Source organism: Dermacentor silvarum, chromosome 2 (assembly GCF_013339745.2).
Source record: "Dermacentor silvarum isolate Dsil-2018 chromosome 2, BIME_Dsil_1.4, whole genome shotgun sequence".
NCBI lineage: Eukaryota > Metazoa > Arthropoda > Arachnida > Ixodida > Ixodidae > Dermacentor > Dermacentor silvarum.
Genome location: NC_051155.1, coordinates 139,523,710 through 139,589,858, shown reverse-complemented (window position 1 = coordinate 139,589,858; position 66,149 = coordinate 139,523,710). Strand labels below are relative to the sequence as shown.

At 45.6% G+C, this 66,149-nt stretch overlaps 1 protein-coding gene across 1 annotated transcript; it reads right to left on the bottom strand.

Moving 5' to 3' along the window:
• Positions 1-7,567: 7,567 nt before the first annotated feature.
• On the bottom strand, positions 7,568-42,354 carry LOC119441846 (box C/D snoRNA protein 1). Its single transcript, XM_037706481.2, has 7 exons — positions 42,213-42,354; positions 41,931-42,103; positions 40,279-40,376; positions 35,411-35,589; positions 27,549-27,710; positions 17,473-17,597; positions 7,568-7,731 (listed from the first exon to the last, which is right to left on the bottom strand). Exons 1-7 carry the CDS (start codon positions 42,227-42,229, stop codon positions 7,652-7,654), a joined length of 834 nt encoding a protein of 277 aa, XP_037562409.1. The 5' UTR covers positions 42,230-42,354; the 3' UTR covers positions 7,568-7,651.
• Positions 42,355-66,149: the final 23,795 nt, after the last annotated feature.

Here is a 66,149-nt window from a genome sequence, read left to right as displayed (position 1 = left end):
CTTTTTTGTTCATGTGAGAGCGGCCATTGCTGTTTCTTGTGCTTCCTCCTTTTCTGTGGCATCACTGGCATTAAGTCTCTCTTGCCTAAGTGTACATCCCGATGACTTGTAGAGGCACCATTGACAATTATCGCAGGGTATTGACTCTCGAGCATATCAAAATCAAGCTTTTAGTTTTTCTTTTTTTGGTGGGCAGGCCTCTAACCCTGTGTGATGAAATTTCATTTTGGTGACAAATAACTGATTAACAGTTTTTCCAATGACAACATTTTTTGTACTTCAAAAGTTCACATAGTTCCAAGTTCCAAGTGCACACATGCGTCAAAGAACTTCACAGCTTTATATAGGTTTGTTTTATACTTTTGCCACTTAATTCCGACTTTTGTGTCCACTGTTGATCTTGTTGACCTGGCTGCTTTTTGGCAATACCAAAGTTACGACTTAGTACTCAGCATGAAAGAACACTTTAAAACCATTGTGTTGTTCCACTGCCTCATCAAGCCACTGTTGTCATTTTGATCCGAGTTCTCCGTTGGAAGTACACTGTTCACCCAGTACAAATTTAGATATGACGAGGACATAATACACATGCCATGCAGAGTTGAAAGCTCAGTTAAATACTTGATCAAAAGGACTGCTTTCGCCTCCAACTCTTTTCCACACTTCTTAGTCTGTTTAAAGGCCTCACCAAATACTATGGCTGCTAACATGTCCTATGGAAAATGCTCACTGCCAGATGACTTAATTGTTGATGTCAGACAGCGTAAGTGAAAGACAGCGTACAGCGTGAAACTGTGCTACAATGGTGTTTGTCCTGACCTCTTGAGTTACCAGGATGGCCATTTTTCCTGGAAACCATAGTAGTAGTCAGAAGAATGGCAGAGTCAGAATGGCATTTATGAAAGTTCCATTCAAATGCTGCAAGACATTTTCCGGCAGGCAGGCTTGCAGTGTTGGTCAATTTTTGATGTTCCGAGTTAGTTTGATGAGATCTTTTCGTAACATTTTTCTTCATTGCTGTTTCTTATTTGGATAGTGACACAGCTTTCTTTAGGAGCCACTGCTTCAATAGGCATTTCCTAGCAAGAGTTATGTTGTTGTTTCTCTATATCTGCTTCATACTCAAAAAAAATCCTTTGGTAATGTTTTGCGAGCTGGCCTGGAATGTTTTGCGAGCTGGCCTACATGACACGTGATTCAGATGCTTATAATTGAAAGGCAGTGTTTTTGGTACTTAGTGCAGAAATTTCAGTCATTTTTCTATTAAAATTAGCTGAAAATCACTGTGACTGGATTCTTGTCATTTGGTAAACCTGAGACATTTAACAGGCACTCCTTTTGAGTAGTTGTGCTTGTATCTGCTATAGCATTAGACTATCAGTTAATTTGCTTTGCACAATCCAGCCAAACATCACCTCACAAAGTTTCACTTGAGTACTTAGCTCTCTCTCTGACTGCACAAGTGCAGAGGTACGTACCGATGACATAATGCTTGTTGATTGGGATGACAGTCCAGTAAGAGGCACATCTGTGGCAAACAGATTGAACATACACATTGACAATGTTAGCATTTGTGCTGATGGACATGTCAAGAATCTCATGAGTATTATAAGCTTCTTACAGTCGGCTTTTCCAGGCAACTTGATCTTTGCATTGGTGTCATGTCTTAGGGCTCTCAGAACTGCCAGGGAAAAGATGTTCAGGTGCTCTGTTCCGAGGCATGGAGAGTCTAGCTGTTGACTCGTCCGTTATTAAAAACCAGTTCTCGCCCCTGGTCCCTAGCAGGACACACTGTTTTGTCCATTTTCTGTAGCCAACACAGCTGCCATCTAATATAGTACAATGCAGTTTAAGTGATGGGGCGCAACATATTAGGTGACAGTCATTTGGTCAAAGTGGTGCTTGCATTATGGTTCTCAATAGTTTGCCGAGTGCTTTAAATCTGCATGCTTTGCTGAATCCAAAGTCCTCAACTACTGCATCTTTCATAACCTGCTGTGCAGTTTCAAGATGTTAACCTCCTAATTTATTTTTGAAATAATTCAGCAGCCGTAGCAGTGCAATGTGGCATATTGTGTGAAAGGCCACATTGACACTGGGACTGACAGAGGTCACGTGATCCACTGCAACTTGTGACCAAGGATTGACTCAATGTAACCATGTTCGCACTGGCGAGTTCGACCTGTCCGTCACTGCACCAAAATATCCCGATTCATGCCACTCACGTCTGCTCGCATATCAGTTATGTTTTACATGACAAATCATGTTCGTTTTTATCCCTCTGTGGTCTGCAATGTGTGATGGTTATGTCATTAGCTGTAACGTTAGTACCTGTGGACATGGCAATGTTTGTAACAGTTACCCTCAAGTCCTCCCTGTGGGTCAGTGAAAAGATTAATCTCAGTGTTTAAGGTTCTGCTGTATTACTTTAGCTACATAACCTCCTTCTAAGCTTCTCTTTGAGATCTTTCTGCAATTCCTCATTCTCTCTACGGCACTGTGCACTTTCAACTTTTGCAGCAGCTATTTCCTGAAAAAACAAGCTTCACATCTGCCTTGAAAAGCTCAAAATGCTCATTCATGAATCCGATAGCTTCCCAAATGCTACCGAGTTTATCATATATTTCAGTACTTGAACCGACCTTTGCCTTTACGTTCCAGTTCACGAACCACTAGGCGATTGTTTTCCCAGGAAGGCACAGGCATGAATCAGCAAGTTACATGTTGCCGTGCTCGAACCTGAGGCCCCTGCAACGGCTCAATGGCTACGAAGGGTAGAATAGGTTAACTTTCACGAGCTTGTGGTTGGGCATATCGAGGTGCTTAGGTTTGGGCTGGTTTCAGCACTGACTAACCAAACCATGCACATTGCTCAGTGCATGAATATTTTTATGAGCATTATCCAGATGGCTGTGATGACTTTCTAAATTTTTTTCATGCAATACGCTGGCATTGCATGCCACAAATATGAGGCTGTCTGCATTAACTGCTTCCAGTCTGAATTTTTTTTAATGAAGTGAGAACTATATTACGTGCCTCTGAACAAGAAGTCAAGGAAAAATTGTAAAAAATTGCCACTGTATAGTCTTTGCAATGAATTAAACGGTTTTCTCATAAACTGCCAAAAACTCAAATGTGTTGTAAGCAACACATGGTTCTTCAGATATTTTAATTCACACTCATAATGGTGTGAAATATGGCCACAGATTAGACGAAGACCATTATTGTAATACTCAAGGCACGTTATATGCATTAAGCAGCAGGCTCCAAATTACAGTGCAGGGGCCCAACCTCAGCATGATGTGACACACGAACATTTGTGGAATTCAGAGCTGTATGTATCTACATGATAAAGCCAACAAATTATGTAATAAGCATTGGCGACACCCACATTCCTGAAAATGGTATGTTGTTTATATTTTTCAGTGTTGAATACTTCTTGCAAAACATAATGAATCCCACATGAATCATTGAATTAGGAAAGGTTAATGTACTTAATCCTTATGCAAGAACATATGTATAAAAGGTTGCAGTCGTGCCGTACATGCATGAGCTCACTCACAATTTTAAGAATTGCAACGAGGGCTGGTGTCAGGGTTGTCCGCTTCAGCCCCCAAGCCTATGTGCTTTCTGGTGAATGGTGCTCTTGAGCAAAAATACTTGCAAAAGAGCACATAGAACAATGTTAACATTCTACCTGTTAGGCGTCATTTACCAGATACCTTTGTGTTATGATAAAGTAATATTACATTGGACAAACCGAAGATGTTTTAATGAATCGACAAGAGCAAAAAGGTTCATTAAATTGCTTTCAGCAAGCGATTTGTCTCAAAACATACGACAGCACAATACAAATTTCAATTTCATAGCACTCATTTCATCACTTGTAACTTCTAGCACCAGATGTTAAGAGAGTTAATGGAAGTCATGACCACTGAAAACCACCATGACACTTGCGTCAGCACTCCTTCAATTAAAAAAAACAATTGCGAGGTCTTACTGGCCAGATCATGTCACAGTGGAGGACTGTGGATTAATTTTACCATTTGGGATTCTTTAATGTGCACACTCCAATTTCACTCAGAGACGAGGAGGAACAATTGCCACTGACAGCACCACGTCACTTTTGATGAAGACAATTGCCTGCACTATCAGACTGACAAGCACCCCCGTGTTGGTTATGATTGCACCTGTATTTTCTCTTTTCTTTTTTTATTGTTGAGATTTTATGGCACCTTTTTTTTGAGTCCGGTTATAAATTTATCTTCTTTTACCGATGTTGCTGCATTCCTTTCTTTTTTTTCTTCTTTTTTTAATGGGAGGGGTGGGGGGGGGGGGGGGTGCTTGTCTGCACCCGTGCATTCTGTCAGGCCATAAGCAAGCAACTGCTTCTTAGGTTGGCAGTTAGATTTACACAAGAATCTTTGTGTGTGCCTTTCTTATCTATTTCCTGGTCAGTCATGTTGCCTTATTTCTGTTTGTAAATTTTGGCTGTACATTAAAGTTATCATGAAGCTGCTCTCTCAAATGAAAACCTTTTTGACATGCCGGAAAAAAAAGCAGGAAAAAAACTGGCTATTGGTTTACGATTGTGGTATTGGAGGGAACTAACATTTCGCTGTTTTTAAAGCTGCTCCCAGTAGAGTTCATGTTTGAAAGGCACAACTAAGTCAATCGCTGTAACTGCACATTGAAACATTACCTCGCACCGGCCACTATTTTATATCAGTTCAGTGAATTTATTTCAGACAACAAAGTGTTGTCAAACAAAAATTATTGTTGCAAGAGAGAGATAAAACCTTACATTTTTGCTCAGAGGATTAATAGCAGGTAGCCTCAGTACAGGCCACCTCTGTCAGCATACTTCTTGCTGGAGTCAACATATCGACGAGTGGGCTTGTCTGTTTCAAGGCAGACAAGGGGCCCTGATGAAGAACAAATTTCCTTGTTGAAACATTAGTTGGTTCCAGGGACATTCTAGGGAACTTCTCTCTTGCTTGTATGTGTTCATTTAATTTTTATTAATTCTGCGGACACATGGTTCTAGCAGGGAGGGCTACAAATACATGCAATGGCAACAAGCGAGACAATGAGGATAATACAATGAAAAACAGACAATTATTAATGCAAGATTGTGACCTGATCGTACACGATTCCATTCTGTTATAGTATGGGAGAATGAAAACATGTGCTGGTTCATGCAAAGTGCAGTGTTATAGCATCCCGCCAATGGTGACAAGTGAGGGTCTGGTTGATATGAAGATGGGTCGAGCGATAAATTAAATTAGTACGAAGTATACTTAAGGAATTGAAGTGTGTTTCCTGTATTCTAAGCTTGAACAGTTGGATGTCAATTGCCCTTATTTAGGTGGGGGAATGAGATGTTGAAAATGTATTTATTTTATTTATTTAAAAAGTCCCTACAGGCCTCGTGAGAGGCATTGGGTAAGGGGGCATCACACAAAAAAAAACAGCATACATAATGGGTACATAATATACATACACGATTAATTGGCATAATAATGGATACTCATGATTTCCTGCATACGTTAGATTACACAAAATAATTGTAGAGGTGATGTGCTTATTAGAGCATAAAACAAAAGGTACAGTACAAAACATAGCCCGCAAATTTTGAAGTATATCGCATCTCCGGCACTTGATGAACTGTTGCAGAGATATTCCACTTCCTCATACCCACGTGAATAGTTTCAGAAAAAAAAATTGCCCGCCAATCCACCCTGTGAAGGTGGTTGGAAAGCGAAGCTTTTTACGCCACCCTCACGGTGACTGCGTGAGTCACCGTGAGGGTGACTCACACACTACAACGTAACTTTAACCACGGCCTTTATTATTATTTACTTCACAACAATGTTCACTACTGCTTTATCATTGGTGTGATATACACTACTAGACTACCCCATAGTGGGGTAGTCTAGAAAATGAACCGAAGCAGTTACTAGGCTGGAAGGGTTTCGAATGACGTCAACTCTCTTTCAAGCAGCTGCATAAGCTTTGCAACAGCTGCAATCTAATCTTACGGACCGCGCTGAGCCTGTTTCCGTTGTTTGCCCGCAGCCCTTATCATCCATCATGTTGGCTCATCACTTTGAAGCTTGTTTTTGTGGTTTTTCTTGCGAAAACGAGTGCTTAGTTGTACGCTGAATGCCTGAATTCAAGTAAGCTTACTGCTATACCTGCAAGTGTTAGCGGTTCGTCGGGATCGTTTTTTGATTACGACGGACACGACAGAACCCTTGGCTGGTAGAGGTACAAAGCTTCGCTTTAAAATAAACGCACTTGATAATAGGCACCAGCACGCGCTTTGGCCCTCGTACACCTTCAACCGTCATTTCCAAATCACTAAAGGATCGTATATCCAGCATAAAATCACTTCTTTTTCTCGCCTCATCTAAGCAGTAGCAACAGTACTGCAGCACCTGAAAGCTTCCTCAGCGCATTAAACTCCTCGGTTGCGAGCGCCGCGGTGTGAAGCCAGCCACACCCACCATACTTGGCCCTCATACACCTTCAGCTGTCATTTCCAAATCAGTAAAGAATCGTATATCAGCATAAAATCACTTTTTTTTTCTCACCTCATCTAAGCAGTAGCAACAGTACTGCAGTGCCCGAAAGCCTCCTCAGCGCATGAAAGTCCTCAGTTGCAAGCGCCGTGGTGTGAAGCCGGCCACGCCCACCACTGAACTTACGCTCTCTCTGTGCGAATGGGAGAGCCAGAGCAAACCTGCCAGCGCGCATTCTCGGAGGACATGACCATACATTACGAATGTTTGCTTTGCAATAGATGATGTCAACACTTTGCGTCTAAAGGTAGGCGACTGTAAGCTACCGCTTGCCTATTACTTGACCAGGGCCTATTTCTCCGTTATATTTTTTTTATAAGAAGGCTTCAAGATTGTCACGTGACACTTCTCATAATTTTTTCTCGCATGGGTGAAAAGGACCAATGGCATCAGCTACATCCGTGGCTATGACTGGTCTGTGGACTGCCAGGATGATAATCGTAGAGTGCTTTAGGTATTGGTTTCAGTTTTACTGGCGAGGTAGTATCCAAATAAACCCTCAACCCAGCGAAGGTTTCCTCGTGTAACAGGCAGATCTCAAAGGCTATGCTTTTGCGAACTGCATGCGCTGGAAGCGATTGCGGAGCTGGAAATACGTAATGGCCGCCACGTTTTAGACTATCTATGAGGTTGTTATTATGTTTCCTTTGGCATAGTCTGTGCAATTATCTGCTAAAATGCAGTTTTGGTGCAGGATGGCACGAAGGACCACTCTTAAGGCTGGAATAAGGATCTTGCTGACCTCTTCCAAATGCACTTCCTTGTCAGCACCATCCCCTCCCCCCTTTTTTTGTGCGTGTGGGCATGCGCCACCGCCAAGAAGAACCACAGACATGAGGCTCACTCACACATGACCCACAAAACGCTCCTCAAACAGGGGGGAGTTTCGGGACAAGGAAGCAAACGCAGATACATTGAAGCAAGGAATTAGGATGGATGGAGAAAGAAACCAGGTCACATGCTTCCTTTAGGGGGCACGTTTGCCTTGGGCTTTATTATACATTTTTACAAAGCTCTTTAGCAGGAAAAAAAAACTGCTTCATATTTTTGTACCAATTTGCACTCTTTCATTCATTCTCACACCCAGCCAAACCATCTGTATTGAAGAAGGCTGGCAGACTTGTGCCCCCATGACTTCCTGATGGCTCTGAAAAAGAGAGAGAGGTGTTATACTACAAAGCAACTGCAGCAATACATCAATTCACAATATGTACGTCCCCTCATCTCAGGGTTTTCTTTTTCAGGATTTAGAGGTGGTGGAATGATGTAAAACTGTGAAAGTTGGATTTTCCCCAAAGCTGTTCTAGAATTAGTTTCCTCAGGCTAGTTTTACGATTTAAAACAAGTAACAATCACCAGCATTTGACTTCTGCATGGCCATTTTAAGCATACTTTCTCAACAAATCAGTTGCACAGTATTCAAGAAAGCCATTTTCACTTCAAGTTCTTTAAATTTTTCACTCACACAACAGCAAGCAGTCGATTTCAGACCGACTTTCAACCGAAGCTTGAGTAGCTGTCTAATCTCTTATATTTTGAACACCGCCTGTGCAAGTGCCCTTATTCATTACTGTATAATATTGCACAACACTCCACATTAGTGTTCAGCACTGTACAGGAACTGAACAAAGCATGTGAAATTGCCAGCACCACTTAACACACCCTATACCACCTTGCTTGCACACATAAAGCTAATCGAACGCAATAATCAAGTATGAGGAGGCTTCTGCATACTCCCTGACCTGACAACCATTGCTTTGCAAGCTTAAGGAATGCAGTAAAAAACAAACCAGGTGCTTGCTGCAATGATTAAAAACAAATGCTCCCTGCACAATAGAAACTTACCCGTTTTCACACTGCTTTACCGCATAGCATGGGCATCACTAAGGCTAGTTAGTATTGATGCTAACAAATCTTCACAATTTTTTTTTTGCCTGATATGACTTAAAAAAGTTGGGAACTAGGAACCAGGTGAATATTTTATATACAATAAATTTCCATTATTCCAACTCCGTTTAATTCAATATTTCGGTTAATTCGATCCTCACGGAAGGTCTGGTCAGCGCCCATGCGTTTCTACAGGCCCAAACTTTCGTTATTTCGATCCTAAAATTGTCCTTCACCTGATGATTAGAACTTTACCAGTCAGCATGCACGTGCCTGACCCCTAGTGACCCCTTAGTGGCAGTGTATGTCTTGGCGGAGCTCAAGGGACAGTTAATGCGCTGAACACGTCATCTCTCGTCGAAAACGCATATTGACACGTCAATTCAGTACATTTCCGTGTGTTGTGCAGTTGTAGTTTGCTTGCGCTTTATTTTGCGCGCCGCGAAGGATTCGGGCGGGAGAGACGAAGACGACGAAGAAGACGTTCTGCTCGATCGGAGCTGTTCTGCTGTGTGACCGGTTGTTGTCTGTGCTGTTATTACCGTGACAAATTGGTGGACATGCTGGGTATCATCCTATGCCCTAATTTGACCTCCCGACGCTTCAAGTCCCTACCACCATTCCTGCGATTCCGGAGGAAAACCGGGCACTTCGCCACAGCCGCCGCTTGCAAGGACTATTTCCTGAATACGGCCCATTGAGCCCAGTAAGAATGTCAACCACAGGGGCAAGTACGAGTCAAACGCAAGAGAGCGACACAGTCCAATCCACTTCTACCCCGAGTGTCATCAATCCAGCGCACGTTCCGAAGTCATTTCATGGTGACGTGTTCGAGGACGTGGAGGATTGGCTTGAGCACTTCGACCGAGTCGCTGCAGTCAATGAATGGGACGACTATAAGAAACTGCGCTACGTTTACTTTGCCCTTGAAGACTACGCTCGCACATGGTTCGAGAATCATGAGGGCTCCATCACTAGCTGGCAAGATTTCCGACGACAGCTTCGCGAGACGTACAGCAGCCTCGAAAGGAAAGAAAAGGCCGAACAGGCTCTGCAGAGTCGGTTTCAGAAGCCAAATGAAAGCGTGGCCATGTTTGTCGAGGACATGTCCCGCTTGTTCCGACGTGCTGATCCAGGTATGGCCGAGACAAAGAAAGTTCGCCTCTTAAGGCGAGGGGTGAAAGAACAACTCTTCGCTGGGCTCATGCGCAACCCTCCAGCTACCGTCGCCGAGTTCATAACTGAAGTGACGACAATGGAGCGAGCGCTGCAGCAACGATCCCAACAGTACGATCGCCAAAGCACCGTCGCCGCCGTGCCATGTTTCACCTGCGGACACAATTTAGCAGCACTCCCAGAGCTTGTGCGAAGCGTTGTGCGCGAAGAGCTTGAGGAAGTTCGCAAAACTGCTTGTCAGCCGACTGTTACTGCGCTTGGTGACATCATTCGTGACGAAATCAGGACCGTGACCCAACCATTGGCACCAACGCGAGCCGAAGCTCCAGTCCTGACATATGCCGAAGCCTTACGGGGCCCTCAACCATCTACGGTACGACGTTTGCCTTCCCCTGTTTCAGCTCTGCCGCCACGTCAATTTCCCACTACAAATGTAAACTCGTATGAGTACGTAGGCCCGCGAGATATCACACGGAAATCAAACGTGTGGCGCACCTCGGATAATCGGCCACTTTGCTACCACTGCGGCGAAGCGGACCATCTGTATCGTCAGTGCCCTTATCGGAGGATGGGCCTTCAGGGATTTCACCCTAACGCGCGTCGACCAAGTAATGGTGAGCGCCCACGCGAGATTGAGCAGTTCCTGGCCTCTCAACAGCCATGTTCTCCCGCACAAAGACGCCAATCACGTTCACCATCTCCTCGGCGCATCATCTCGCCTAGCCGTTACTCTACGTTTTCTGATGTTCGCAACAGGTCCCCAAGTCCACACCCACGCCAGGAAAACTGAGGACAGCGACCTCCGGGGGTGGGGCCGCTGCTGATCGTCCTGACAAACATCCTCCGACACGAAAAGTTCACGACGACGATTTATCCGCCACACCATGTTCTGATGACGCAGTACTTTCCGCCGATATTACAGTAACCGTCGACAATTACCAGGTCACCGCCCTCGTTGATACCGGCGCCGACTACTCCATTATGAGTGGTGAATTGGTGGCTACTCTCCGAAAGGTGACCACACCATAGAATGGTCCCCAACTCCGTACTGCGGGTGGTCATCTCGTGACGCCGGTTGGAAGGTGCACTGCCCGAGTGCATATCTGCGGCTCTGCCTTCATTGGATCCTTCGTCATACTGCGGGAATGCTCCAGGCAGCTCATCTTAGGAATGGACTTTCTTAGAGAATATGGGGCCATTATAAATCTTCGAGAGCTGTTGGTAACATTTTCTCGTAACGCAATCTCGCACGAATGCAAATTGCACAAGATAGCTTAGCGTGTCTCTGATGATTCCGTGACCATACCACCTCGTTCCAGTGTACTGGTTACCGTAGTGAGCGACAAGGACCGAAATGCCCTTGGAGTTGTTGAAACCAATGTGTCCATCCTCTTCTCTCGTCAAGTATGCGTCGCCCGCGGCCTCCTCGAACTGACCAAACAGACTGCTGAAATCCTAATCACAAACTTCAGTCGCGAATACCAGCACTTCACGAGGCACGCTGTTGTCGCTTACTTCGAAGAAATCGGCGACGCGAGAACCAGCCTATCACTCGCAGAACTTTCCTCCGTCCAACACGATGAGAAGCAGTTTACAATTCAACTCGATGTGAATTCTAAACTATTGGCTCAACAACAAGATAGTCTTCGCTCTCTATTGCTTTCCTTTAGCGACTGTTTTGCCACGACGTCAAAAATCAAGCAGACACCCGTTGCGAAGCACAGAATTATAACCGAACCCGCCGAAAGACCCATCCGACAGCATGCCTACCGTGTGTCTCGAAGAGAACAAGACGCCATTTGTGAACAAGTCAAGCAAATGCTTTCTGACGACATCATTCAGCCATCTACAAGTCCATGGGCGTTACCAGTGGGGCTAGTTAAAAAGAAAGACGGCACACTGCGTTTCTGCGTTGATTATCGCAAACTCAACAACGTTACAAAGAAAGACGTCTATCCGCTACCTCGCATCGACGACTCGCTGGACCGACTTCGACACTCCAGATATTTTTCATCCATGGATCTGCGTAGTGGTTATTGGCAAATAGAGGTCGATGACCATGACCGGGAAATGACCGCATTTATTACTCCTGACGGACTCTTTGAATTCAAGGTTCTTCCTTTTGGTCTGTGCTCTGCTCCTGCGACTTTTCAAAGAATGATGGACACTGTTTTATCCGGGCTTAACAAGCAAACGTGTCTTGTTTATTTGGACGACGTCGTTTTTTCGGAGACTTTCGAGCAGCATCTTCAGCGTCTTCGTGCAGTGCTTGATGCGCTCCGAACTGCAGGCCTGTCACTCAAGCCCGAAAAATGCCACTTCGGTTACGAGGAACTGAAATTCCTTGGTCATGTCATAAGCTGCGATGGAATTCGCCCGGATCCTGAAAAAACGCGAGCTGTTGCAGCCTTCCCAACGCCTACGAACAAACGCGAGGTCTGCCGTTTTTTGGGACTTTGCGCGTATTACCGTCGCTTCGTACCAAATTTTTTGAAAATAGCTGAGCCCTTGCATTACCTCACAAGAGACAATGTCGCTTTCGTTTGGAACCCCGAGCAACATCGCGCTTTTTGTGACCTACAACAACGACTTCAAACTCCTCCAATCCTAGGTCACTTCGACGAAGACGCCGACACTGAAGTACACACAGACGCGAGCAATGTGGGTCTCGGCGCCGTCTTTGTGCAGCGGCAAGAAGGTATAGAAAGAGTGATCGCCTACGCTAGTCGTGCCTTGTCATCGGCCGAATCGAACTACTCGACTACAGAAAAAGAATGTCTAGCTGTTGTGTGGGCGATATCCAAGTTCCGACCATATTTGTACGGAAGACCTTTTAAAGTAGTCAGTGACCACCATTCGTTGTGTTGGCTTGCCGGTCTCAAAGACCCCTCAGGCCGCCTTGCTCGATGGAGTCTTCGCCTTCAGGAGTTCGACGTTACGGTTGTCTATAAGTCGGGACGCAAGCACACAGATGCCGACTGTCTGTCCCGCGCTCCTGTAGAAACGACTTCGCCTGAGCTAGCTGAAGACGACAGTTTCCTCTGCGCCGTCACAGCGTCTGACTTGGCTCAGCAACAGCGTGATGACCTGGAGCTTCGCCCGCTCATCGACTACCTTGAGGGCCAACTTACACAGCCACCACGTCCATTCCGACGCATAATTTCATCGTTCTTTCTCCGCAACAACGTCTTGTACAAGCAAAGCTTTGACTCCAGCTCTCAAGCCGATCTTCTGGTGGTACCATCTGCGATGCGAGAAGAGATCCTGCATGCTTGTCACAACGAACCGTCCTCTGGCCATTTGGGGTTCACGCGTACTCGCGGGCGTATCCGCCACAAGTACTACTGGCCTAAACTGTCCCGCACCGTTAAGCAATACGTGAAGACTTGCCGAGACTGCCAGCGGCGCAAGACGCCGCCTATAAAACCAGCTGGCTTGTTACAACCTGTCGAACCACCTCGGGCACCCTTTCAACAAGTCGGAATGGACTTGCTTGGACCATTTCCTAAATCTTCGGCTGGGAACCGATGGATAATAGTTGCGACAGATTATCTCACTCGTTACTGTGAAACAAGACCACTTCAACTAGCTACTGCTAACGACGTCGCCAATTTCTTCATGCATGATATCGTCCTCCGCCATGGCGCACCAGCAGTGGTTATTACCGACAGAGGGACCGCTTTCACAGCCCAACTCCTGGATGAAGTGATGACCCTCAGCGGCACTGTTCATCGTCGGGCAACAGGTTACCATCCACAGACGAACGGCCTAACCGAACGGCTCAACAAGACCATCGCTGACATGCTTTGTCGACGTGGATCACAAGAACCGGGACAGCGTCCTTCCTTTCGTAACCTTCGCCTATAATACCGCCGTTCAAGAAACCACAGGATTTACTCCTTTCCGCTTGCTTCACGGCCGCGAGGTTACCACAATGTTAGACGTAATGCTCCTGCCCGACACCTTCGCATCTACCACAGTGAATGCTGCCCACTATGCTCAGTGTGCCGAGGAAGCTCGTCAGCTAGCTCGCCTGCGCATTCGCTCTCAGCAACACTACGATGCTCACAGGTACAACCTCCGACACAGAGAAGTTACCTACCACCCCGGAGACAAAGTATGGATCTGGAGTCCCGTCCGCCAGCGCGGGAGGTCGGAGAAACTTCTCCGGCGTTATTTCGGGCCTTACCGGGTTCTTCAACGCCTCAACGACGTCAACTACACAGTTGTTCCAGAGAGCACCACGCGAAGCTCCCGCCGTACACCACAACCGGACATCGTCCACGTGGCTAGGACGAAGCCATATTACGCACGCTGACCACCTACCTCCCTACTTCAAAGGCATCGAGACAATGCTTTTCCAGGGGGGGAATAATGGCACGTCAATTCAGTACATTTCCGTGTGTTGTGCAGTTGTAGTTTGCTTGCGCTTTATTTTGCGCGCCGTGAAGGATTCGGGCGGGAGAGACAAAGACGACGAAGAAGACGTTCTGCTCGATCGGAGCTGTTCTGCTGTGTGACCGGTTGTTGTCTGTGCTGTTATTACCGTGACAATATTTTTGGCCCACCCTAGGAAGATTTTCAAGCGATAACCATAGCTCACAATGTCTCATTACAGTATTTACCCAATTCTAACACACACCTTTTTTTCTTTTTTAAGGCAAACTGGGCCAAAAATTGCCTACGGGGTGCAATCGGGCACGAAACCAAAACCGCCTTTGCAAAGGTTGTATGCTTTACCACATAACACAGAGGCAGTGCAGCGGAGCTGACTTTAGGAATTCAGCCGCCTCTGTGTAACAATTTTTCTTGCTAAAAAATTGTGCATGTGTTAGATTTCTACTTTGTTTAGGAGCTTTAATGTCATCCCTACGTTATTTTTCTACTTTGGACACATAGAAAGTGGGCCCGAGTCCGATTAGGGAGCATGTTAGAATAGTGCAAATACTGCCAAGTGAATCAGCTGTGTGTTTTGCCATTTTTTCTGCGATGTTTTGGCGTTTTTTTCTACATTTAATTCGACCCGGGAGATAATTTGACCAATTTCGCCGGTACCGTCAGGTTCGAATTAACGGAAGTAGACTGTATTGCAGATTTCTTTCTCGGTATTTAATTCAAAAATAGTGAATTATTACTTTCATTCGTGTTCCGTGTGGTGCTTCTTTGAAGTTTCAAATCATAATTCTTAAAAATTGTCTGAGCAATTATTACTACTATACATCTACTCGAAACACCAGTGAGCAGGCTATAATTTTATGTACAGTGAAAGCTCGATGATACGAATCTCACGGGGTCACGAAAAATATTCGTATTAGCCGAAATTCGTATCATCGAAACACAATTAAAACTACAGTCGAATCTCGATAATTCGAACTCGAAGGGGCCCGGAAATTTGTTCGAATTAAAGGGACGTATTTTTGAAGGATTCGTGCACCATAGCACGATGCACGAACGGTGCGAGTCGTGAAATATCGCGGCGCGCAAGCGCATAGCAAGCGCGGGCCACGAAACTGCCCACGCCGGCTAACGGTCGCTTCCCGATAACGGCAGAAAGCGAAGCTTCAGGGAGCGGGCGGCGCCGGCACATGGGTGCGCGCGGAGACCGTCGTAGTTGAGGGAGGAGGGCGGCTTGGAAGTGGATTTGGCCGCGTCAACTCCGCCGCTTCGGTGGCTCCCCTCGCCCTCCCTCTCAACTCCCTCGTAGCACTCTCACCTTCGACTCCGTGCGCACCCGCCGCCGTGCTGGCGCCAGCTTATTTTAGCCGCTCCCTGAAGTTTCGTTTTCTGCCGTTATCGGGAAGCGAGCGTTTGCGGGCGTGAGCAGTTTCGTTGGCCCGACTCCGCGTCCGCCGCTGCTTCCCTCTGCGCTGCGGCAGTGCAAGGTCAACATGTGACTAGAAAATAGAGAAGGGTTCACTGCCACTTTATCCGCGTGGCTGAGACGTCGGCACTAGTGTTTGCTAGAATACGGTTGTCTAGAACACTCTAGTCGGCACGTACACGCTTGTTCCGGCGCGATGCAGAAACGGCGACCTTGCAATTTGAGAGAGGGTGAAATTTCCGCCGCGGGTTCTTTTTTATTTTTTTTTCCCTGTTCCTTCGCGCGCGGCATTGAGGGGTCTCTCCTGAGCTTTTGCTCTACGGCGGTGTCGGAGCAATGCCGGTCGGAGGCGCCGCCGCGTGATTTGGCGCGCTGCTAAGAGCATTGTCGGTGCGCGGTATGTTCGAAATAAGCGTGTTCGAATTAACGAGATTCGACTGTAGCTAAATTAAAGAGTGAGAGATGAACTCACTCAGGCACATGTACGTAAAAAGCATTTACTTCTTGAAGAAAAAGTCTCTAATGTCCTTCTATCTCGGTAGACAATCCTATCTCGGTAGACATAGCTCGCTGCGACTAGGTAAAATGGCGCAAACACAAAGAACGCGGCCCGAAGCACAGCAGCCACTCCGTCCGATGGGCGGCCGCCGAAAAGGAGGAAAAGTACAAAAGCGCCACCGCTTCAAACTCTTCGCGCCCAGTCGCGGAGTCCGCGCTGTCCGGCGCCGCGTCCGCACCAAAAGATAACGGGAGAAAGCGCGTGACTGCGCGCTGTTCTCTTTCGCGGCCGTCAGTGGGGCGGCGTTTATTCGTATCACCCGACGCAGGCCGAAAATCGATTCGTAACAACCGTTCTCTAGCACGTTGCAAAGTAATGGGGCTCGGCCGGGACCACAGAAAAATTCGTATCATCCAGAAATTCGTATTAGCCGTGATCGTATCATCAAGCTTTTACTGTATTGCAGTATATGTTGCGACTACTACATCTTGAAATAAAATGTTAAAACATAAAAGCACTGAAAATGAGCACATTTTCAGTGTTTACGAAAGTGTTAACTGTACTGTAGGCTTGTGTGCATATTAAAATATCCTACCAGATGTTATGCTTTTAGTATTCGTCGTCAATGAGGACACGGGTGACGGGAGCAGTGATAACTCGGATCCTATGGCCACTCGCTCCAACATGAAGCTTGCATTCGCCCTGTTTCGGCGCTTCCAAGCGAACGTGGAAGCTACAATGTGGAAAAATATGTGCTCGCCTAGGCGACGAAAATACTGAAGCAGAAGAAGATTCAGGACTATTTCATGCTACAGTAAGCCAAACGTAATGCGTGTCACATTACATACTTTCGGTTACTATCTGGATCAAATTTTTTTGATTGCAACTGGCTCCTTTGCTCAAGCTACGGGAAGGAGCCAGTCGCGGTCGAGAATTTAGATCCAGATTGGGCTCGATCGGGATCGAGAGTAGCCTTTTCACACCAGTACGAGTCCATTTCGTCACTAAAGCACTGTTAGAAATTGTATGTGTACTTATGTTGGCCAATCCTTTAAAAGTTCCCTATCAAATTAGACGATATGTCAAACTAATTCAAGTTTTTTTTTTGTGTGAGTTCGATATATGCAGGTTTGACTGTATTCAGAATGAATATAAATTAAAAGCGTGCAAAATATAGTTTCGTGAGCAAGTCACATTGCCATTGACAGGGATCATAGCCATGACAAGCCAAGGACGAAGAATTCATTTAGTCACCGAACCTACTAACATCCCTGCAATGGCAGTCAAAGTTTCAGATGCCATATGGTGTCCTATGCGATTTTGAGGACATGGTCCCACCTGCACAATATAAAAAAAAATGCCGGCCATGAAGAAAGTTTGTGCCATTCAGGCTGTCTCCCGTACTTTCACTTCTGCTGGTGTGGCTGCTTCTTGACTGTTTGAGAGCCATACAGCCGCCGCTAACAGAACTGCATCAACTCAGTATGAAAGTCAAGCTCACTAACCTGGACTGATGAGGTTAAACTGCGACAAGTCCTCAGTGAGAACGACCGTGAAAGTTGGGTATTCCACAACAACTTTTCCTTTCAGGCAGTGCTCCAGGCTCACTGACAAGTCTAGGTTGTAATAGCTGAAACAGGAAACAAATGGCAAATCAAGCATGACCACCACAGCCAATGAATTCCTACCTTACCTATAACATTGATGACCAATCACTTGATCAAAATGCAACGTTGCAGCACAATGAAAGAGAGCCATAGCTAAAATAAATAGAATCATCGAATGCAGATGTCAAAACGCGCTGTCCACAAAGTGGATTAGTTTGGATATGTGAATATGATATTTGTTTCAGATTCCATTTTTCTTAACAATCGTATTCAGCAAAATTCATATTTGAGACACAAAACACAGTCACACAAGCATGGCCTGTAACATTTCTGACACAAGAACATCAGCAGCTGACCGTGGGCTTTTAGACAATTTTGTCTAAAAATTTGGCACTTCGTCTGTACTATTGGCATGTACTAAAAGCATAAATTGGATGATGAACAAGATAATGTAACTAATACACACGCGTCAGCATCACCAAATTTGTCTGTATGGGTAACACTCGCTCAGGTGATTCTGGCTATCACACATTCTGGAGTTGCAGTATGTGAAGGGTACAGACAACCCTTTAAGTACCCCCTTTTTTGTGATGCGATGAAAACATAATTGAAAGTATCTAGACCAACACTAGTCATGTCAAACGCGCGTAACAAATTATTAAACTATTTCTTTTTTAATGTGTGACGTCTTACCTTTACTGTATACAGATACTGTCCTGTGACCTTAAAGAGGAAGCTTTAGCTCGCAGCTAACTCCGATGCCGCCTATTCAAATGCATGTAAAACGCAGAAATGCTTTAAAGGGGTCCTGAACCACCCCTTCCGCTTGGTGAAAAAACATAGTAAGCGGATAGCATACGCTGCTGTGAACATCTCAGCCAAGTTTTGCAGCCGTGCGCAGCGCATGGAGTCGCAAGCGGAGCACGAAGTCACCTTTTTCTCAAACGCTCTCTTTTCAACATACGCCTGGCTCCTAACTCCTTTCTGGACACATTTTGTAATATAGCAGATTCCCATACGCAGCTGCTATTGGCCAATAGCGTTGTGAAGAAAACTGAATAAATGTGCTTTACCAACGTGTCAAAACGTCCCGTCAGAAAGCCACCATCTTGAGTTAGACTTCGGTGTACTGGTACTGTCTTCACCTCCCATGCTGAAATTTCAGCGTGGGTTCGATTCCTGATGGACGTGATTTTTTTTTTTCCTTAACTTTTTTTTTTAGATTCTTGAGTAGCGAAAACATTATAAATAGCCCATTTCACCACATTCACAAGTAAGTAGCAGCGCTTTTTTTATTGCTGACGGCTACAAAGAAACCTTACGAGCATAATAGAAAGAATCATATACATACATACTGGATATTTCATGTTATCAGGAGGTTATCAAACTGAAATAATACCAGAAACAGCTACTTCGCAGTTTGTACATTGCATACACGCTCGCAGCAATGCGGTGAATGTGCCCGGTGGCATCCGCCCACAAGTCACCACGACACACAACATGCTAGAAGAACTAATGCACACAAAGAAGCTCAACACCATCAACTAACAAATGTCTACCCAAGGTCGTGCTATCCTGAGAAGCCTCGGGTATCAGACTTCACATTTGCCCGACATCCAGCAAGCTCCACCACCATTAGACACTATCCCGAACATCAAGGTCCTACCCATCCCCAAAAAATGAATGTGGACAATCAACAAGGCAGACAAGCTCACGCTGATTACTTAGCCACACCTGACCACAGCACATACTACATCGATGCAGCTCATAGCTCTTCTCAGTTTTGGGACCAAGAAGCCAGACAACTCGCAGTCACGAAGCAGTACCGTCTGCTAAAGATGCAGAGATTCAGGCCATTACAGAAGCCATTTGCCTACACACACATGACACTGACATTATCACAATTCGTTTGGATAGTCGGGGAGCATTACTGCCTTTAAAAAAATGAACTCCTGGGTTATATCCATACTACACTGACACCAGGAACATGCACAAACACCCTGCATTACAGGTTCTCTTGGAGTGGGTACCAGGTCACAAGGGAATAGAGGGCAATGAACTAGCTCATGCCTCAGCTCGCAATCCTCTAACACCGAGCAATCCCATTAAGTGACCCAAGACCTATTGCCCAAAGAAATTTTTCAAGACGTCTTCAATATCTTCAAACTTGCCGTACTGGCTTTTATAGCTACATATCAGCCGCGCCAGGCTGAGTGCGCCGAGAGCTGTGTCGCTTTAATCAGAAAAGTATGATGTTCAAAAGGTCAAATGTCATAACGATTTGTTATCAGCAACTACATAAACGAAGTGTTGAAGCCAGGGTTCGTACAGGTTTCTAAGGCAAAAATTCAAGGATATTCCAGGACTTTCCAGGACCTGTCACAAGTTTTTCAAGGTCTCAAAGCGGAATCCAAAGTAGGATTTCTTTATAACACTTCCAAAAATGACCAGTTTTATTGCACTTACAATAAATAAATGTATATGACAATTATAATGAAAATGTCTAGCTTTGATAACTTCTCAATATCACAACACAAAATGAACGCTTACAGCAGCGGCTGAGATTTCTCCGGTATAGGCTGGGTAAAGTTCACCAAAAATATTCAAAGCATTCAGCATAGAATCATTGCACTAAAATAAAAAGAAATAGATGTATATCACAATAATGTTAATAATATCTAGCCGTGATCACTTTGCAAGTTCACAATACCAAAAAGAAAAAAGTTCACAAAACACAATGAATGCTCCGAACAGCTACTTTGACTTCTCCAGTATTAACTGGGTAAGTTTACCGCACATTTCCAAAACATTCGGTGTAGTCTTGCTACACATCCATTATATTATAACAAATAGATATGTATACTGCAATTTTGTAAAACATGCCTTTAAAAGTTAACACAACGAGCACTCAGAACAGCTGCTCAGGCTTCTGCAGCATTAGCTGGGTTGGTTCATTAAACATTTCCAAAACATACAGCATACCACGTACGGGTGTATAAGACGCGTTTTTTTTTCTTAATTTTTCGTCGGCGTGTCTTATAGAATGGTGCGACCTATGTGCGCTTTTTTTTTTCGGAAAAACTGCCGACAAAATCGGATCCAGTGTTATGGCCACGCTGTTATGGCACTCTGGTTGACTTAATTGCTCCGGGTTCTGTGCGCGCTATCGAGGTGCCGGGTTCTCGTGATCAAGTTTGGGCCCGAGCGCCATGCGAGAAGGATGGTGCAGCAACGCAAGTGGCAGTAGGTCGACCGCGAGTCGATCGACCGCGATGTCGTCGCATCTGCAGATCGCTGTCAAGATACGGTGTGTGCCACTGCGCAAACTACGCAGTTGCTCCGAGAGTACAGGCAGCCCCCCCCCCTCCCTCCCGGGCTTATGCCTTCCCGCTTTCCTCCCTTGTGCGCTTTTCGGCTCACTGTCGCACACTTTCACTCGCACAGCATACAGCACGTGGGGTCAATGTTATCGCCCTTGGACTTTATACGGAACATCGCGGCAACCACGACGGCAGAAATGCGCCTGGAGCGGAAATATATGGCACCCATACGCTTGCACATGACCCGCGTTCACAGAGCAAAACGTCACTAACTTTTTTTAATCGTTTACCAAAAGAACAGGTGCGTCTTATACACCCGTGCGGCTTTACACGTTTTGTTTTCATTTTTTTCGGAAAAACTGTCGTTTTGAGGGAGGTGCGTCTTATATACAAAGGTGCGACTTATAGAACGTAAAATACGGTAATGTTATTGCACTTATATTATCATAAATAATATAACAAACCTCCACCCAAAGGCACTGAGCAAAAGTGGTAAAGTTGCTCTACTATAGCTCTCTTTAGCTTCACTAGCTTCACCTCGTGCGCAAGAGTGAAAGTGGCACAAGGCAGACCGACGGGCGAGGAGTGAAACGAACGATAGGGTGAGGAAAGCAGCGTAAACTGCCAACCGAGCCAGCACCGAAGTGCGGCACGGGTCTCTCGCTCCGTTCGCGGTTTGACACGGTGAACCCTTTTATTTGTTCCGTGCAGTTCTGCAAAACGGAACCATGTGTGCTCGCGCCGCGTATTGTTTCTGAAATGGGGAGTTCGACGCCGATCTACCACAGAAAGGAGGTCGCAATGTCGGTATCAGAGTGCATTGCTCGCGAAATTCAAGGTTTTTCAAGGAAGGAAAAAAATTCCAGGACTTTCAAAGGCCTTGAAAACGCACTTTTCAATTTCAAGGGTTTTCAAGGATGTCAAGGACCTGTACGCACCCTGTGAAGCAACCCGATCTCTAGATAACAGTTTAATAACCACCAACCTTTGCGCCGCGCGCAGTACCGCGTTCACACCGACTCAGGCTGCGTGAAGAACAACAGCTACACTTGAGCAGCAGTTGTTCCTTTACGATTTCTTGCATACGCTGAAAATTCTAAATTATTCACTTAATTACTCTTTTCCATGGCATACAATCTAGAGCTGCTAATGAACCTGAATAATACCTCAATTTAACGACATCTTAAGAAACAACGAGTGCACAATAAAATGAGTTGTATTTTTGCAATGAACACACGAGGTGGTATACCGAAATCTGTCCACTCGTAACAATTTCAAAGCACAAAAGAACTGACAAAAAGAGAGAGAGAGAAAAAAAAAAGAAGCATTCAGGTGCCTCACCTCAAGTCAAAGAACTGGGTGATAGCTGCTAGTTTACGTCCAGTAGTACAGGATTTGATGGCTTTTTCCAAGTTTTCTAAATTGCCCACATACTCTTCTGGCAGTCCCGTAGAGACTACAAGGTCCTTCAGAGCGGCAATGTACTCATTCGCCGTTTCAGAACTCATAGGCACAGGCGCAATAACGTCTTCATCACTGTCCTCATCTGAGGATGGTGCCTCAGGACAGGCTTCTGCTCACACTTCACGGATGATTGTGTTGTCATCAAGCTCTTTGGTTACCCACACAGCATCGTCAACCGCAAGAAAGTCACCGAGGTTGTCTGTATCACTCACAAGTCTAGCTGCTACGGTGTCCTCCCATGCTTGCCCTACGTATTCTCGGGGATCGCGAATGACAGCGTCTGCGACTGATGTTGGCGAAGCCGATGGACTGAGAAAGCTAGCCTTTCTGAAACAGTTTTGCATAGTTTCGCGTGTCACATCCATCCATCCTGCTTTGAGCATCTGAACCGCCATCCACAAGTCGATCTTGAGAACCTTGTTTTGACGGATGAGAATGCGAAGCCTCTCGATAACACGGCGACAGTAATTAGTTTTAAGTTTTGAATTATACCCATGTCGAGGGGCTGTAGCCTTGCGGTGGCATTGGGTGGCAAAAAAATAACTTGCAGTCAATGAGCAGAGCAGCTGTCGAGGATAAAAAGGATACCCCTCTTCTTTGCCACCATCTCGTCATCAAACTCCTTCAGCCACTCACCGAAAAGTGCCCGAGTCATCTAGGCTTTTTTTTTATTCTGCCTGTATCGAACAGGCCCAAACTGTCGGAAGCACCTCGGCTTCTTTGACTTTCCAATGATGAAAGGAAGGCGCCCGTCGCCACCGTCCATACTACAGCAAAGTAATACTGTCAGGCGCACTTTGCTGTTTTTTTCCACCAACACATTCATCGCCTTTCAGCGAGTGGGTCTTGTTTGGTAACATCTGATAAAATAAAACAGTCTGGCGCCTTCATGTGCCTCCGTGTATGTTGCAGGGCTGTAGCATGAGCCGTGTCCCCTTTCGCGGGTTGTTGGTGTATGCATCAACGGCTCAGCAGGTGTGGTCATAACAGGTCTAAAAATACCACAACAAGCGAACACGCATCGCAAGTACAGGCATTTTCTCCCATCACCCACAGTGCCTGCCAAAAGGCAGCACCTGGAGTCGAGAGTAATGGCATGGCTGACACTTTGACAATGAGGCTTATTATAAAAAAATCTGGTCTATACAGTGGCTGTGGGTATGCGATGTTAGGAACCAAATTGGCAGCCCTGTCCTGCTTCAACTGGGGCTAGATTTCTCGCTATATTACCATTTGCCAATGTTATCACGAAATGAACCCGGTACGTTCATTCCGCACACAGTACCTGCAGCAACTGCCAGAGGAGGTCGACCTAGCGCAGCTCCGCCTACCCTCCTCTTCCACAACGCATCTTTTCTCTTTCCCCACTTCGCTCAACGCGCGCGAGATTGCGCGCGATTCTATTCTCCACCTCCAGGCAACTTCCTCCTCCGGCGCTCGCATCCTTCGCGGCTTCAAACATCCCATTGCTGATTTCACTAGCGGCCACTTACGCTTGCGCATAAAAATCGCTAAAAATTTTACCCCGCATAACAAACGCACCCCGCGACTTTGCGCATATTTTCGGGGGAAAAAGTGCGTTCATTATGCAAGTAAATACAGTATGTTACTACCATTCGAAGTGCAGATCACCGACTGTGCTTCCATTATCCACAATATTTCTCGCACAATATAGGTTTTCCTGTTGTTTCTTGGAAGAGTTCTGCAATTATACATTAAGTCCCAAAAACAAACATAGATGGGTTCCCCATATTCATGTTACTTCTAAAATACTCCTCACTTAGTGTCTACTACGTTTTCCTTGCAGCAGCACACAAAAAACTTGTAGCCCTTTAGCTTATCATTCCTACACTTCAATTAAAACTACAAATTACTTCTATGCTTTCCTTGGCTTCATATCGTAGTTATTAAAGGGAAACTGAACAGGTTTTAGATTTCTAAAAAGTGACGTTTTTCTGAAGCGCAGACACTTGAAATCCCCGGTACGAAGTTTTGTTTTTCCATCATGCAAGTAGCGGCGGCGTAATTAAGAATTAAAATCGCAGCTATGCTCCGCCCACAGCGGCTCACGGAGTCAGCCCGCGGCGGCGGCGGAAGGGGAAAGCTAGCGGAAATGACGTCAATATAGGGGTCCCAGGCACCCGCGCGGAAAGCGTGTGCAGGTTTTGCGCGTCAGTCGGGTTGTATCCGTGGCCTTTATCGCAAATGATCAAGATCTCCACCCTGCATTTCCGGCTGCAACGGCGGCCGAGACGACGTCATCTTTCACAATTTCCCACGGCAGAAAAAACAAGCTGCTCAGTGGATCGCAGCGGTGAAACGAATTAATTTCAACCTTCAAGAACCACTCTTTGTTAAAAACATTTTTTGGGACAGTGATTACCATCAGAGTTTATCGCTGATGCGTGCAATGGGAATTCCGGTGAAATCTGCTCGACTAAGGCCAGGCGTGGTGCCATCGATCTTCGCTCATAAACGAAATGAATTGCCGCCACCGAGAGCAGCCTTCTGTGATACACTGTTTTTTTCTGTCCTGGAGGAATTTCGTTTACTTCCTGGCAGCACAAACATTCTTCTATTTCCATCGCACTGCAGTGCATGCAGGAACACCTGTCGCAACAGAAATAGACGTCACGTAGAAAAGACACCTAAAATAAAGCTTCAATCGGATACGTAATTGCCCATACGCCTGAGTGCTTACATCACTTGCTTTAAGGAAAGCGGCGGATTGTTCAAAAGCGTGAAACGACAGGAGTGGGCTTTTACCTCTGATTGTTGCAACACAACCGGGAATCGAGGGCCAAAAAGCATAAAATAGAACTACAGTAAACCGCAGAGATATGCATAACAACGTGCAGTGGCACACTTTTTTGTTTTTCGTCAAATTCCCGCACGACATTGCAAGCAGCCCAAGCACGCCGTCGCGGCGTCGAACGCTGCTTCTAGCACCGTGGGTCACAAAACAGCACAGCTATACTGCAAAAATAAGAAAAATTCACTTCCGTGCGGCGTATATTTGTCTGGCACGTCTGCACCTTGTATTGTTATCTTAGTAACTTGGTAACTGCAAAATGCACTGTGCTGACAGTGCGTCTCCGTATTCGCTTCAATATAGAATACAGCAATGATTGCACGCATTGTTTGTTGCGGTCACAGCACAGCAGAATGCATCTGTGGAAGTAATATCTACACTGAATTAAATTATATTGCAAATACAATAATTTCCATGCGATGTGTACCTTCAGAGCAATTCGGCAGTCGCACTTTATTACTTGCAAACCAGCAACAGTAGAATGTACTGTGTACAAAACGAGTCTCTCTACTGTGTACAAAACGAGTATTTCTTTCCGTATTCTGTTATAAGGACGCCCGCTATGAAATAATACAATCGCAGTCTGACTGCTAAGGCAATGTCGAACGCTGCTTGTAGCACCGTGGGTCACAAAACAGCACAGCTATACTGCAAAAAAAAATAAAAAATAAAAAAAATCACTTCTGTGGGGCGTATATTTGTCTGGCACAAATGCCGCAATGGCAAATGTCGCAATTAGGTCCTCGGATCCGGCGGGCTCCGGCCATTCCAACTTCCGCGCTCGCGATCGCGCTCGCGCTTGGCGTAGGTGTTTCTCGTTGTCGGGCCACTGGTTCAAACGCGTATGGTGTCACGCCAATCACCCCTAAGTGATCAAAATTATCCACAACAGCAACTGAACTGTGCGAAATCGTCTGGAAGGTAGTCGCAGTACCTGGTGAGAAGCTGTCACGTTGCGGCGGGCTCTCGTGGACCCATGGATTGACGTCACGGTGCGCTCCACCAGTCATCGATGCGAGCCGGATGCGCCGCGCGCCGCCCAGCCGCAGCTAGGAGTTTTTTTGCTAATAACGCGTTTTTGGCTGCACCATGTCAAATTTCTTATCGATTTTCGTGTTCAGGGTGTTCAAAAGTATCAAATGGTGCTTATAACTCGATTTTTTTGGAAACCTGTTCAGTTTCCCTTTAACAAAAAGAAAGGGTTTAACCAAGTGTCACCGCTAAAGAAGACAAGGTCAATGTAAATGGTAGCTCAAATGATTGATTCTATTCTATCTGTCTATTCTGTCTTTTTCATGTTCATTATTCATTCATTTCATATCTTATTTATAGTATTTCACGCGCAATTACGTTGATTTTGTCTTGTTTAGCGTCGACACTTGGTTGGCCCGTTCTTTTTTTTTAGCGGTTGACACTGGAATGCACCCCTCACCTCAGTCTTCTTGTTGCTCTTTCACGCTATCGCGAAGCATGGAGCCTATAGCCCGTAGCATACGGCCTATAGCCCTGGGCGTTTAAAACACATGCACAAGACTCAGACGACACACTTGCACAGCCAGCAGCTCTCCACTCGCCCTGCTTCTCCGACCCACCTCTCCTCTATCCGTAACTCAGGCACTTCGTGCCATTTGGCAGAGGGCGTGGCAGTTAGATGGCACTTGGCAGCGGCATGGCAGAAGGCAACAACACAGGCACTTGCATCCCACCCAGTTTACGGCTAATTATACTAATTTTTTATTATATCCGTAATAGTTGCTGACTATTGCTAAGTGAAAAGGATTCATTTGATACCATTTTCATGTTCATACCACATCGACAAGTCCCCTAATCGACCGTTTTTCTGGAAGTGGTTACAAGATAACATGATCCCAGATACACCAATCCTGTGTGCAGTGAGCTAAGACCTTGCTTTCAAAAATAGGGCCACTCAGTTCCTTTTCTTCCAACTCACTAGTAAAAAATTTATTTCATTGAAAATAACATGTCTTCCTGCATGATGATATTATTTGGCACATTACTGCATGCAAATATATACTCTACACCAAAAGTTTTACAGCAAGAAACTGAAATACTTTGCAACAGGCTGGACATCACTGCTTTGAAGGACTCATTCCTATTGAAAACGTCCACTTTATGTGACTACGCACTTGTTGTACAAAAACAAATGAGATGGCTAACATTGTGCTAAATCTTACCTGCTTAGTTCCAAAGAGCCACACAAGTGTTTCAGGATTATGTCAAACGGCGCACCAAAATGAGACGGATTGTATGTTGGAGAATAAATACTAAGGCCATTATTTTCTTCTTTTGCTCAATTCTGAATAATCCACTCCCAAACAAAAGTGTAGATGCACCATGAATGACAGTGTGTGACCCACCACTTTTCGGAAGCTGGTTTTCCTTCAGCAGCCAGGAGGAGGGAGACCCCCTGCATTCCAGCTGCTATGTAGGGCTGCAGTGGGCCTCTCAACTCTGGTCGACATGTTTCCAAGGTTAGGTGCTTCTCAAGACATTTTCCCAGGCTTTCCTTCTCGTGCACCCTGCATGGAAAAAAAAAACGTTTACTTAATATATTTCATATAATATGACAACTGACATAAGAACAGGGTTTTCTGTACAGCAACGAAAAGGTCCCTGACAAACTAACTGCTCCTAACTACAGTGTAATCTCGTTAAAACGATCTTCACGGGAACTGGAAAATAAAATGTATCATCTGAAAATCGTATTTCATCCGAACTTAATCAAATATAAGAAAGAAAAAAACGTATTATCCCAAAAAATGTATTATGCAGAATCGTATAAATGAGATCCTACTGTACTCATCTCATAATTACATGGACTGTGCTGCAAGATTATATTAGACAACTTTTTTATTACATGAGACCTCTCGTACACAAGTGGTCAGATGCTAGAAATTCTCACACGTAAAAAGGAGACATTTTCTATGACAAAGGAGTAATGCCAGATGTGACATGCAACACTCACAATGCTACATGGGACATCTGTGTAATGCAGTCCCATCACCAGGGGCGAACTAAAGGGGTCCTGAACCACCCAAAAGGCTATAGCATACGCTGCTGTAAACATTTCTGCCAAATTTTGCAGTCGTGCGCAGCACATGATGTTGGCAAGCGGATCGCAAAGTCAATTTTCTCTCAAACGCTCTTTTCAACATAAGCCTGCTCATCACTCTATTTTGGACGCTTTATTTCGTAATACAGTAGAACCCCGCTGAAACGTTTTTCACGGGACCATTAAAAAAACCGTAAGACCTGGGAAATGCAAGACCCGGGAAACAGGAAAAATTTAGACATGGGAGTAGTGTTGAACTGCACACAATATTATTTTAATTCTTACGTGTGAAAAAAAGTAGTAGTTTCCCCTGACAGCCGAAGTATCGATTGCAATAGCAAATTAGTAGACAGCTATACAAAGTAAGAATAGTAGTTTTATCATCCGTAAAAACTTGTAAATATTCACTTATTAACTATATTAACAAGCATGGTGTCAGCGCCCACAGGCAAACATGAACACATCACACTCAATGAGTGCGGATACGCGCTGTCAAACGCTGGCGTGAGGAATTTAAGCGTCGCTGCAGAAGTGAGCGAAGTGACCTTCGTGCTGTTGTCTGAGCGCCGAGAACACAGAGCACGCACAAAGCGACGAGCCGCCGATGCACCTACACTGCGTAGACTCTGCCCCCCAACGCAGATTGCATTCAAGATACGGCCTGCGCGACTGCACGCCTCTGGCCGCGCAGTACGCAGTTGATGCCAGAGCAAAGCGCTGCCCGCTATCCCTCGCCGGTGCCTCGAACGCAACGAAAGAAGGCGCGCTTCCTCCCTGCTTTTCTTTCGCGTGCGCGCGAGATTTAGACGCGGTCGTCGGCTCCCCTGGCACGCTTTCACTCGCGCATACGGCGCGCGGCGACGGCTTTATCGCCCTTGGACTTTATACGGAACATCTATGAGCCAAAACCAATTTTAGGGCCGCAACGCGTCATAGACACCATCTTTAGATAGCAAATATGGATCTCAAGGACCATACTTTTGCTGGCGGAAACCGAAAATACGTCATAAGTGTCGCCCCCGGCACTTGGGCGGCCAATGCCATCGTCAAGCAACGAAGCCAAGCGACATGAAAAGTCAAAATGGCCACTCGGGCCGGCGCGGGGTGGCAGTTCGCAACATATGATGCGGGAACGGTCCCACAGTTGCAAACGTAACAGCGGGGTTACCAATGCATTGGGTTCTATGGGAGCTGTGCCGGGACCGGCCAAAAACGACTAACAGTGGGGAAAATGCAGCATCCGGGAACATAACAGCGGGGTTCTACTGTATAGCAGATTCCCATAAGCGGCTGCTATTGGCCAATAGCTGACATCAATCAAGAAGGGCATTTGGAGCAGTGCGCTTCTTCCTACTGTTACTTTGTATATTTATTGATGAATTGATTAACAGGCTGAAGTAAGCGAAAATCTGCTTTTGAATTTTGATATTATGTACTTCTGGAAGAAGCAGACTATCGGCTGGTCACGCTTGGCTGTGGCCGCCCGCATAGCAAATACACTTTGGCCACCCTGCTTATCGGTGTCGTAGCCGTCGGGTCTCGCTCATTTCAACTAGTTCTGAACACTCAACTAGCCTCGAACCACGCGAAACTTAGTCAGACCACACGCACACTTGCCAGCACGTGCTCACTCCTGGCCTCTCCTGGTTAGGCGCCTTGGCAGAGTTGGCTTCCATATTGAGTTATTGATAGCGCTTCGAAATGCGCAAGTTGGATGTGGCTACTATCAGTGGCGTAGCCAGAAATTTTGTTCGGGGGGGGGGGGGGGGGGGAGGCTCAGGTTGCAGCGCGGCGTCCTCCTTATAGAATTTGTCGAGGGATCAAATACATGAATAATAACTGCATTGCCAATGCCATTGTATATTAGATGCTGCAAACGAATTATTGAACGCTACGCACTGTCAAGTAAAATATGTATTTTTAAATAAAAGAATATATTCGTATGTCTCAAAAATTGTGCCATAAATAACTGATATCAATGCTGCCGCATTTTTTTTTGGCTATTTAATAAGTAAAGAAAATATCACACGAAATTTAGAACTACATCAGTTTGAAACCAGCAAAGCAGTGCATGCAGCTGATATGAAAAACGTAAAGGCCATGAAATGAATAAGTTGAGGACAAATATTTTGATGAATCTTTGTCATTCAAGAACCTTGTATACATTTTTGCACATATGCAACAGTCAGGCAAAAAACCTCAATGACGCTGTCCTTCGTTGAAATAGATTACGCAGGAGCAGCTGTTACCGGTCGTGTATTGTAATTACACCGAGATTATAGTCGCAACAGTGAGTACATATAAAAAGCAGGAGTTCTGCAAAATATACATTAGAAATGAGAAGATAGAATGGAATATACAAATGCGACGATACAACTTGATAGAGGGAAAAAAAGAGTCGCTGGAAACAAAGTTCACTGCTTGTATACACAAAACCTCGCAACAAGATATTTAAATATACATATAAGTCTCCAATAAATCTACGTATTTAAGCAAACGTAACTGTATATAATGCGCCAAACAAGACAAATAAACATGATGCGCAGTCACAGATAGTAAACTTTGAGAACAGAAAGAGGGATGGTCTAGGCAAGAACAAAACTATGATCGCAGAAATCGTGATATGTATTCGGGCCATGCGGTGGTTGCGACAGCGCCATATGGGTAGAATAATAGAGGAATAATGCAGAAATCAGTATGAAAATGTGTAATTTAACTGCCTGTATAGCAGCAACAATTATTCTGCACCCAAAATTAAAGGAGGGTATTGCTTCGTTTCAAAAAAGAAATAAAAGCAGGTAGCTAAAAAGGAAAGAAAAAGACAAACGAAAGCCACAGATGATGCAGCAAGTTGAACTACCCAATATCCGAGTGTGTTTTTGGCAAACGCCGCGTGGGCCGGGCTTTCAATGAGCAAGGTCGGTCAAAATTGGTTATTGATGTCCTCGTAATTTTCGTATTTGCATGATAATTTTGATCATAATGTTAACTGCTATAATAAACGGCTAAAATTTCTGCGGTTTTAAAAGCTAACGAAGTCATATGTTTTCATAATTACAAGCTTATGGACCTGAAGGAACAGAGCTTTTTACTTGCATTGATTTTTGCTGCTTCACTATCTAAAGGACAAACTTCTCTCGGCGGGGAAGTTGAGCAAAGCGGTCAATGACTTTGGACACGTTGATGCCGACGTCCCTGTGGGTGTATTGAAGCGCCAGCCTAACCATGCGTTCCACAGACATTGTAGAGCGCAAGTAGTTTTTCAGTAAGCTCTTGTTAAAAAATATTCTATCTGCGCTGGCAGTGGTCACTGGAAGGGTGACTAGAATCTGCAGCAGTTTGCACACATTTACATAGAACCTGCCGTTGCAATGAGAGAGGGCATCTATTCCGGTGTTAAAACCTAAAACACTCCCTCGATGTCGTTGGCATCCTTGTTTAGGTACCTTGCACAAACAGTACGCTGTTCGATTCCAGCATGTCCGTCGTTTTCTCAGGAAGTATGGAGAAGCAGCCTGCTTTTGCAACTAGGCTTTCTTTCATAATTTCCCCACAAATTTCTATAATTTCATATTTGTGCATCTGGGCTTAAATATGAGGCATTACTGAGGCAACTTTCTAAATGGTTCTTAAGATATGTATCTCCACAATCAGCTCGCATGCGAAGAAGCGCTCTGAAAATACCTGTATTTTCAGCGGGGTCTATGCTTAAATCCATAGGGCCACTGTCCCTGTGGCCACGGAGAGCCAGACCTTGTCGCCCGCAAAAAGAGTTTCCTCAATAATAGGCCATTTACTTTCTTCTGTTTTCTCATATTTTACTTTGCCTTCCCTGGTCCAGCTGATCGATCACATTGGGCACGCTTCTTGAAAATGTTTGGAGAAAATTATCAGATGCTAGCTCACAGTCACGGTGATATTTAGTATTTTCATGTGTGTGGAAGATTGCGAGCGCATGCTTTCATTTCTGGAATGGCTTGGACACGAGGGCTCCTGCAGTGCGCGCATGTTGGCCGAAGTTTAAAAGAACATTAAACCCATAAAGTTCCAGAATTAAAAATCTAAAGCACGCCTTTGGAAATGTCAGTGCACCTTTCGCGTCAAAAGTTTACGAGAACTTTATATCCACAAAGTTTCGTCATTGAAATCCATGCGCTCCGTAGATCCCGCGGCCGCTGCGAGATGCCGCAACGCACCCGCTCGCTATCGAAAAGCCCTTAAAAGTTTGTGCTCGGATGAGGCTCAATGCGTTACGCGACTCTAGGTGCAAGGGCGTTGCCACGAAATCCAGCCAAAGTTCACAATTTTAGTGCCGAAATGTCTTTTCGAGCGTGAAAAAGACATTGTAGGCAGAATCCAGAATCATTCCCGGCGTCGGTGGTAGTTTTGGTCGGCGGTGCATGCCGGCATGAAAATATTTCGGGGGGGCTTCACCCCCCCCCCCCTCCCTGGCTACGCCCCTGGCTACTATCCATCAGTCAAAATGGCGCAGCACAATGCCAGTCCGCGCCACGTAGCACAGCCAGACAGGAGCACATGAGCATGAGCGCACACTCAAGCCCTGTCGTGTAGCCCTGTAGCTGCAGTCTGCTATATAGCATAGTTACTGCAGCCGCCGTGAGTCCGCTGGCTGAGCGCACTGAGGCTCTCCAAGCACAACCGCGTTTGGCATGTCGTAGGTGCTAAAATCGGAAATAGTGGCATCTATGTGAACATCCAAAATCAGATTTGACCTGCGTGCCATGGTGACATTCAGTAGGCAGAGCGTTGCGGGCCCACCCAGCTCTGCCATAGGCTTCGCAGTGCAAGTCATTGATGAAGGAGCGGAAGCACCGCAAACGATATGTTTGATTGCCAATAACGCCGTTTTTGCTGAACGCATTGAAGAACTTTTTGCGGCAAGGTATTTCTGAAATAGTCTAATTTAACTTCAAATGCATTTCTCGACTTCGACAAAAAGTGGTTAAGGGCCCCTTTAAAGGTCTCATGAATGCAGTGCCACACAAGCATATTTCTTCAGAGCAGAAATTAGATTTATCAGACTACAAGCGACAAAAAAAAAATCTCAATTCTTATATGACTAAGGAGACGATGCATTCCACCAACAGCAAACCCTCAATAACTACAACTAGCATGTTGAAAAATATTACGGAGGATGTGTTTATTGGCTCAGGCCTTCCAACTTGCCTTTACCTAAGGCTTGGGCCAGGCATGGGCTGAAATACCTTCATATTGGGTGGGCCCTGTGCACTTCTGACCGATACTAATGAAGGAATTATTTACAATGTTTCTTGTGTGCAAAGCAACGACATGAACTTGCTCTGAAAAAGTATTGCTCTGCATGTGTTTCAGTGTGCTGCTGACATTCACGCTCTACCTTTAAGATTCAGCCCAAATACAGTCGAATCTCGATAATTTGAACTCGAAGGGGCCCAAAAATTGGTTCGAATTAAAAGGACATATTTTAACATATTTAAAGAAGGACCATAGCACGATGCACAAACGGTGCGAGTCGTAAACGAGTTGTGTGATATACATCACAAACCCTCATTCACCCTTCGGAGAAACTCTTCTCATTTGTATAGACACCCTTGAAACCAATGTTTTTGATGTGGTTCAGTTACAACGAGCTGCACAGTGACAGCTTGGAAGAGCTTGTCTAGTGTCTGCACAAAAACGATGTCATATTTGGCTGTGCACCGCATGGCCCCAGCCTTACCAACCAAGTTACAAAATTATTTTTGGTCATCCGTTTTTCCTTCTACACGAAGGCACTCAACAAAGAGAGAGTCTTCCCGTGAAAAGAAGAAGCACCTGAAGCTCAGTCACGTCACTTAGCAGAGAATAACATAAGGCTGACAACGTTCTGTTTGAACTGTTTGTCAACAATTAAAAATTTTTTTTTTCTTGTGAGAAAAAAAGCCCCAGCTCAGGTGCGTCACGTAGCAAAAAATAATCAATGACGGAGAATGGTTTGTTTTAAACGGATTGTGAGCCACTCTTAGTTGTTTGTGTAAACAGTGCGTCAAAAAATAAAATGTTTGCTTCCGAGTTACCACTGGGAATTTTCTTGCTCTGCGTTTGATAAGGTGTCAGCCGGAGTAAATCGTCTAAAGCAAGCTACATTCTACCCATCGACGCACGCTCAATCGGATTGTTACCTTGGCGCCTTTCAATGACGAAAGGGCTAGTATAGCCACTCGCCATTTGCCGCCATGCACGAGCGAGCATATATATTACGAAGCTTTCTTTTTTTGTTACTGCATATTGGGCTGCGCACGCGGACGATCGCATTCTAGTTCCACGCAGCGCCCTTGCACTGCGGCTGCTAGCCGCCGTCGCGGCCGACGTGTAAGCGTGTGTCAGCGCCACCTGGCGGTTTCCTCCCAAAGGGGCACGCGCGAGCCGGCGCATTCAACACACTTCCCCATTCTAGCCACTGTAGTGGTGGTGCCGGTGGCCGCTACCACGATTCAAGGTGCATACTGGTGACTAACTGCTCCCGCGCCGCTTTCTTGCATGGTTATACTACAGGGCGCAAAAAAAAAAAAAATTTTTTAACCTGTGCAGTGGCGGCCACTTTTCGGGGGATTTGAGGACGCGTCCGTACAATCGGGTGACGCGAGAAAAATTCGGGAGAGTTGGCAGGTATGTGCTTACCAATGCTGCGGAAGGTACGCAAGTAGCACCGTCATAGAAATCTCACTTTGTGCGTTTAGCAGTACTGCTGTTGTTTATTTGCAGTACTTTATAGGAAATACCTACTTCATTTATTACAACTTATGGATGTAAGGTTACGTCAAACTAAGTATTATGTGTGCACCTTTGTGCTTCCAACATCCGCCGATGTACGATGTTTTGGTCGCAAGCACAAGCAATGCACTGTGGCTGCTAGTCGCAGCAACGTGTCACTCTGCTTGCCACTTGTTAAATGAACAGAGTCGCGCATGCAATACCTTCCGTGTATAATAAATGTCATATTTTGCAGCATAAAAGTCACATTGAATTACACGTTGCATACCTGTATCTTTCAAATGTGATGCACTATTTTTTGGTCACAAATGCGAGTAGTGAGAGAAGTATTTCTAGCCTTTGTAGCATTGATTGCTACATATGAAACAGCATATGCATATAGGCACACTGCAAAATGATAGGCTGAAAATGCACCTCTGACTCTCATGGACCTTGATATGAGCAGCAGGGAAGACCCAAGCCACATGCCAGTAGATGCAGCGCTCACGGAAGTTGTACTGTGACTTGTTTTCCTGCCGCTTCGTGAAGCAACGAGGCAACAACTTGAGCACAGTGCCACGTCGCCTGCACTCTGCCTGGAACTTGTGCAGGAACTATAGAAGGCAAGCAAACAAAGCAAATGGAAAAAAAAGCAGGAACAACTCGCCACCAGCGATAGCAGCAATCTAAGAAATGGCCATTCTGACTTATTTTGCACCTTTTTTTTTTTTTTATCTGTCAAATCAAGCACAATCTTAAGTGCCTTAAGACCAGCAACTGGCCTTCTTACATCTTACTATTTACGATAATAAGGAAATGTGCCATGTGTGTCGAGTCTTGCATATTCTATTTAGTTAAATTGCAAACCGAACGGACCTCAAACTCTTACATCCAGCAGCCTTGTCATACCTATGGTACATTCGGCTGGTCATTTTAGAGCACTCTGGCTGTGCGTGTTACATTCGGCTGGTCAAAATTGAACGCTCACAACACATTCAGCTGGTTCTTTCAGAGCGCCACACTCTAGCTCAGAGATCTTGGAGGTGCTCTCACCAACAACCTGAGAGTGCAACCGCGATCTGGCAAAGAAAGTTCTGGTCATGTGGCTCTACAGCTTCCGTTGTTGGCGTGGCGTCAATTGCAGTAGTGCAGCGGCACCTGTGCATCTTGTTTGTTTAGAACAGAAGATGCGCACGTGTTTCTTCTTCCGGCCTCCGATCGCTCTGGCGAGCAGCTGCACCTTCAGCTAGGTCACGCTTTCTCTGGATCCAATCAAAAGCAGGCTCCGCATCATTGCAATCCAAGTCAGAGTGCAGTCGGGACCAGTCGAATGTACGAATGGTTTTCAAGCAGGCACTTCAAACAGTCAGGGAAATCTAGACAGAGTATTCATCCGTTTTAACAATGGAGCTGTTTAAGCCGGAGGTTGGCCCGCATAGCGTAGACCAGAAACTGCACCTGGCGATGACGTCGCCACGCGTTCCCTTGCAACTACTTGGCACAGCTGCGCCTCGCTTCGCCGCTGCTACAATGACGTCACTTCGCATCGCCTGCTATGCCTCGCTTCGCCTAGACATGTCAACGCCTCGCCAGGCCGCGTCTTGAAACGTGTCGTGTTTGGCGGCCAAGCGAGAATCTGCGCGTTGGCGGCGAGCCGATCCGGAATACCGTGCCGAAGCTGCAGCCGAGAAGAGGCGTCGTCGAGTCGAAGATCCCGAGTTTCAAGAACGAGAACGCGAGAGTCTGCGTTTGAGTATCCAGCGTCGTCGGGATAGCGACCCTGGCTGTAGCTTGGCAAATCACAAGCTCCGCTGTTTGCTCCAGCCTTGCATCACTAGTGCACGCTGCGCTTGTTTTTTTATTTAAGCAGAAAAAAGAAGAAAAAAGTGAAATGTTTCTTCACTCTTTTTAAGTGTTCCCAATGAACCTTTCAGCTGAGTTGTAATTTTCTCTGCAGTTTTGAGCTGTTTCATAGTTTGTGCACAAAAATTTAAGCTCACCACTAGGCAGTGTTGCGGGTCGGAGATTAATCCCGCCGCTGCTGCCAGTTTGTTGAGACTCGGGTAGCGTTTAGGCCGGTGATCCTTCAGCAGAAGGGATGAGTACGTCCGGGAGTAAGAGCGAGAGAAAAAAGGGGTTTATTCTACATATTTACAGTGGCTCCAAATATGGAAGCCCACTCTATGGGGGTGCACTTTGAAAGTCTCAGCTCACTACATGTCTGAGCACATATCAGAACAGGTCAGGACACACCACTGCACGCAAGGTGTCCCCTTATAAAACATCGGTCTTCCCTAGTTGACCCGACTAGGGAATCAGATGACCTTGATGCGGCCAATCAGACGGGCCGTCTTGTTCGCTGAACTCCGCCTCCAATGTTGCACCTTCGAAGCAAGGACGAGGCAATCCGGAAACAGGGGGTTGACACTCCTTCCACGAAAGTCGGTGACCTGTTTCTTGCCCTCCGACGGTCATCTTGCCAGGGTCGGGAGAATGGCCTTTGCACTAATCCCAGTGTCTAACGAAGGGGGGCAAGCTTCGTGAGCTTCCTTGTCATCGCGTCCCAGCTGGTGTCGACCGCGTTGCCAAGTAGGCGGCTGCTGATGAAGGGGGTGGCATCGGGGGAAGCACCTAAAGAATGCGCACTGCCTAGTTGGGGCGCTTGTTTGCCTGTCTCGTCGGTGTATGGCACTGTCGCCGTCTCGGCGACGCTTATGAAAGGGCCTGCCTCGATGGGAAACATCAAAGAATGCGCCCGGCCGATTCGGGACGCAACAGCAGCAATTGGTGAAAAATTGAATCCAAAGATGGTAGCTTAAATAATGACACATTTATGTGCACATTGACAACGTTATAGTGCTATAGCACTGCAAGAACTGCCTGCCGCTATTTTGTTTTGTGGAGGCTCAAATGCAGCAATGGACCATTTGCAAAAATCCAAGTTGGCTGCCCTGCAAGGCAGTTTTTCGAAAAAAAAAAAAGATATCGTCCACAGACTACAATTCTAATTCTGCTTCTAAGCAGAGTCCCCCAAAGAAAGAAGAGCAAGCGCAAAAACTTTCCAAGAATTGCCGTACTCTGAAAATTTCATGTAATCATAGTTCCTCCACAACACACACCCATACGTTTCCCATGCATACCCAGCAGAATTTTAGCAAATGATCCATTCCATACATAAATTTGCCATTATTTGAGCTATACGACTGGGTTAGATTAATTTTTCACCAGCTTATGCTTAGTATTGTGCCTTAATTATTTACACACACAAAATAGTACTCAAGAATAATTTTGGCAATCAAAATCAAAATTAAATTTTTCAGTCCATATCTCCCCTTAATACTCTTCCCGCAAGCCTAAAATGTGACCAACCTGCTAGCTTTGTCCTCCACTCTTGTAAGTCGTGAGGTTCTCTGCCCTCAAATTAAGAATAAGATATTAAAAAGTAGTGCCGAAAGCAATTAAGTTGAATACCCATTCTTCATTCTCCTCCCTGCCTTCTTACTTTTTATGCCTTCCCTATTGCCTCCAAAGTGACTGTTCACATCTCCTCAGATGATTACTCTGCCCACCATAGCTTGCTCCAACTTGCATGGTGCCCACGCAGTGTCATTATTTTAACACTCTTTTCATGAATACAACTATCTCTTATAAGGGGCCCTGAACACTTTTCTAACTAATCATAGAATGACCTCATTATTAAAGGACGTCATCTCATGCTGCAAGCATTTTTCGAATCCTTCAAGTATAAATGGAGTTACTACATCGATATGCAGCTTTCTCTCTCTTTTCGTCACCGCTAGTGCACTGAGAGCTACACTTGGGAGAAGCCAAGGGGGCAAAGCCTCACCGAAAGGGCTCACCGCGCAACTCTGGGGTGGCCACGGTAGACTACGCTACACAGCTACATGCAATTGTCGTGTGTAGACCGGCAGTGCAAAGATTACATTCTTTTTGTGTCTTTTTAGATCGCACACATATAAATGTTTCACTTATTTAACTCAAAATTAGCAATTATGTATTACTGAGAATGTTCTCGTGATCACAAAATTAGCCAATAGCTGTTGGTGGGTCCAGCTGCTTGCAATGACGCTGCATACCATTGCGCAAGCGAGAGCAAGCAATTTTTCCCCGTTTTTAACATGAGATTGTAAATTCCCTACTGCATGCAGTGCAATAATATTTGCATCACATGTTCACAGGAATCTCTTGTACAGATCAGCAACGTTTTCTTACTATGTTTGAAAAGTGTTTCAGGGGCCCTTGAATGTATGTCATAAACTTGACTGCAACTCTATTCGTAACGCTTCTTCTGCCAAGATTGTAGAAGCATTGAGGTTCCAGCATAACACAAAACAAATGACAAAGAAAGCAATGGGACAATCATGCCTCTGCGTTCCTTTTTGTCATTTGTATGGTGTTGCAGTGGTTTAATAAACCTCCACTAACTTGGCCAATGTTCTGTTCTGCTGTGTAAGAGTTTGAATCCTCCTTCCCACAGATCCCTCTGTCTTGTATTCTTTCCACACTGTCTCTTGTGTGCAACAACAACCATCCTATTCTCAAGTCATGTCAACCTTTTTCATCCTGTCATAGTTGCAACCAAGAGCAAAGGATTTTAAAGTGAAATTAAAGGTGACCTCCCTCAAGACCGATCCACCTGCTTTTGATGCAGTAGCTCCAACAAACTTCGCACCGCCCATGGGTAATTTTGGTCCTGTGCATCTATCAAATTTCAAATACATCTGAAGTCAAGCCTCCTCCTTTATAAAAGTGTGTGACGGGTCAGAAATCTAAGCTACGTAGCTTTGACCCTGGGCAGAACACAGCTTATGTCTTGCAAGTGAGCATGTATAAACTGTCATCACTGCACAATAGAAGTGCTGCAAATGTCAATTTGTGCAATCACTGGAGCAACGCTCAATAAAGCATGTTCCTGCACACGCAAGATAGTTTAGCAAAACCATGGCAAGAGCTCTGAAAGTACTACTAACCTTACAGGCCAACGCAGCTGCTTTATAATGTACATCACTGGCTTCAGATGATGCAACGCCCATAAGCCACATCTAGTTCATGATACTATTAATAGATCATGATTACTGTTCGCCACAAAAGTCTCCCAAATCAACACAACTGGATTTGGCTGCTGTTGCTAGGATCCACTGCCCCAGGATTACAAAAGGTTTTAAAAAGCAGCAAGATTCATTAAATCATTTATTAAAGATCAAGTATTCATTCATAAAACATCTGTCGAAATATTCCCATGCAACACATATACTAATGGGCTAGCGTAATGTATGACTCACTCCAGGCAGGCTCTTCTGTTGTGGATACACACCCAATGCTGGCTTGGTTCTGCATACACTATCCACGATTCTCGCAGATTCTTCAAGAAACCGATAATCTGAACCAGAAAAAAGTGCACAAAAGACAGCGATATGTATTTGTCTGACATGCAAAGCATGTTACTTGAACCAGACAATTAAGATCAACAGGAAACAAATAACCCAGCACTGCTTTCAAGCAGGTACTAGTGAGATTGTACTGTTAGCACAGAGTATATTAGATGCTTTACTTCTCGTTTATATGAAAATTTTTGGCTCCTCCGGCCCATGAGAACGGTGAATATACAGTGCACATTATGACAGGTGCATGTTGCTACAATTGCATAAATGAATGTACGCTCAGTAGCGCCAGAAGTCGGAGCTTGGAAGGATGTAGTAGCTATCCCAATCAGCAGGATAATTTTTCTTGCATACATTGGCCAGACATTCAAGTTTCGAGCCACTGCACCAGCCCTCCCATACATCAAGTACTTCTGAAACCCCTGTCTACGCTGACGAACCATTTGAATATTGCAGGGTTAATGGCCCTGTGTTACACAACACTCAAGTATAACTGCTGATAAAATGACCAGAACTAGTAAAATGATTACAATTACACCTGATTACATGTGCACAATCCAAATTTGTCCAGAAACACATATGGCACATTTCAACATCAGCAAGTTGGTGTGCTCTAGAGCCAGTCATTTGCACATCATAAATGACTGGCTTGTCTGCATCTTCTGCCTCGTGCCTTTGTTATATATATATTTTTTCCTGCTTTCCATACTACTGCAGTCATTTGCGCAGTGGCATGGAAGCACTTCAAGACAGTATGAGCTCGCACAGAATTTTGGTATTGCAAGGAAAATGCGTAGTGTGTTAACACGAAACTGCGGCCTTTTTTATTTATATTGTTTTTCAAACTTCAATGATACAAATTTCTAGGGTAATCACAATTGCATTTTAATCTGTTAAATCGTGCTGCTACAGAAAATTTTGTCACGATAGAATGACAAATGCGGCCACGCTAAGCCACGCATTCATTTTACAAGGAATGAGATAAGGGACGGTATTTTGTAGCAATGTCTTTTCCGATGCTAATCCCCTTGGAAGTTTTTCGCGTTCGTAAGTGGCCGCGTTCGAAGCTCCGCCCTGGGCGGAGCATCTATGACAACTCAGGAACGTGAAAAGCGCCGAAAGGCATTAGCATCGGGAAATGGCATCGCTAGAAAATCGCGGCCAAGAAATGCAAATCAATCGTCGTCATAAACTTATTTAACGCTGTGCACTGGATATTTTCATGAATTCACAGCACGCACAGCGTCCAAGAAGATAAACGACCGTGAAAACGTTAGTGATTATTGTGCGAAATAATAATTTGCTACCTTCCGTTTTCCGCTCATCTAGCATAACGGCACTCAACAGATATCCCTCGGAAGGAAGGCGTGTTTAACATGCGAAAACGTATTTTCTGCAAGGCAAAGAAGAAGAAAATCGCGTAAAAGTACAGCAAGGAGGCAACTTCGCAAAGCAACAAGCTTCCCATCGCTTTGAAATCCCGTGATGTCAATGAGACTCACCAATGAAAGCCAAGAACACTATTTTTCAATGGAAGAAATTCCATCACGTACCGCTAAGGAGATCCAAGTCTGTGAACCCGTCCAGCGGGATGTAAGCCGTTTTGTCGCGGATTCCATCGCACTCGCCGATCTTTTTGTGCTGCTTCACGCAGGGCAAGGAACACGACCGGGCTGAACATTTTGGGCAGCAATACTTCGATGGCTTACCGCACTGCAGGCACGTTCTGCGATACAGGCCAGCACGTTTAGCGTCGCCCATGATGCGGCCCCGGCATCGGCTGCCACCAAATTCGCCGCTACCTAACAAAAACACAACCCACGTGCCCAGCTTACCTTTCAGGCGCTGCCATGCTTGCCTGCTTGCTTTCGAATGACGTCAATGCCTTGTCAATGCTGCACCAAGGTTGGCTGCATGTCAATCTAACGTACACAATTTGGGCGATATTTGTGCTTATGACTTCAGACGCCCTTGTGGCTTTGTTTATTACGCTTAATCTGCTTTCATTGACCTAAAGTTTTAAGCAATATATACACCCACTGCAAGCTTACCAACAATGGGGGCGCCAGCTGGGGGGTGCTTGCGCTGTTGTCGTCTGCTACAGTTCAGTTCAGCGTGGCGATCGCGTCTTGTTTGGCGATGCAGAATGCAAAGCAGGTTAGTGTCAAACGTAGTGACTCCAAAATGCGCATAACTTTCCTTATCTGCACGCTTCTTTACAACAAAGATTTTGATGGGGGAAAAAACAGGGGGCAGCAGCAACGAACGAGCTCGAGAAGCTACTTTCGAATGTGACAGCTAAAACTAAGAAAGGAACACTTGAGCCTTCTTATGGCGATTAGAATGTCTTATCATATCCTTTATAATATCGCATCCGGATGTTTCCTTCAGCTTCCTTTGGGCAGCCTTTCTCGAAAGAGCCGGTGGTAGCACCAGGCGACGGCTGCACTCCGCTATGCATCTCCGCTCGCGACGGCAAGCAGAGAACAACACGATGGGCATTCGATACGATTTGCTCTCTGCCACTTTGCACTTTCCACTTCTCTTCAAAGAACATGCGAAGAGAGACACCCCCACGCCGACGAACTTTTTGTTGTTGTTGCCACAACCACGCGAGAGTCAGAGCAGTTCGCTCGTGGCAGGCATATGCAGCCAGTATTGAAAAATGCCGTTGATGGCAGCAGCGGCAGCAAGAGCTGAAAAGGTAAGAAACCAAGGAAACTATACATATATACATTACAAACAAGCAAGTTAAGCAGCCAGCAAGCAAGCAATTTGCAGTCTCCCTGTCATAAGTGAAAATGGTCATAATTTTGACTGCAAATACAAGATTTCAAAAAAGATTTATAAGCGTTCTGTGTATTTATAGATAAAAGAACATACTATTAATTACAAATTATTTCTTATCTTTTCTTGATTGGCAAGTGTGCGACGAATTCTGGAAGTGATATTGAAAATTATCATTAAGCAAAGGTGTTCCGGCATGGGGGTTTATTTGAGACTACATGCAAACAAGACGCTCAAAAGTTTGTGTACCTCAAAGCACTCTGATAAAGAACCAAAGGAACGGAAATTCGTTCTGGGTATCGGCAGAAAAAATGGCCAGCTGTAAAGAAAGATTGTACTGAGTTGCTGTTACCCAGAAAGAACATTTGTTTCTTTCCCCGTGATACACACGTGTTAGGTGCCTCTGTAGTCTATCGGCGTGTATCTTAGCATTTGTATCGCACTCCTGTTGAAGGTCGCTCTTTGTTTTCATTTAATATCTCGTTGCCGGTCGGGTGTACACGTGTGTCTGATCTATTTAAGTTCGGCGTTCGTTTTATTAAATAAACAGTTGTCAGTACCTCTTCCTGTTGTCTCTTCGTCTCCTGTGATTTTTGCGGTAACTTCCCAAATCCTAGACCAGCATACGTGCTTACATGGTCCGACGTGCGTGAACTTGAAAGGCCCGCAAAAGTGGCTGCCGAAGGTGATGCCCACGAAACCGACCATGTCCAAATTGAAAGATAGAGGGGCACCAAGTGTGAGCTACACATTCGCGGCCCCCGAACCTGTGCACTACCCAGGATACCCGAGGGACGGCATACTCATATGCATGCTCTGTGTTGTGACTTCGGGGTGGAGGACGATAGACGGACTCTTTCAGCAGACGAAGAAGAAACGAAAAGCTTTATACAATATTTACAGATAGTGGGCAATAGCGTACATGTAGCTGTAAGAGCGCATCAGACCGACTGGTCGGCTGGTGGCGACTCTCTGGCTTAACAATGGTCCGGTTCTTCCTTAAATCGCCTTGGCGGCGGCTCCTCGTCGACAGGAGGAAGAGGGGACGGTTGCTGACGTCACTCGCGTGGCATTGTGTCGTCGCGTTGGCGACTCGTCGACAGGACCCCGAGGGACGGGTGGCGATGATGGCCGGGGCTGCTTGCACGTCGGCAGGACACAGACGGGGCGGTTGCCGAGGTCCCCCCGCGCCGTATTGTGTCGTCGCGTCCCCTTGGCGACTCGTTAACAGGATCCGGACGGGGCGGTTGCTGAGGCACCCGCGTCGCATTGTGTCGCTGCGTCCCGTTGGCGACTAGTCGACAGGACCCCGAGGAACGGAGGGGGGGGGGGGGGGGGCGGAGATGCCGAGCTGGATCAACCTTTCCAGCTCCACGACCTGAAGGCAGCCCTGGCCAAAATGAAACGTGGCACTGCACCCGGACGGGAAAAAATTAGTCAAGCTCCTGGCAAACCTACCAGACTCGACTTACAATTCACTGTTGGCATACTTCAATTCTATCTGGTTGGGAGAAGTGCCCCTCCCTATCGATTGGAAGACAGCACTTGTCACCTTTATTCCTAAACCTGGCAAAGCCGTAAATCCGGACAACCTCCGCCCCATATCTCTCACCTCTTGTGTGGACAAGTTAATGAAGACGATGGTGCGGGACCGGTTGTCTACTTTCATGGAAGACCATAACACATTTGCGGACACCATGTTTGGGTTTCGCCCCCACAGATCCGCACAGGATGTCCTCCTCTAACTTAATCGGGAAGTCCTAAACCCCATCGAATGCCCCCACAACGACAAGGTGGTTCTGGCCTTGGACCTCAAGGGAGCATTCGACAACGTCACTCATGAAATCATCCTAATTCATCTCTCTCAAACCAACTGCGGGCGTAACGCTTTTCAGTACGTCTTACAATTTCTAACACAGAGACACGCATACTTGCACATACAGGACACCGAACATGGCCCATACACTCTAGGGTCCAGAGGTACACCAAAGGGCGCTGTCCTCTCCCCCCTATTGTTCAATCTGGCCATGAAGAACTTGCCTGCCCAGCTGGAGGCTGTCCTGGGGGTGCAACACGCACTCTACGCGGACGACATCACCATCTGGGCCACGCAAGGCTCTTTGGGCGACATGCAGGCCAACCTGCAGCAAGCGGCGACCATAGTGGACCGATATGCTCACGCTTGTGGCCTCCAATGTTCCCCCCAAAAGTCTGAACTCGTGCATCTCCGCCCCTCGCCCAAATGCACGTCCAAAATCTCTCTCTCTTTAGAGTATGGTGGAATCCCTGAACAACATGAAATTAGAGTCCTCGGACTTTTCATCAACCAACACCGCCGGTCCGACACAACACTAGGGAAGCTGCGGAAGGTGGGGGACCAGGTGGGCCGCATGGTCCGCCGGGTTTCCAACAAGCGCGGGGGTCTCCGATGCAAAGATGCCTTGCGGCTGGCTAATGCATTTGTGACTAGTCGAATCTTGTATTCGATTCCATACCTCCATCTCCGCAAGCATGAGGAGGCCGCCTTTGAGGTCATCCTCCGAAAGATGATTAAGCGGGCCCTTGATCTCCCGGTCAGCACCTCTAACCAGCGCCTTCTGGGCCTGGGGATGGTGAATACGTATCGGGAGCTCAAGGAAGCTCATCTTACCAACCAAATCACACGTCTTTCTCAGACACTGTCGGATCGCCGCCTCCTTGCCCGACTACACCTCCAACCTCTCAGACAGATGGAAGAGCGCGTACGTACGCCACAAGAATGGCCCTATGCCCTGCACGTGCGCCCTCTTCCCCGGAACATGGCACGCACACATCATGATGGTAGACGTCCTGGCTCGGGCGGAGGCCCTGGCGCGCCATCATGATTCCAAACCCGGCGTTTTCTACGTGGATGCCACCGGCCGACACCATGGGGGATGGTTTACGGCCGCGGTGGTCCACGAAGGCAAAACAGTTAACGGCCTTAGCTTTCGCGCTAGAGACATAACATATGCGGAGGAAGTCGCCATCGCGTTGGCTGAATCCGATTCTCGCTTTCAAACCATCTTTACCGACTCGCGAGGGGCCTGTCGGAACTACGAACAGGGTCAGATAGCATTCCTGGGCTATCGCGTCCTTCAATCTAGCTGCCGAACCGGGGACCCCTACCCCCGATACGTCGTTTGGGAGTTTGTATGGGTGTTCTGTGGTTTGGGCTCCTGTTCACATGGGATTAGAGGGAAATGAGGCAGCGGATGCTGCCGCCCGCGCGCTTTCTCACCGGGCTCCTTTTTTCTCTGACCCCGCCGATCAGGACTCCACCCCCAACCCAATCTACTCGTATACAGAAATTACAGCTTACTATCAATCCGGCCACGAACTCTACCCCCGCCCGTGTAGAGGCCTCAAAAAGGAGGAGGAGCGTCTCCTGCTCCATCTCTTCACGAACACTATGCTGTGCCCGGCGGCTCTTAAACATTTCGATTCGGCCTTTACTCGAGCTTGCCCGCACTGTGCGGAGAGGTCTTCGGACCTCTACCACATGGTGTGGGCTTGCCCATCCAACCCTGCCTTTTCCCCCTTACGCAACCCTACCCGGGAGGACTGGGACGCTGCCCTGCTTGGCTGCTCAGACCTACGGGCCCAAAAGGCCCTGGTTAAGCGCGCCCAGGCGGCGGCTCCCCCCCCCCCCCCCCCGAAATGTTTTCGTGCTGGCATGCACCGCCAACCAAAACACCCACCGGCACCTGGAATCATTCTGGATTTTGTCTACAATGTCTTTTTCACGCTGGAAAAGACATTTCGGCACCAACATTGCGAACTCGGCCTGGATTTCGTGGCAACGCCCTTGCACCTGGAGTCACATAACGCAAGGAGCCCCGCCCCATCCGAGCACAAACTTTCAAGCGCTTTTCGATAGCGAGCGGGCGCGTTGCGGCATCTCGCAGCGGCCGCGGAATCTACGGAGCGCATGGATTTCAATTCCGAAACTTTATGGGTATAAAGTTCTCATAAACTTTTGACGCGAAAGGTGCACTGTCATTTCCAAAGGCGTGCTTTAGATTTTCAATTCTGGAACTTTATGGGTTTAATGTTCTTATAAACTTTGTCCAACATGCGCGCACTGGAGCCCTCGTGTCCAAGTCGTTCCAGAAATGGAAGCACGCGCTCGCAATCTTCCACACACACGAAAATACTAAATATCACCGTGACTGTCAGCTGGCAGCTGATAATTTTCTCCAAACATTTTCAGGAAGCGTGCGCAATGTGATCGATCAGCTGAACCAGGGCAGGCAAAGTAAAGTATGAGAAAACAGAAGAAAGTTACCGGCCTATTATTGAGGCAGTTCTTTTCTGCCGGCGACAAGGTCTGGCTCTCCGTGGCCACAGGGACAGTGGTCTTATGGATTTAAGCATAGCCCCCGCTGAAAATACTGGTATTTTCAGAGCGCTTCTTCGCATGCGAGCTGATTTTGGAGATACATATCTGAAGAACCATTTAGAAAGTCGCCCCAGTAATGCCTCGTATTTAAGCCCAGATGTACAAAAATAAATTATAGAAATTTGGGGTGAAATTATCAAAGAAAGCCTAGATGCAAAAGCAGGCTGCTTCTCCATACATGCTGACAAAACGACGGATATTGCTGGAATCGAAAAGCCTACTGTTTGTGCAAGGTACCTAAACAAGGATGACAACGACATCGAAGGAGTGTTTTTTAGGTTTTAGCACCGCAATAGTTGCCCTCTCTCATTGCGACTGCAGGTTCAATGTAAATGTGTACAAACTGCTGCAGAGTCTATTCACCCTTCCAGTGACCACTGCCAGCGCAGAGAGAATATTTTTTAACAAGAGTTTGCTAATAGCTACTAGCGCTCTACAATGTCTGTGGAACGCATGATTGGGCTGGCGCTTCTATACGCCGACAGAGACGTCGGCATCAACGTGTCCGAAATCATTGACCGCTTCGCTCAACTGCCCCGCCAAGTGAAGGTTGTCCTTTAGATAGCAAAGCAGCAAAAATCAATGCAATTAAATAGCTCGGCTCCTTCAGGTCCATAAACGCGTAATTGTGAAAACGTATGACAGTTCATTAGCTTTTAAAACCACAGAAATTTTCGCTGTTTATTTACTCTAACAGTTAGCATCATGATCAAAATTATCATGCGAATAACAAAATTACGAGGACATCAATAACGAATTTTGACTGACCTTGCTCATTGAAAACCCGGCCCAAGCGGCGTTTGCCAAAAATACTCGGAAGCAAGTTGAAGGTATACTTCAACTTGCTGCATCATCTGTGGCTCTCGTTTGTCCTTTTCTTTCCTTTTTAGCTACCTGCTTTTACTTCTTTTTTGAAACGAAGCAATAATTTTCTTTAATTTTGGGTGCAGAATAATTGTTGCCGCTATGCAGGCAGCTAAAATACATATTTTCGGACTGATTTCTGCATTATTCCTCTATTATTCTACCCATATGGTGCTGATGCGACCGCCACATGGCCCAAGTACATATCACGATTTCTGCGATCATAGTTTCGTTCTTGCCTGGATCGTCTGTCTTTCTATGCGTAAAGTTTACTATCTGACTGCGCACATGTTTATTTGTCTTGTTTGACGCATTATATACAGTGACGTTTGCTTAAATGCGTAGATTTATTGGAGACTTATAGACCTTTTCACAAACCGACATTTGAGCAGCGCCGATGGATGGATGGATGGATGGATGGATGGATGGATGAGGCTGAACCCTTTAAATCGGGCGGTGGCATACGCCACCTAGCCGTGACTATAACATATTTTGTACTTTGTGGTGAGTGAAATTTCACCCCTGCCTTAATTTTATTCACCAATCAGATAACCTCTGTTTGGTTATTTCTACCCGCTTAAAGTCTATTTTGCCTTCACTGTCCCTAAACCCCAATGCTTTGAAAAAATCAGCCCCGTTGCCTTGCACTGTAGGGTTAAGCCCCTTACAGAAAAGTATGAGGTGTTCAGCTGTTTCCTCTTCTTCTCCACACGCACAGCACAACGTGTCTATACCTTGGTACTTGACTCGGTACATCTTAGTCCGCAATACTCCCGTCCTGGCTTCAAACAACAAAGAGCTTCCCCTAGAATTATCGTAGATATTTTCTTTGGCAATTTCTTGCTTGAAAGTTCGGTATGTGCCCAGTGCTGATTTCGTCTGCATCCCTGTTTTCCACAGACCCTTCTCTGTTTCCTTAACCTTTTTCTTAACCGCTGTTTCCTGGTTTGCACCCCTCCTGCAGTCCAAATATTTGATTGACAGTTTTCTGGTCAGCTTCCTCCATTTTGTATCAACATTCCTCATGTACAAATAACTGAAAACTCTCCTTGCCCACCGCTTTTCTGCCATCTCTCTCAATCGCTCCTCAAGTTCTATCTTGCTGCTGGCTTCCCTGCCCTCGAATGACGTCCATCCCATGTCACCCTGTACCCCCTGATTTGGTGTATTTCCGTGTGCTCCCAGAGCCAGTCTACCTACCCCTCGCTGCTTAACTTCCAACCTTGCTCGAACCTCTGATCTCATGCACAGGACCGCATTGCCGAAAGTCAAACTAGGGACCATCACCCCTTTCCAAATCCCTCTCACCACTTCGTACCTATTGTAATTCCACAGTGCCCTATTTTTCATCACAGCTGCATTTCTGCTACCTTTAGCCGTCACATATTTTTCATGTTCCGTTAGGTACTCAGCCCCATTGTTTATCCACACTCCAAGATATTTGTACTTATCCACCACCTCCAGCGTAACCTCCTGTATCCTATGCTCGCTGCCCTGATTATCATTAAAAGTCATGACTGCCGATTTTTCTTTACTAAACTTCAAACCTAAGCTATCTCCCTCTTTACCACAGATGTCCATTAATCTCTGCAAGTCTTCCTTGCTGTCAGCCATAAGTACAATGTCATCTGCATACATCAGTCCTGGTAATGACTGTTTAATCCATTCTCCCTGCTGGAAATAGGAAAGGTTGAAGCCAAGTCCGCTCCTCTCTAATTTTTTCTCTAATCCTTGTAAATACAGCATGAACAACAGAGGTGACAGAGGGCACCCCTGCCTAAGCCCCTGCTGTATCTCTATAGGCCCAGATAACTTGTTTTCCCATTTTATAAGCACCCTGTTACTTTTATAGATATCTTTTAAAAGATTTCTTACTCCATCTTCCACCTCTAGAGTGCCCAGTATGTCCCACAAATCCTTTTGGATTACACTGTCATAGGCTCCCTTGATATCCAGAAAGGCAAGCCATAGGGGCCTGTGTTCCTTTTCTGCTATTTCAATACACTGTGTCAATGAGAACAGATTATCTTCTAACCTTCTTAGTTTTCGGAACCCATTTTGTAGTTCTCCCAGCACCTCCTCGCTCTCCACCCATGCCTGCAGTCTGTCCTTTATAATCTGCATCACCACCCTGTAAACCACTGACGTCACTGTTATGGGACGGTAGTTGTTTATGTCGGCTTTGTCCCCATTTCCCTTATATATCATGTTCGTCATTGGCCGTTACGGGCGACATCTAGCGTCAAAACATGTTATGCCGCCATTTTGGACTACATGTGCGCCTTGCGATGGCAGGCCGGCCGCACTTCGGTTGTGTGACCTTCGCCGCGCATTATTTCGATTGTTTTCTTCCGCTTCGCTTGTCTTGTGCCGCTTGACTTGTTACATGTTTCACGTGCTCGCGTGAGCGCTCAGTGTGGTGTGCCATGGCAACAGCAAACCCAGCCAGTGGATGTGGTGTTTCGTCGTCGGTAGCGGCGGCAGCCGCGTCTGCTTCGTCGAGACCTGGCGTGCTAATCAGCGGTATATTTCATTGTTATTGCTGGCCACATGTGACCGTATCGTCGATTGAATCTGATCACCATTACGTGTCGCGGTTGAGGGTTGCCTCATTTAGCGAAAGCAGGCGCGTACGTAGCTGTCGGGCAATGCTTATAGAACCAGGTGACGGCGGCCCGACGACGCGTGTCAGTGGTTGGTAGATATGCGGTGGTTACTCCATACGCTTCCGACGCAACTGAACAGCTCAATCATGCAAAATTTATTGCATCTGGTGCGGTGCAGGGTGCTTATAACCAAATGTCAAAGCATAAGCGTGGCGATCGAGCAGCGTGGTACCTGCAGCGAACCGACGCGCGACAGTGATCACAGATGCCAGCGCAACTCCGATACAGCCCAGGTGCTAGATTCTTATTTTTAGTATTTATTTATTTATACATACTGTCAATACCAATAGGGATTATAACAGGACTTGTTATAAAGATATATTTGTTTACCTATTTTTTACGTTTGTTTACCTGGAATGGCTTTTCTTTCGAATGTCTGAATTTGGAACAAGCTTCGCTCACGGTGTACCTTAACGTAGACCGTGCGCGAAGTTTGTATTGAAGATATCGCGTACGGCAAGAATTGTTCGTCTCTGAAGCGAAATAAGCCAAGAATATTGCAGCGTTAGGGCCATCTCTGCTTTTTATCTTGTTTAACTTACACCGTCTCACTGTGTCTCACATAGTAATGTCGAGTCTTAACAATTGTCGAATAAATACATATGCATATGACTGTAAACCACTACTGACCGTGAGTGAAAAGCGCTTAGTGGTCAGCGAATCGGTCACTGCACGCACGTAATTAAGTATTTCACTTGATCGACTGTGCGAATAATTAACTTTTTCGTTACTGTTACTCTTGCAAGCATGATGCTATTGTCCGCGTACCCATGCGAATACCGTTTTTTACGTTCTTACTTGCGCGGGCTCATTTAGCGCGTTTCTACGCCACGCACAGATAGCGCATTACGGTTCCCGAACTCTAGCACTGGCGCTAGGCCGCGCTGATGAGGTTGACACGTTCGTTTTTGCGTTCATCTTGCTGCCAAAGCACATAGACAACGCTCAAAGATGGGTGAGCTCGATGCAGCACCGCAGTTTTGAAGTTAATTACCTTTATGGGCAGGGCTGCGCAGGGTGCGTGTGAACGCAGATACCATGTTTGGGTGGACACAGGGTCTGCATACATCTTCCATAGGACACGATTTTTCCAGAACGTTGCGAAGTATATTTACCGACTAGTTCTCTTACAGAGTGCTCCAATTTGTCTTATACCGGTGTCACGCAGCCACTTTTGATAGCGATCGAGACCGATCTGGATCGGAATGTTCGACCGCGATTGGCTCCCTTCCGCAGATTGAGCAAAGAAGCCAATCGCGACCAAGAAATTCGGCCCATATCGGGCTCGATCATGATCAAAAGTGCGCCGTGTGACCCCCGTATTAGGCACTGGATCGAATGAAGTCGTGTTTGAAAGAATAACAAACGTAGCATCTGCCACTAGATACGAGAAAATATTGTATCGAAGAGCTGACAATTCTCGCAACCTATTGGGAAATGTGCCCAAAAGTGTTTACCAAAATGCGTTATTTTACTGATGTGTGCATTGGTACATTAGACTGAAATGCCAAGTCCTCAGGTGATGCAGGAAACCGGCGAAGCGTGAACATACCACATCGCGGCAGTGGTCTCGCGGAGTACTTAGGGAGCCTACATTACAGTGTACTAGAGTACACTATACCTACATTACAGATAGTACACTATACCTACATGTAGGCTCCCTAGGAGTACTGTGTTGTGGGCACACTTAGTCCCCAAAATCGTTATTTTCCGCTGGTTGTTTGTGCACCCATAAATTGCACAGTGCTGGCCTGTAGCCTTTTGATGAGTATATATGCCATTATTTACGAGCGTAAGTCATTCGTGACAAAAATAAACGGAAACATCGAAGGAAAGCTACCACTCCGCAATGCAAGCGCAAGGCAAGCTCACAGTCCAGACCGAACAGGCAACACTGACACATACTCTCCACGCCAGACCGTCGCAATGCATGTGACGTCATATCCGCCGCCTGCCCCGACCGTCCGCCATCGCTAGGCACCTCGCTACTAGCCGCTGGCCCACTGCGTTTGTGTTCGGCGTTCGTTTCTACGTGTTAGCGCCGCGTGTTTGCTTTCGTGAAAGCTTTGCGATGGCAAAAGTCAGGAGCCCTGAATTTTGCCCTTTCTACATGGACGAGCTTGTAGGGCCGACGCGGGCTCGCTACAAAGAAAAGGTCGGAATGTGCGACGGCGTGGACCCATACTAGCTGCACGTTGGCGTGGATAACACACCCGGCCACGACGTACGTGGATATCATTAATTATCTTGTCCCGCCCACGAGCTACGTCATGCTGAGCGAAATAAAGGCTTACAAATAGCTGAAGGCGCACAATTACTTCACGAGCGGTTGGATGAGGAAGGTTGCAGCGAAGCGCCTGTCGTCGGGTCTTACCATCATCCTCGGCGAGGTGAGTCAATGAAAGCATATGTTTCTTGGCGTGCGGCAGAGAAAACTATCTCAGTATTTTTTGTGCTGCTTCATTCAGGGAAAGCTTTCTTGCCACAATGGTTCACCTATATGCACTTTTTCCCCAAGCTTCAAAACGTGTGTTCGTTTCTTTCTGCGAGTTTTGCTTTAGTTAGGAGCATGTCCGTGCATGTGAATTTTGTTGCGTTAAATAGAAGTAGCCCACTATATTGAAAGCATGCAGACATTCAAATATTGCTTAGCATATCGCTAAGCGAAGCACACATACCAAGAAATGACGATGCGAAGCAATTTGTAGGCCGTTAAAACAATTGGGGTTTTCCGTGCTAAAACCACGATCTAATTGTGAAACACGCGGCAGTGGAGGGTTCCGGGATAATTTTGACCGCCCAGAGTTCTTTAACGTGCACTACAACACAAGTACACGGGCGTTTTTCAGAGCGGTAAAGGCGACTATGCGTGTGGGAGCGGGCGGTCACCAACCAGCAATACCAGGAATTAGGGACATTTCGTACAGTTTCCTTTTTTCGCCACCACGTGGCGTATCGACCTTAAAGAATTCGAAATTCCCGCTATGACGTATGCTATGACGCACAACTAAAGAAAGCGCAATAAAAAGAAACACACCCTGAAGCTGTGGCTTCACCTCGGTGCTTGGAAACGAGCGCGCTTGTGTATCAGCGTTATCTCGAAGACGGCCAGGTACTTGCTCTACTGACAATGAATCGATGGTTTTGCTAGACACTTCGCCAGAAAGCTCGTCCGCATTCTGGAGAGATGTCTGATCGAGATAACGGCTCCCGCGAAGCTTCCGATGAATATATATTTTTTTCCTTGAGCAGACTTTTTATTTGTACACCACTGTGGCCACGGTCTTGCGTATACGTCAGAGTTCTGTTTCATGGGTTTCCTATAAAACTGTCGTGATCCATTGTTTAAGAGGAAGCTTTAGCTCGGGCCTATCTTCGATGCCGGATTGTCAAATACATGTAAAATGCAGGAATGCTTTCATGAGAAAACCGCTGAACCGATTTGAATGAAATGTGTTGCATTTAGGGGAAAGTTAAATTGCAGAGACTGCAGCAAATAGAATTTTCGTTTAGATAGTGTAATGTTTTCAAAGAATTGCAGGATGTTCGTAAATTTCAAAAAAATAGAAGCATGAAGTTTACAAATCCGAAACTCAGCCATTAAAAACAAATATGGAATTTCTATAAACTGCACCCGTTGGAGCATCAAAAGCGAGCAATTTTTTTGCTTTAACTTAAAACTTACGTGAATTTGTTATAATATTTGGAAGGGTTTTGCAAATGCAACATTCACAACATAGTGGTATATTTCAGGATGGTGTATGATTGCTATCCGCTTTCGATATATTATTAGGTGCAGTTTACAGAATTCCGATATCATATTTAGCTGCTGAGCTACATAGCTCTATACGCCAAGTTTTCTTTTTCGAAATTTGGCAATTCTTTAAAATTTGACGTAAGAAAGGTAGACCAGCCTATAATAATAATATCCCTTTCGGCAATCACTACACTTCAACTTTTTTTTTCTAAATTCAACATAACTCATCAAATTTGGTGCATTGGTTGCTCTGAGAAACTATTTCCGATTTCCCATGTATTTCGATAGGAGCCCCCACGCTCAATGTTCCCCCTAAGTTCGAGCTTGAATAATATACTTGTTGGCAAGATACGTTTGTAAACGTGTGATCGTGGCCTAATGAGCTAGAGCACTGGCATACTGAGCTCAATGGCAGAGGATATGTTTGCACAACGTCTTGGGAAGGAATAGGAGAAAAGAAAAGGAGCAGGCTGGTATGTTATTCAGAAGCGTGTCTGGTTGGCTAAAAATGACTAAATGCGTTGGTCGTCATACCACCTTCCGTTCCATCAGCATAATTTCTATTTCATTCCACTAGTATTGTGCTATTATTGTCAATCAATCGAGATTAGAACACCGGTGTCATAGCATTGTATTCCGTCGCAATTATTTATCGCCGTCACTTCAGAATCCTCTCATCGTCGTCATGCCGTCGTCCTTATATGCCTTCGTCATTCTATCGACATCTTTCCTACCTCGTAATTCCATCGTCGTCACTAAATGCGCTGTCGGCCTGCGGTCCTTGTTCTACCATCGTGAGGTAACATTGGCGAGTGATGGTCATAACAAATCGGGTCAATCAGGGAGACAGTGTATGGCCGCATATAGCCGAATCACTTGAAAATGAGGAGAAACACTATGGATTCTAAACAAAGATGTCTTAGCTAACACGGTGTGTCGCTTCTTGTTCGCTAGATTGTGTAAATGCTAATCGCATTAACTTCGATAATCATCTTAACATGGGTTCTGCAGGAATTCTTTCGTCTTCGCGACACTAACGAACTCTTGTCCACATTGTTCCCAGCCTATTAACACCTCGAATTCCTAGAGGTGATCGTGCTCAGGCATGTGACGGACGACCCGAAGTTTGATGGAGGTAGCGGTATGATTTCGACAGCGGCGCCGCCTATCGACCAGGAGAAACACATTTGGGTGGGTGGGAATAGCGGCGAAAGGCACACTTCATGAGTTGCTAGACATCACAGATTTGAATCAACCTGACAAAGAGTTAGAAATATATATGCATTGCAGTCGCGCTAAAGAAATTGAAAACTATTGGATTGGTGCGAGACTCGCTGCAAAAACATTCATTAGACCGTCTCAGGTATCCGAGCTATCCTTAACGGGAATCAATGAGATGAGTTTCGATAGAGCTCGTAACATTTTTCAAGAGCGGAAGACGTGCCTAGAGGCAGAGTCGACGGCAATATTTTGTTGCTGCACAAAAATATCTAGATTTTCGGCATGATCATTTTAACGGAAAAACAAATATTAAATAAGTTTTCAAGAAGCATTAGAGTACACTGATAAAATTGTAGCAAACAAATTCTGAAAAGTTAATTTGCAACTTTTTTGTGTCCTAAGGCACAGGGCAACTTACTACTGGTTTCCATTAATTTTCTTCGTTATATTTTCAAGCGAGTTGAATATTCTGCCATAGGTTATATCACAATTAGCCCAACTAATTAAACTGAGACTTTCAAGTGTATATTGTTCTTGGACAAATACTTTAAGACTACGCGGATGCTGCAAAATTTCTCAACATTGGGGAGGGGAACATGAAAAACAAAAATAGAAATGCAAGACACTTTATTGCCTCGTAAATTTTTATTTTGAATGCTATTTCCACTCGTTAAGTGGCGCGACCCTCGTGTTCGCAGCCTTGTATATGTTTTTGTAGCACTAGGTGCGTTGTCTGCGAATTTACGTGAATAAGCAAGCAGATCATACTTTAATCTGGCGGAGTAAAAAAACAAGGAAAGCCTACGTTGTAGATGCATTGTACTGAAACACAATTAGGAAGAGTCTAAATTTGCATATATTTCTAAACAAGGGTGCCTAAATTGTCGATTGAAAAATTGACATCATTATAATGAAGCCGAATAAAGCAATAAAGATGGCATGTTCCGCGTGAAAATATGATGAGCGTTAGCCTTGTGGGTCAACAATTTCTGTTTAATGAAAAAAAAAGCTTCTAGTGGCCGTGTATTATCGTATTTCTGAAAACCAGTAACCAGCGTATCTAAACTTACATTCGAGCCAAAATTAGTGGCTCGAGTTCTATCGCTGTACGTACATCAGAATGACTATATGAGATTAAAAAGTGAGATTAAATGGCGGGCGGCGGCGTGTATGGTAGTGTTCACCTATGCCTTCGCTATAGTATGTTGCCGCACACTTTAAAGCACGAGCATGGTGATCAACCGATGTGCTTTTTTACAACTTCATCCCTAAATGTAAGCCGGGGTTCTCCCACTCCCGGTGGTTGTTGCCAGCCTGATCCCTCCCTATTTTCCTAACTGTCCATTGCATGGTTTGTTTTCATACCAAATATTCACATAATAATCTGTGCGTGTTCGGCTAGTAATGAAATGTTTATTTCTCTGACAGTTAAATTATCAAGTAACCATAAAGAAGGGATGCAGGGCAAAAACTTGCTATGATGCAGCTTGAAGACCGCCCGGCGGCCGTTGATCACATGACAGTATCTTCAGAATAATCGAGAACGCGAGGTAGCTTCGTAAAGGCAAAAAGGCTAATGGGTGGAACAGAACCGGGCCGGCCAAAGAATGGTACTTTCGGGCTCGGGCCAGGCCCGGACCTGAAAAACCGGCCCGTGCAGTGCTCTACTTCAGAGAGTCTGATCAGCAGATTCCCATACTGTCATGTAGTAGTGACGCTGAAGTAAACAGTCGTAAAACTGTGTATGACGAAACTGATTCTTTATTGGGCGAACATGTGCCCACAAAAGCAAGCTACACTTAAAGCACAACGAAAGCGGTTAACACAGTCGGCGATCGTCGAAATCTGATCAGCGGCGAAACGCGTCGGCTTTTATACATGAGTCATCGAAGGCCCCAGAATAACCCCTGGTACCAGAAATTCTAGATAATTCGCGTTGCTCATACAATCAGATGACATGAGCGTCGGTGACAAGAGACAACGGATAGAAGCATCGATAACGTTCCAGAAACTTCCGATACCTGCAGGCGCGTCCTGTGCCTAGCGATTACGTTTAACATTTGTTAGCCGGTGAAAAGTGGTCACCGGTGAAAGATAAACATGTATACGTGTCAATATGATTATGAAAGATTGAGTAAAACAATTTAAGACGTAACCTGCTTCCCTGTTCAAGCAAAAGGATCCAGTCAAGTTATTTTTTCCTCTTACACTTAGAAAGTGGTTGTATATCCCCAGGTCGAACAGTGTCGCGACGAATTGGACTTTTTCTAGAGCATTAATATGCAAAAATTTATTGTTGGGCTTTACGTGCCAAAACCACAATCTGATTATGAGGCACGCCGTGGTGGGGGACTCCGGATTACTTTAGTCCACCTGGGGTTCTTTAACGTTCACCCAATGCTGCATTCATATGCACATCAGAAACCGCATTCAACACAGGGCATGCCTACACCAACATTGGTAAAATTTGTTTTTTACGCTGCTCTTTTACGTTAATACTTATGTGTTTTAAACTTTGTTGCAAGTGAAGGGCATGCCCGGCATTTCTAACTACGGTATTGAGATGTTATGACCAAGAGCCATCCTTTGACAGCATAAGACCTAAATATTTCACAGGTGAATTATTTTTTTATTTCAACTGGCCACTTAACAAATACTTATATCTGATTTTGTAACATTTTTGTAGTGAAGCTAATGTCTACATAATTATTTATGTTTAGGGCCATGCTATTAGTGACACACCATTTTTATACGGGCGAGCCAGAACGCTACTTCTCTAGCTCTGCTGTTTTCGCCTGATTTCTCTGTAAATCTCCGGGTAGCCGTCATGGATTGTTGCACGGATGCAAGCTGACGTCCCCGCGCCTCTGTTGGGGATGGCAACTTCAGCAGCGGCTGCGTCTAAGAAGCGGACCGGCCTCCAGAGCGACACCGACAGCGACGATACCAGTACCTACTCGCTCAGCAGTGAGGACTTCTCCGATGACGACTTTCAGCTTGCGAGGAACCGCAAGGCGAAACGAAGAAACACCAGGGCTTACCTGTCTTCAAGCACGTCGACTGCAGGACTGACTCGGAATAGCGCGGTCAGTACAATTCTATTTATACCAGAACTTGCTACCGACAACTTGAGGCGACTCAACCGACAGTCTGTCTCGGTGTTTCTCGAAGCGGTGGCGCCAAATCAAGTCACGGATGTCAGAGTCAACGCACGCAAAAATGTCTTGGCTATTGACGTCGTACATGAGACGGCACGGATAACTTTGAGCAAACTTACGGAACTTGGCGGCGTGAAGGTCCGCTCGTGCATTCCTCTGGACAGTGATACCACTACTGGTGTCATCAGCGACGTGGACGTCTCCATCTCCAGCGCCGACTTGCCGATTTTAATTAAGCCAGCCGTTGATGGCTGCGCTATCACTCATGTGTCTCGACTCGGCACGTCCCGCTGTGTGAAGGTGGTTTTCAAGGGCGAATCTCTTCCCTCACACGTCAAGGTGGGCCACTTTAGACACCCCGTGCGTCCATTTATCCAAAGACCACTCCAATGCCGCAACTGCCTGAGGCTGGGACACGTGAGCGCTGTGTGCGAGAACACGAGAGTTTGCTCGCGCTGCGCACAGCCCCACGCTGCAGACTCCTGTGTAGCCACAGTGCTCAAATGCCCCAATTACATTGGGTCCCATAATGCTACCTCAAAGGACTGCCCTAAATTGAGGAAAGAAAGGGCGGTCTTGAAGCAGATGGCAAGAGACCGTTTGTCTCGTCGGGAAGCTGTTGCGGCCATTAGAAAGCGACGCTCCCGACGCCGTCGGACTTCAAAGAACGAAGATTCCTCTATGAAGAGCGCTGCACATCCGACAACTCCTCCTCCTCTGTCCCCTAGGCCTCGCGGAGTCGAGTCTAACTCTGACAAGGTCGTGCCGGAGAACACCAATACTAAAGCCTGGCCCGCGCTACCAAAGCTACAGCCGCCGCCACAGCAGAAGCCACAACCGAAGCCACAGCCGAAGCCACAGCTGAAGCCACACCCGAAGCCACAACCATGGCCACAGCCGACGCCACAGCCGACGCCACAGTTCAAGCCACAGCCGACACCGCAGTTCAAGCCACAGCCGAGGCCACAGCCGGAGTCACAACCGATGCCACAGCCGGCACCACAGTCACATCAAAGAATACAGTGCACCGCGGTAGAGTCCACAATGCCGACTCCCGATAAATTGCCCGAAGAAGACCGGCAAGTGGTTGTGATGCTTCGGTCCCTAGTAAATACCCTACGTATACTCTTAAGCAAGCTGCATACTCCGTCAGCGCGAAGTGCAGTGCAAGTACTGGATGCTCTCAATCCAGTGCTTGCAAGTCTCGAGTAAGCCCCATGGCTCACCAGCAGCCTCCTATTCACACAACGACCACTGGCCCTTGGTTCATGTCAGATGTCTACAACGCACATCACTAGCTATGGGACTTGACTTTGGTGTTATGGTGCTTCGCTGCACACACAATGCTCACTCTCCTCCTCTTTTCCTCTTTTTATTCCCCCTTTTCCTTACCCCATGTGTAGGGTAGCAAACCGGACGTTCGTCTGGTTGACCTCCCTGCCTTTCCTCTCTTCGCTTCCTCCCTCCCCCATTTTTATACGCGCTTCAAGTCGGCCGCCAATAAAAACAATGACTCATTAGATGCCCTTGCACACAGTACACAATCATCCACAAAAATTGTATCCCGGTTCAATAATATCACACATATTGCTAATAAAAAACCTTGCACTCGGCCGCGCAACGCTTGAAACAGCGAAGCTGTGTGATCGTAGTTCAGCATTTTCCGGAAGTGCGCGCGAACGTTTCATCTTATTACTCATGTAGACGATAATTTCTTTTCGCGCGTCTCGGACTGTTGTTCCTCTTAGCCGCTTATTTTGTCTGTGCATGAAAGTCTCTCGTTTTATTTGCTCAAATGACAACCTAATTAACAAGCATTTGAAACTTATATTGCCTTGGTAAATAAGTTGCTATGTGTTTTTGGACTCACGCGCTAAAAAAAAAAAAAAAACCGTACATTGCTTTATAAATGCAGTGAATGAAATTGCTGCGAAAAGGCAAACCCGTGTAATACATTTGAGCTTTTCATTACATGCCTATAGCCAGGAAGTTTATGCAACCAAATTATTGTGTATTATTACATTCTCAAATTCCTACGGCATTTCCCCTATGTGGAGAAGCTAGTTTAACTTTTCAATGATTCACAATTCGAGTTTGTGATGTTTCGACCATATATTTGATAGATAGAAATGTGCATAACCAATAGGAACATATGTTGGAGGCAAAAATTCTTAGCAAATATTGCTAAATAATCTGTGTTTACCAACTGAACAGCATATTTCTACCCTGGAACAGATAGGAAATTGAAATGAATCACATGCATAAAAGTTTGCAGTGCGAGTATTATGAAGTACAGTTTCAGTTTTATTTCTTTCAATTTATGATATATGATAGTTGATGTGATGACTTCAATTTACTGTTTTATGTTTAGGCTACTGACACTGCACCAACTATATTTTTTGTCATAACACGGAATACAGGCCGCAGAGTGCGGCTCATAAACACATCGGGATAATGAGGTGTAATTTGTGGACACATTTCTCGCTATGGGTAATATAGGAGCCCCTTTCTCGCAAATATGTCTTGGTTGAGAGCGCGTGTGCTGAAAGTAGACTGATTGTCCTCGCTTTCCGTGCAGCTACCGAAGCGACTGTGACAGCCTTTCGCTTTTTAAAGGTTTAAGCCTTTCGATGCCAAGCGCCTGAAATATACACAAACAACGCGCTTGTCCAGAACCAGAAAGGTCGCAAGCATCATGCGAAGGGAGGGATTACCCTTGTGCTGGTTAGTTGCGTCCTTGAGCAAAAAAGAAAAACCGGGGAGTGACAAGTCATTTTTAACGACGGGCTGTCGCTCTTATCGTTATCACAAATGACGACTTGCGGCAACGTACTGCGCTTTGTCGGGAAGGTGTTATGGTTCATTGTTTAGAAATGTTTTTTTTTTTCGCAACGTAACTTACGTCATCGGGGCAGATTTTAAAACATAAAGGTCTCGGGTCAGGCGGTGGTACCTAGGTGACATGAACGCCCGAGAAAAATGGACTTAATTGTATAGTCACTTTCTTTTGGAAGCGCTGATAACGTTGTAATTTTAACCACAATAGATGGCATTTTTCCTAACAGCTTAACAGAAGGCTAATCAGTCCTCATATTAATAAACTTATAACTTTTTACCAGAGACACTCTCAGATTACTTCAATATATTTAAAATAAAGGGCTCGATAATTTCCACCATGGCTTTACGTAGGTACGTTGGCGCACTTCATGTAATAATCCCAGTCAGCCTACTCACATATAGCGCATTACTAATCACATCTACCATGGCCACGGCTACATCCCAAGAAGCAATTTCCTACCTATTTTGATTACTTAAGACTCGGTAGGCTTAAGACAGGCCAAAATTCGAATAGGAATGCGTTGTATGGAATTAGTATGGAACCTACAGTGATCTATAGAACGTATGCATTACACTCGAGTCTGTCCAGAATTAGACAGTAACATTCATTTACTCTGACTATTCATCTATCATCAGTGTTAATAAACTAAACGCATGCTGTGCCGATCTTTCCCCCCACCTCACCCCAAATTCAGCTGGGCGCAGGCTACCACCCTGCGTCTGCTACAAACAAATACGTACCCTTCACTCGCCCGCCTCCACCTTATATTCCCTGAAGTCTACAGTACACCCAACTGCCGGTGCTGTGGAACTCACCCGGCTACGCTTCCGCATGTGCTGTGGGAGTGCCCAGCACTGTACACATACATTAACACCACGACCCCCTCGTCGAGGTTGCGTGAGGCTCTACGGAGCTCCGCCCTCGACGACCAAACCTGGGCGACCCAGCACGCCCGTGAGGCGGCAAATCAAGCCCTCGACGTCCCCTCATGGGAGGCTTAGGCCCGGCCATCATAAGGTGCTGGCTCTACAATAAATGTTTATTCCTCCTTCTGAGCTTCTATCGCTAGGTTTGCGTCGTGAAGTCGCCTGAGCTTGCACAAGTTCTACAATTCTACGCTCCAACATCCCATCACCAAGAGCTCGGCGCTTGTCATCACAAATAAGCTAAAAAGCAACCTCGCCTTCAGAACGTATAGTCAGCGTCACAAGCTTTCGTACCCCGGAAGGTGAAAAAATATTTATATTTCTACGCCTTAGTCACGCATCGTAGTATTCGGATTTACAGCGTATAGTGGTCTAGAGTAAACAAAACAAAAGTTTTGCATAGTTTTACTGGCTGCGGGGTAGCTGCGTTGAAAATAAACTTATTCGCAGAACCTCGGCCGCGTAAACTTTTGGCGGCGACTGTGCGATTGAACACCTGCATTTTCTTTGTTCTGCACACAATTTTTTTTTAATGAATGGCCTTCCAGGCAACGTCATGCAGTGCTTACACCTGGTTAATTTTCAGGACAGCAGACTCAGACATGACTTATTAAGTAGAAGAACTGAACTATTATCTAGCACGTCATTATTATCACCAATCAGGTGTAATAAATATGTAAAAAAAATAAAGGATAATAACATTGCCTATGAAATTTTACTAAAATCTCAGGACTACTTCAAAACTTCGGCTGTTCGTCTTGTGTACGTCCCTATACTTTCTAGCAAACTGAAAGGGAGAAATTCAAGGCTTAAATTGACATCTCTTGTGGCACGATGGCAGAAAAGGGAAGGTGTAGCTTAGTGGGCCCATTTGAAAGGATCAGCTGCGATTGTGCTACTCACGCACAAGGAACGACACTTTTGTATTTTTTTTACAGGCAGTAAAGTGATAAATGGTGTCCGGGGACGCTGGAGTGATCATGACAATACCACCGTAACGATATGGGTGATAAACGATTCTAATAAGGGAACATTTCTGCAAGCCTCACCGTCCTTTCTCATGTTTCTTCAATCGTCCAAACACGTTAAATTTAGCGTAGGAGAAAATTCTTACAGAATTACTGAAGAATTGTACCAGTAATTATATCATGGTGCTGCGATCTGATTCAGCAATAGAGTTGGTTAAGAACAGAACAGCAGAATGCCATAGTAACTTTGGTGAATCTAGCCGAAAAAAATGTCTTCTTGCAACGCTTTGTGGGCATAACTCAAAAAGGGTGTGGTCTGTGATTGGAATCGTTCTCTATTTTTACACGACAAACTACATTAACACGTCCCGGTGTCTTTTCGCATTATTTCCAATATTCCTCTGCGTACGTCGTGGTAAAAGGATATGAAGACCTTTAGTATTTCGGGAATTTCGTGAAGGTATATGGCAATGGTTCAAATGATAAGACACGTGCGCTGCATATTGAGGATAGAATGTTTATGTTTCGAGGTAATGGTTTGTACTAAGCAAAAAAGCTTGTGAAATAATTCGGACAGCCTTCATTTGCACCGAAGATCCGGGACGCCAAAATTCTGCTTTGATATAATGCAAATATACTCAGTCAAATAGCTTCTGTATTCCTTTGTAAGAATACTACGTCAGGGGGCTGCAGCCAAGTTTTCTACTTCTGCGTCTTTTAATTGCCCTCACGGGAAGCTATTTATTTTTGTGGTACGTTTCAGGCTGAACAAAAGTCGCACAAACACGCCTTTCCATGACATAGCTGAATAGGCAAAAATATTTCTTAGTAATGTCTTCATAAATGTTTGCCTTAAGAAAGAAATCAACTTTGAAAACACAAAGTTGGGTTTATTGTCTAAAATACATTACACCTAAAGTGCAAAAGAAGTTTAGAAGCACGTTCACATGTTCACGAAACCAGCCAGCTATTTTTTTTAGGAAGACGTTGGTACAGTAGAAAGAAACGAAACAAGAACCGCAACTAAATGACCTGCGTTTCGGAATATGCCATCTGGCGGGAAACGGCCAAACTAAGCAGCTACAAAGGGATAAAAAAAATAGCGGCGCCGCTGGCTTCGAACCTGTGAACTGCCAATCGTGGTATCAGCGATCCTAATCGGTGGTCGCGCAGAACGCTCGGCTATCGGTTTGAGTGCTACCGGAGGCAAAAACTAGGTTTATATACGTACCACAATAAATTCTGCGACCTTGTTATGAAAACTGCGATTTTGGAACGACTTTTTTGCCATTTCAAGAGTTGCTGCTGCAACTAGCTGAAAGCCGAGTCATTGAAGTTGATAAATCCCCAATAATACGTCGATCGATGCAATAGGCTCATCGCAAAATGCTTTTTACTGGCCAAAAAAGCCTCCAAAATTTGGCCTTTTCCATAGACTCCCATACTTCGAACTTCGCCCGCAATTTGGAACGGGTTTTCTGTCGTAAGTAATGGTACGGCTTGCATGAGATGTCGGGCTAAGCTCCTAGAGCCTATTTCCACGGTAATATTTTGAAAGATGGCTTCTATGATTAGTTATTTGGGAAAAACGACGCTCTCCCATAGAAAATGCGCATGTTTTCAGAGGCGGCCGCTAGAGGCGCTGTTCGGCGATGTCCCATGTCCCGATGTCCCGGTGATATATAGAATGGCAATGCAAGCCATAAAATTAGAACTGTCGAAGTGGGTGGAGGAAAACGGCCGCTAGAGGCGCTGTTCGGCGATGTCCCATGTCCCGATGTCCCGGTGATATATAGAATGGCAATGCAAGCCATAAAATTAGAACTGTCGAAGTGGGTGGAGGAAAACGGTGTATTGGGGGAACTACAGAATGGGTTCAGGCCAGGCAGACGCTTAGAAGACAATATGTTTGTACTAACTCAGTGCATAGAGATTTCAATAGCTCAGAAAAGACCTTTATGGATAGCATTTCTAGATATTAAAGGAGCTTATGACAACGTAGACAGGGAATTGTTGTGGGATATTCTTCAATACGAAGGCATAGATGACGATTTCGTGGAGCTGCTGAGGGAGATATATCGAGACAACCAAGTACAAGTGGCATGGGAAGGCCGAAAAGGAAATGAAATGGTGGGAATTCACCAAGGATTGAAGCAAGGATGCCCT

What these genes read in the sequence shown, in the direction of transcription:
- LOC119441846 (XM_037706481.2), bottom strand. An exon ending in AGACTTGGATCTCCTTAGCG is followed by an intron (nt 40,377 to 41,930) that starts GTACGTGATGGA and finishes TTTCTGGTTCAG; the next exon opens with ATTATCGGTTTCTTGAAGAA. An exon ending in AAGGTCCATGAGAGTCAGAG is followed by an intron (nt 27,711 to 35,410) that starts GTGCATTTTCAG and finishes TTTTCCATGCAG; the next exon opens with GGTGCACGAGAAGGAAAGCC.